We start from the raw sequence: 72,089 nt of genomic DNA, 5'->3' as shown, positions 1-72,089 counted from the left end.
CGGCATAGTCTCTAGAGTCTTATAAACTGGGTTTATATCTCACTTCTGACACTTAGCTGAGTGAACTTGGGCACCTTATTTAAACTTTCTGTGTCTCGTTTTTCTCAGTTGTAAAATGAAGTTCATAATAGTATCTATCTTCTAATGTTATGGTAAAGATAACCGAATTAATATACATAAGATATTTAGAGCAGTGAACTCCATATAAGGGTTTACTACTATTATGTCTACTATTATTTTTCAGGGCCTACCTTCAAGTAAATAAAAGTCACATATCAAGATATTTAAAATAAGCAATGAGACTAATTCCAAAGACAACCAATTTTGACCCTGAATATCTGTATCCTTTTTGTTAATTTGGTTATTCAAAAACAAGGCAAGTGTCTCTCAGAGAAACTATAGAAAGTGTCCTTTTTTCTTTTCCTTCTATAAATACACCTGCATCAAGTTGGAATATTTATTTAGGATTTTCTATATCATGAGATAAAGTAATATACCAGCTCCCAAGGGAGGAGGAACTTGAGGTTTATCATCAGAGATGATAAAAACCACAAAAAGCAGCACCCTCATTACAGAGAAATTTGTAACAAGTATACTCAGATTCCTAACCCATTTAAGGGGTGTATTTGCTGAAAAATCAATGCCTAAGCCTTGGGGATTTCAGTGCCTGCAGCCAACTCTGGAGATTGAGGTATCTGGAAACCCATCACAGATCTTCCTTGACAACTTTTTCTACCTTTTAAATATATGAGGACCCCATCCTCAGCTTCTTCTTTTTGTAACTACTCTCCCTGGAACATTTCATACACAGTCAATGGCTTCAACACTCACTTTCATGCCAATGACTCTTAAACTGATATTGATATCTTCAGCCTTTCTCCTGAGTACCAATCCTGTATTTTCCATTATTGACTGGGCACTTCCTCCTGGAGTCCCACAGCACTTTATATTCCCAAAATGCACTCATTATCTTCTTTCCAACACCTGTTCTTTCTTAATAATTCCCACTATCATTTAATGACACTCCTAGACTGTCCAAATTGGCTCAACAAATTCATACCCACCCATGGACTCTAGGATGTTCAAAAAAGGGCTTCCATGCACTGAACTATACCTTCAAGGACTCTCTCCAAACTCCAAAACCTCTATCTTCACATCACAGACCATTCTATTTTTTTGTTTGTTTGGTTGGTTGGTTTTTTTTGAGACAGAGGAGTGCAGTGGTGTGATCTTGGCTCACTGCAGCCTCTGCCTCCTGGGTTCAAGCAATTCTCCTGCCTCAGCCTCCCACGTAGCTGGGACTACAGGTGCACACCACCATGCCCAGCTAATTTTTGTATTTTTAGTAGAGACGGGGTTTCACCATGTCGGCCAGGATGGTCTCGATCTCTTGACCGCATGATCCTCCCGCCTCGGCCTCTCAAAGTGCTGGGATTACAGGCATGAGCCACTGCACCCGGCCCAGACCATTCTCTTTAAATATGGTTCTAGGTCTACCCACTTCCTGGTCTAAATGAGGAATTTTGAACCCCAGGATCTACTGACTGCTATGAAAACTCAACAGGTTTTGTAATTCTGAAGTTGCTTCTTGAAATTACATGCAAAATGCCATGAATGTAGGTAAGTTCACTTTTCTTAGTCCTTGAATTGCATTATGCTTTGCAATCCATCTGTAGTCTATGAACCGTTGACTCACCAAACAGATTCACTACTCAAAACAAATTATTGACTCTCGCTTTTGAAAAGAGATGTCAGTCCTTACATGTACACATGGGCACCCTACTGTTAGTCATAAAGAAAAATAATGATAGTCAAATGTGGCAGACTGCCACAGTTACTACTTGAGACCGTCACTGTGACAGTTTCTACTGTTACTACTTGAGACCGTCATTACGACAGTTACTACTGTCACTACTTGAGACTGTCATTACAAGACTGAACAAAGGGACAAACGCAGAAATGAAAACTTAAGACAAAAGAAATATGTTTTAAAGAAAGGGCCAGGGGAAGAAGAAGAGAGCTCCCTGCTTCTAGTGAGCAAGGGCAGCCCCCTCCTCCCAGAGCTTCTACAGCCCTTTGTATTTATTGGGTAACAAGAGCAAGGAGGAGGCGGTAACAATTGGTCGGCTGCTTAATTGATCACAGGTTCATATTATTACCAACAGGCTTCAGATGTACCTAATCACAAGAAACGTTGCACTTGGGGTGTGACTGCCCTCAGCACTCCTTCTGGGTGGCATACACAGTTTGTCAGTTTGCCAACATTCTGCATTTATGAGAACAGTTTGATGTTTACTCATATAGCCTCCAGTGGTATACTAAGTTAATCACGACCCTCAATCTTTTGGCATCCAACAGTCAAATCTCTGCCAAGCATCACTGGCCACAGTGTAGTCATCCTTTGGGGCCATTACCAGTTTCTCTGAGCACCAGGCTTTAGGGCCTTCTCTGTCATACCATTCTTCATGAAATGAGATGTCTGGAATAGCTTTAACCTCATCTTCATCCAGGGAGTGGAAGACAGCCTTCCAGACATGTCTTTATCAGTGTGAGTTCACCGTGACATCCTCTGGGCTCTGCAACATACCAACCAATGTCCTTACATGATAAGCAGCATTTTGAGTGGCCTTGGAGTAGGATCTACTAGTACTTAAAACACATGCTAATATCTTCTCCTATGCTGACATCTCATGGACCCCTGGGCAGCACTTAATTACCGATTTCAGAACTGTCCCCAAATCAATTGTAAGAGCATTTAAATATTCTGGACACAGTATCATTAGCCATGCAGTCTATGTGATAGTGAATGTATTAGCTTCCTCTTGCTACTGTAACAAATTACCACATACTTAAGGGTTAAAATAACACAAATATATTGTCTTCCAGTTCTGGAAGTCAGAAATCCTAAAGTGAAGATATCGTTAGAGCTGTGTTCCTTGTGAAGGCTCTGGGACCGAATCTGTTTCCTTGCCTTTTCCAGTTTCCAGAGGCTGACTGAATCCCCTGACTCAATGGCCCCTTCTTTACTCTTCAAAGTCCGTCATTCCAATCTCTGCTTCCATCATTACATGTTCTTCCTCTAACTTTGACCCACCCATCTCCCTCTTGTAAGGATCCTTGTGATTACATTGGGTCTACCTGCTTAATCCAGGATAGCGTCCTCATTTCAAAATTCTTAATTGAATCACACCTAAAAAGTCCCTTTTGCATTCACAGGTTTGGGAATGCTTATTCTGTCTACCATAGTGAACAAGGTGGCAGTCTTTTTAGGGTAAAAGCCTTCCCTTATTTCTGTTACTAAGAGTGTTAAAGATATCTAGGTTTACCAGTTACTATCGTCAGCTCACTTTCTGCTTTTTCACCCTGACATCTCCAATATTGACCCCTTTCAGAAAGGTGATTTTTTAATAGGTGGAAGATGATGCAGTGTTTTGTCATATTTCTCTCTGCCGTGACTAAACCTTGCTCTGACTATGCACGGTCTCACTGGTAGGACCATATACCTTCCCCAGGTGAATCCTAGTCTCTCCTCGGCTTATTTAGTACAAAAGCTAACCTGGATAAAATTTAATACCTGATTTGGTAGGTGGGCCCAGTGTGCTAGACATGTGTAAGAGGAGAAAGTAGATTGGTGCAGTTGCAACAGAGTGAGCAAAAGGCAGAATGGTTTAAAATGAGGTCAAAGAGCAGCCATGAATATCTGAGGACTTTGGACTTTACTCTGCTTGATGCGGAAAGCTACTAAATGGTTTTTAGCCAAGAACTCCCCTTTCCAATCTATGGGAAGCATGGGGATAGAACAAACGTGAAATAATAGAAAACAGCAGGCTATTGCCAGCAGGTGAAAGATTTTTTTTCTACAGGTGATGAGAATGTATTGAAAAACTGAGCACAGGTATGAAATAAAAATATTTACATCTATAAAGAAACACCCTGGCTGCTGTGAGAAGAAAAGACTAATAGAGGTAAGGATAGAGGGTAGATCAGTGAAGAGGCTATTGGACAGTCCAGGGGAAAGAAGATGGTAGATTGGACTGGGGTGTTAGCAGCAGAGCTGGTGAGAAAATAGGTAGAAAGCACTCAGAAAAGAGTGCTTTCTGATGAGACTATTGTATTTTAAAAGCTTTTTACATGGACTGATACGTAATCTAATTTAATCCTTCTAAAACACATGAGTTAGATACTATGATCTTTATCATTCAGATGAATAAACTGATACTCAGGGACGACAGTTTCTAGAACACACAGAGACAAAGCCAGGATTGAAGTCTACCTGGCACCAAAGCCCACCCTTTCCATCATAGTTACACTGACTCCAATTCTAGAACAGATACACTGCAAAATAACCCAGCATGGGTTCAAAGTTTAAGTTAATAAACTAGTAGAAAATTGGTGGTCGTATTGACTGCTCTGTTAGGAAAGAGAAAATATTTAACAGAGGATGTCTGGGGTTAGTAACAGTTTATATCAATGAGAAAATATTCCAGAAGAAATTGGCATAAAATTAATTGGTTGATTAAAATTTCTAAGAACTTATGCACTCTGAGAAGAGAAATCATACTATTAGGAAAAATGAAGTCTATACAAAAGAAAAAAGTTCTCTCAAAAAAATTCTCAAGAAACCTTTTTAAAAACACAGAACTCGCTGGGGTCACCCCTGTAATCCCAGCACTTTGGGAGGCCAAGGCAGGCAGACGACCTGAGGTCATGAGTTCGAGACCAGCCTGGCCAACATGGTAAAATCCCATTTCTACTAAAAATACAAAATTAGCTGGGCTGGTGGCGCATGCCTGTTAATCCCAGCTACTTGGGAGGCTGAGGCAGGAGAATCACTTGAACCCGGAAGGCGGAGGTTGCAGTGAGCCAAGATTGCACAATGCAGTCCAGCCTGGGCAACAAGAATGAAACTCCCTCTAAACAAACAAACAAACAAAAACCACCGAACTCAAACATTTATCTTAAGGAAATTAGCAAAAGATGGCATATAATAATATAAAAAATGCTCATCACAATACTTCTATAAAAGAAAAATCATGAACACAACCTAAATATTGAACAATGTGGAATAATTAAATACAATTTATATGTATTTCCATATAATGGAATATTACACAGCCATTGGAAATTGTACATTCAAATATACTGAAAGCTATGGAAAATGTTTGTGCTACAATATTAGTTTTTTATGATGAGATTGGCGTGCTGCCCACTGTGCTGAGGGTGAAGATACTAGTTTTTAAAAGATACAAAAATTAAATATAAAAGTATCTATTTTGTGAAGATATGGACACATATACAGATATAAATGAAGACAGAGACACAGAAAGAGAATAGGAGAGAAGAGAGGGCGAGAGGAAAAGAGAATGAGAACATAACAATACATTGAAGTGAAACATTAATTCGGAAGATGTTAAGCATCTTTCTGTAGAATTTTTATTCATAAACATCTATTATATTCATAATGAGACCTTTATATAAATAAATTTAAATAATATAGTGAAAGCAATGCTAAGAGGGAGGTTTATGTAGCCTTTGGAAAGTGAGCTCACTCTAACACAGATTCGCACAGGTTTGAACTAGTGCATTCATACAAACGTGGGAGCTGCCTGAGCGTGAGATGGCAAGGTCCATCCTGTCAGGAGAAGTGGTGGTCTTCCTGAAGGCAGCCCTGCTTGCTTTTCTCCACAGTCCAGGCTGCTTTGCTCCTAAAGTCATTTGGCATAACCCTACAAGTTTACAAAACTCACTTAAGATGCTCTCTGTACATTTTCATTATGGTTTATTTTTTCTCATTGTTTTGTAGGTGTGATGCCGTTTGAGTAAACAATCAATCACATGTCAACAAATTTGTCTTCTTGGGATTTGCCAACATCCAACCTATAGGGCTTGTTCTTCTTGGTCTTCCTGGTCATTTACCTGACTACTCTTCTGGGGAACAGACATAATAGGACAAGACTGACCCTGGTAGCCACTGTAATAACAGCCACCAGGGTCAGTCCTGTCCTCCACACTGCAATGGGTTATTTCCCCAGCAACCTGAGGTTCTTAGACATCTTCTGTATGTGCACCACTGACACAGTCTGCATTGAATATTCCACATATATAAGGTCAATATCTGCTTCACCTTCTTTAATATTACAGGGTTAGAGATTTACAAATAAAACTAAGAAGTGTACCACATGCCCTACAAGAGGGGATGTCAACTTTTAGTACTTCAGTCACCCTTTTAGGAGTGTTTTATCCATTCTTATAACTTTAAAACTCTTATGTCTGCAACTCTCAAATTTATTTTTCCAGTCTATACATCTCTCCTCGGCTTAAGACTTAGAGATTTGACTGCCTCCTTGACATCTCCTCCTGAATGTCTAGTAGGCATTACAAATTTACTATGTTCGAAATGAAGTTTTTGGTTTTCCCTGCTCTTTATCTGATCCCCTATTCATCTTCCACCAATTCTCAAACTATATTCAGCATGCAATCCGTGACCTAATGCTGCATTTCTGAAGACTGTCCCTTCTACCCTACCACAAACCTGGGCAAGCCACTAACAGTCTTTGCTCAGATTCCTGTAATATTTTTCCCATGGTGGTCAGGCGCAGTGGCTTGTAATCCCAGAACTTTGGGAGGACAAGGTGGGCAGGATCACCTGACATCAGGAGTTTGAGACCAGCCTGGCCAACATAGGGAAATCCCATCTCTACTAAAAATATAAAAGTTAGCCAGGTGTGGTGGTGGGCACCTGTAATCCCAGATACTTGGGAGGCTGAGACAGGAGAATTGTTTGAACCCAGGAGGCAGAGGTTGCAGTGAGCCAAGATTTTATCACTGCACTTCAGCCTGGGCAACAAGAGTGAGACTCTGTCTTGAAAAATATATATATATATATAGAGAGAGAGATATGTGTGTGTGTGTATGTATATATAATGTGTGTATATATACATACACACACACACACACATATATATATACACACACACATATATATATTCCCCTCATAGGTTTTTCTGATTCCACTCTTACGTCATTCTAATTCATTTTCTACAAGGTAGCCAAAATGATATTTCAAGAATATCAACCGGAAATCACATCACCAACATCAACACCAACACCAACGCCACCAAGGAACATTATAATCAAATTGTTTAAAAAGAAAAACCTCTGATAAACAAAGTATTGAAAGCAATCATAGGAAAAGACATTATATACAGAGGAACAAAGATAAGAATTATCACAGAGTTCTTGTCAGAAACAATGCAAGCCAGTAGGCAATGGAATGATATATTTAAAGTTCTGAGGGGAAATGGTCAGCCCAGAAATCTACATCCAGTGAAAACATTAGGCACTTTGGGAGGCCGAAGCAGGCGAATCACCTGAGGTCAGGAGTTCAAGACCAGCCTGGCCAACATGGCGAAACCCCATCTCTACAAAAAAATACAAAAATTAGCTGGGCGTGGTGGCTTGTACCTGTAATCCCAGCTACTAGGGAGGCTGAGATAGGAGAATCACTTGAACCCGGGAGGCAGAGGTTGCTGTGAGCTGAGGTCGTGCCACTGCACTCCAGCCTGGGCAACAGAGCAAGACTCTGCCTCAAAAAAAATGCAGCTGTAGTGAGTTTTACTTGGAACTTTATTACATATTCTTGGTTTTAGGGCCAGAACATGCATAATTGGGTGAAATCACGTATGTGAAGTATTGTAGCCTACTAAGCCTGAAGTTCTGCAAACTCTCCTTCTCTCTTACAATAGAGCCAGCAGATTTTGTTTTAGTGAGTAAATAAGAAAACGATACAATCTTATGTGTCTAGAGCCTCATAACATTTTTGAATTTCTTTACTTTAAAATATTCCCATTTTTATAATATTAAAATACAGCACTATTAGCTGTAATTTAATGAGCCAAATACTTTGAAAGCACTTCCCCCAAATCATCTCATGTACTCGTCAATAATAAGTTTGTGAGTTTATTATGAGCTCTCATAGAAGGCATTTGGATGTCCATACTTAGGCATATGGGCTCTGTCCTGGAGATGAAGTTCAGAAGCACTTAGACTGTTAGTAGCCTTATTATCTCACAAGGTTAAGTTAGTGAAATTTAGCATGATTGTAACTGAGCTATGTTCTGGCTCTGGGGGGACTCCAGATGATTCCTGAGGTTATTGTTCCTCCTGTCTGCTGCCTGCAAGCCTCTCAAGCCAGGGAGATAATTCCTTATTATAAATGGTCGAGGTACCTGCATTCCACCAATCAGAGCTCCAGCTTCCTTCCTTTTTGTGTGCATTCCAATCCATAGTGAAAGAAATAAGAAAGGCCAGGGCTGAGAATGGGGAAGATTGACTAGAAAGAGAAAGGAGGGAGCTTTTTGGGCAATGGAAGTGTGAGAGAGAGTGTGTGTGTGTGTGTGTGTCTACGTATATATAAAATACAACATATGTAATATATTACATATATTTTATTATAATAATGTAGCCCCAATAAAGTTGATTTTAAAAGTATGCTTCTTACCTTAGGTTGTAGGGTTCTATATAATCTGGCTCCTGCCTCTGTCTCCAGCCACTCCTGTCTCCTGCCACTCTCCATCTATCTCATACTGGTCTTCTCTTTGTTCTGTTTCAGTTACAGGGGGTCTCTCTTTTTTGACAAAGCAAGGCCTTTCTTACCTCAAGGACTTGGCACTTGATGTTCCTTTAGCCTGGAGTGCTTTCTCCTAGCTCTTCCTATAGCCGGCTCATTCTCATTCTTAAGATTAATCTCAAATACTCCTTTCTCAAAGAGGTTGCCTTTGCCATTTTAATATAGCCACCCCTTCCCCCATACCACCCCTCCTAATGCCTTGCTTGGCCTTCACTATCATGAAGATGAACATGTAAATATAGATCTTCCAAACACGACCAAATGATTTTGAGACTCTGTTTATCAATAATTTGTTACTTTTTATGCTGATTAGTATTCCATTGTATAAATAAACCACAACATTTTTATCCATTCACCTTTTTTGATAGAAATTTGGGTCATTTCCAGTTTGGGACAATTACAAATAAAACTACAATAAACATTTGTGTGTTTTGGGGGACACATTTTTCATTTCTCTTGCAACATTGTCACTCAGAAAAGACAGATATTTGCAAAGTTTCTCATCTTACAGAACACTCTGTTACCATATTCTGAACTGCCGAGTACTTTTGATGGGAGATGCTTGTCTTTAAATAACATTAAACAAATAATAATATTTGAATATCCAAGAAATATCCAGATTGAAATGGTGAAAGACAGAATAATTTATGGACTTGGTCATTTTTCCTAGAAACATGACCTCACAATTTTAACTGTTAGTATAAACTGATAGTATAAACAAGCATTTTAAAGATCACTTTAAATATCATTTTAAAGTAACAGTGTTCCATATGGATATCTACAGAAGAATACATAAATTGTGGTATATTCATACAATGCAATATTAAATAAGATGTGAACAAACTAAAGCTACATGCAAAAAATATAGACAAATTTTACAAACATAAGAGAGATCATGTGATATTTCAGGTTCACCTTATATTTTTTCACCAATGGTATACAGCATATAAAGTTCTCTATTTTCAATTAAAGAAATGGCACATCTATAGGCACTAACAAAGAGGTAGCTCTAAACAACCATATTATATCACATGACCCTTCATCCCCCACCACATATTTTGGACAGTAGACGTGTGTCTGACCCAAGAGCAGTCAATCCATAATTAAAGCAAACACATGTAATCCATGCTTAGTAAAATGAAAACAAACACAAGCAATTTGCGCCCAGTGGACTCCATGCTTAGTACAAACACTAGAAATAATAACAAGTTCTGTCTTGAGAAGTTTCATAGAGAAGATGTTTCTAAAGAGGCCTTGAACAAAGGACAAAAGAAATGTAAATATGATGGAGGCTAAAAATGAAATATATTGACTCACATCAGTAAACTAGCAAAAGGGAAACAAAGTATACTTCAGAATAAAACATATAACCAGGAATAAAGAAGGGTATTTATAATGATAGAAAGGTCAATTCTTCGAGAAGTTATACCTAAGCCTAAATGTTTATGTACTTTAAAGAGCATCAAAAACTGACAGACCTGAATGAAGAAACAGATAAATCCATAATCATAATAGCGATTTCAACATCCTTTTTAATCGCTGATAGAACAACAGGTGATGATAGCTTTAAAAACTACTACAGAACACCAAAGGCTGTGAGTATTCCAGCTACCAACCAGTAGTGGATCTTTCATTCCCAGCAATGGGCTGGTGACCCAGTTCCAAAATCCTTTTTAGAGTCTGTTTCCTAGGACTATTCTCAATATTTACTATCTTAAGTCAGGTTCCTCAGGAAACAGAGTCAGACAGAGATTGGTGTTCCCAGAGACCCATCTCTGGAACATCACGGTAAAGGCAGTGAGAGAGGTAGGGTTGGGCAGACAGAGATGCAGCGCTGAGCATCACTCCACTGTGATGGAGCCGTGACAGAAGCCTCTGCTGATCAGACATGGAGCTGCAATGACTCTTCAGAGTTGTCTCAAACTGAGGCAATGGGGCTGGGCCTTTTTTCTGTCACATCAACCATGCATTGGAGAGGAAGTGCCTCAAGTAAGACTGTTATCTTAAGCAAGACGGGTCCCTTCAGCTGAGGGCAATTCTTAAAGAGGGACTTTGCTGTGAGCTGGCAGAGAACTGCCTCAGTTCTGCAGGGGATGTGGCCAGCACATCACAGCAGTCATTGCATAAAGATCTGAAGTTTAGCTTTATTATGTTTGAAATGCCTATTAAACATCTAACTAGAAATGTTAAGTAGCCAGTTGAGTATAAGAACTTGGAGCTCAAGAGAAAGGGCTGGGCTAGAGACAAAGTTGCAGTCAACAATATTTGGGTGACACTTTCAAAACCTTAAGGCTAGGTGAGATCACCAAGGGAATTCAAAGAGAAGCAGTTCAAAACCTGAACCTTGGAGCACTTCAAAGTTAAGAGTTAAGGAAGAGTAGGAGCCACCTAAGGTAAATGAGAAGGAGGAGCCGGTGAGGCAGGAAGAAAGCTAAGAGTATGGTGACCAGGAAGCCAAGTACAAAAAGTGTTTCCAGAAAAGAGGAACAATCAGTGATGTCAAATGTGGCAGACAGGTCAAGGGAGATGAGGACTGAGACTTGACCATTGGATCTAAACACGTGAAAGTCACTGGCCATCTTGACAAGAACAGTTTTGGTAGAGTAGTGGGGGTGCAAGCCTGACTGGAGTGAGTTTACAAGAGAATGAAAAGAGAGGAATTGGAAGTATTAAGAATAAATGAGCTGCTGGGTGCCGTAGCTCACACCTGTAATCCCAGCACTTTGGGAGGCCGAGGCGGATGGATCACCTGAGGTCAGGAGTTCGAGACCAACCTGGCCAATATGGTGAAACCCTGTCTCTACTAAAAATATTTTTAAAAAATTAGCCAGGCATGGTGGCAGATGCCTGTAATCCCAGCTACTCATCAGGCTGAGGCAGGATAATCGCTTGAACCCGGGAGGTGGAGGTTGCAGTGAGCTGAGATGGCGCCACTGCACTCCAGCCTGGCGACAGAGCAAGACTCCGACTCAAAAAAAAAAAAAAGAATGAATAAGCTGGTTGTGGCATTTGCTCTAAAGGGAAGCAAATAAATGTGATGTAGCTGGAAGGGGAATGAAATTAGAAAGGAAGTTTTACAAAGGATAAATAACAAGAGGAAAATAATTAGTCAAAAGAAACAAATTGATAATGTGGGAGAAAGGGGATAATGCTATAGTGATGGCCTTGAGTGGAGAACAGTGTGTGAGATGGAGCATACTTGGAGAGGTTGGTCTAGTTAGGGGCACAGACACCAGGTGGGGAGGCAGAATATATGGCAGTTAGTAGGAGTATTGGGTAAGTTCTTTGATTACTTTGATTTTCTCTTCAATGTTGGAAGCACTAGGATCAGCTGAAAGTGAGGATGGGGAGGTGTTGGAGATTTGAGGAGACAAGAGAGAGTATACAATCATCTTGGAGAGTGAGAAAGTAAATGGAAGAGAGATATAGTATGATAGGCGGGCAGCGTTAGGCCCACTTGAGGTTTGTGGTCATTAATTGAAAATGGGAGGAATAAGCATGATTGTGCTTCTCCACTGCAGTTATTCATCTGTAAAATGGGGCTATCAGTGCCTTTCTCCGTGGGGTTGTTGGAGGATGTGAGGATTAAACATCTTAGTACAGGTAACATGCCTGGTACATATCACTTAATGAGTGTTAATTATTGTCCTGTAGAGTACATTGTTATCTTGTGTACATATCTCTGTTTTGATCACAAATAAGTGGGCTCATAGAACTAAAGGTTAAAAATCATCGAGTCCAACCACTTACTTGATAACCTGAATTTCATCTGCATCCTCATTCGGCCTTTGAGCTGCTTAGGGTAGGGCACATATTCTGTCCCAAAGCAGTCATTTCATCTTTGGACATCTCTAATAACTGGAATGGTCTTCCTTCTTTTATAGTGAAATTTGCCCTGTGGTAACTTTCACCAAAACTTACCCATTGGGCCACACTGAAAAAATCATCCTTGTCTATGGTTCCATCTCTCCTACAAACGGTCCTCTTCATGTTTGACTATAGAGCAGACAGCATTCTGTGCAGCCAGTCTCAACCTTTTCAACACACCCTCCAACCTTTCCTTCCTTATCAGTATCATTTGCATTTGCAGAAGAAAAAAAAGTCTATTTTTCAATACTTTCACCCCCTGGAACCACATTCTTGTTAAAGTGTCTGACTTTGTTACCTTGCTTGTTTCTGCAGAGAAAGGTGGATAGTCTGCTTTTTTCTAGTCTAGAACAATTTTCCTTTACTGCGTTTTGTAGAACACTGTAAGATTCTAATGATTGTTTCACTTAAAGATGGTTTAACACAAGCAAATAATTTTGAAAAACTGTAGTCAAAATTGCAGTTTTCTCATGCTGAAATAGCTAACATGTACTATCAATTCCCAAAAAGGTAGCTGTAGTGCATTTCCTAAATGTATTTGTTAACAAAACATTTTGTTGTTGTTGCTGCTCATTTCCTGGAACTAGCATTCCACAGAATAATCTTTGGGAAACACTCATTCAGAAAAACGTCTCTTAAACTTAACTAACACATGACATATAAAATGTTGGCTTATATTACATGTATTATAAAGTTGCATAAATATGCACAATCATAAAACTAGGTGTTAACGCCACTCTTTATGCTTATAGTTCTTATATAAGCAACTATATAACTATAAAACCAAATCAATTTATAAAATAAATATAAGTAAAACAAATGAACTTCAAATCGACCACATTAAGTTAATGTGATATGTAATATTGCTTTGTTTAAACAAAATCACCAATGCAGAGTTTATTGATAATGACATAACGTATTATTATTAACTTGGTTCTTTTTTATTTTGTACATGATACACTTGCATTTGAATCAATAATATGATTGCTGATCATTTCAGTTTTTTAAAAAGAAACTCATAACCACAAATTTATTTTTGGATAGGTCAATCAATTAAGGATTCACTTCCAAATAAAATACTATAATTTTAAAAAACTTTTTGAACCAAAAAAATTATTGTATATTTATTTTCTTCTATTGAACTGTATCAAGTTGGTATGAACAAAGAATACAAGTAAAACATTTAAAATATTAATACCATATGAATGTACTCACTATATGCACAGATTCTTTTTTTTTTTTGAGACGGGGTCTCTGTTGCCCAGGCTGGAGTGCAGTGGAGCAATCTTGGCTCACTGCAACCTCCACCTCCCAGGTTCAAGCGATTCTCCTGACTCAGCCTCTTGTGTAGCTGGGATTACAGGTGCCTGCCACCACACCCAGCTAATTTTTGTATTTTTACTAGAGATGGGGTTTCACTGTGTTGGCCAGGGTGGTCTCAAACTCCTGACCTCGTGATCCACCCGCCTTGGCCTCCCAAAGTGCTGGGATTACAAGCGTGAGCCATCGCACCCGGCCAGATTCTTTAAAGTCTGACATTTCTATTCTTCTGTCACATGGTTGTGACAGTCGTTCTCCCAGCGCTTTTACTTTCTTGACCTAGTGCAAAACCTTCATTCACAGGACACTCTAGGATATTATTTAGACTTCACTTGGCAGAAATATAATAATAGATGCAAACTTAGGCACTAAAACTGGGTGACCATATTCAGTTTTTAAGATAATTATCTATAACCCAGAAAATTTTTATATTATTTTCAGAAATTATTATAAAAGTGGAACCAATAACGGGAAAATAGAGATGAGGAGCTGCTGAAATGTCCATAATGATCTTTGTAGAGAGAGTGGATTGGCAGCTTCTCTTTTTTTGCACAGGGATGAAGAGAAACAGTCAGCCGAAGTCTCCAGCACTCCCTTTTCTCCTCTACAGTTGTCCACCCACCCACCGGCCCAAAACAAACAGGAAAGAAAACTATCAGGTATATTTTTACATTCCTCACACCAGTGTGTTTCTTCCATTTGAAGCTGTAAGGCTTTTTAATCTATTATTGTAGAAGAAAGGCTTTTCCTCTCATTAAAGGGAATTCAAGTTCAGACTCCCTGGACTGATAGAGGCTTCTGGATTTGGGGCTGGAGAAGATATATAGTGTGATTTTCTCCTTAGAATTTAAGCTATAGTTAGGGATAAAATCTAAGCTAATGCTAATGTAATCTCAACTCTAACCTGCATTTGCAGGTGTAGGGAGTGTGATCTGCCACAAGACACCCCAAGTTCCTTTTTCACAGTGCCCTGTCCCCTGTACCAGAGTTGGCTCCAGCCTGGTGCTTTCTCCCTGCTTGCCTCTCCTGTTTCCTCTAGGGGCCCCCTTAGTCCTCCTCTTCTCACCCTTCACCCTTCCTGCCCAAGGAGGAAGAAATTCCTCTAGGACCATGCTTCTGTGGAACTGGGAAGTGGTGGGCTGGCATGAAAAAGAAATGAAAGGAACCTCATCTAAAGAGAAGCTCAACTCCTAAGAAATAACATGCTTGCTTTTTGTCTTTCAACTCTTGGATGATAATAAACACACTAGGACGTTGAAGATTACAAAACACAGAACGTAGTCTCCAGGTCCACACTGATGATCTTTAACTACAAAAAAAATCGTGGGCAACTCTGGTTCAGCTAAATGGGAATATGTCTTAATGGTTTTCTCTGGATAGTAACCTCTTTCATTTACCTGCATTTCCTAATCTGAAAATCTCTAAGAGGTCAATATTCCACTGAAGTCAGGCGTGGAAGGATTCTTGCCTCTTCTTCAAGAAAAAAGAAGGAAAGATAAATCAAACTGCACTCTGGGACTAAGAGCATGCAACTCAGATACTTGATACAAGGCATGCTCCGAATTCCTTTCTGTATAGTAGTGTTCAGTTTTTTCTTCTAATTTTTACTTTTTAATTTCTTAACTTTTTTCTCAGTTGTTCAACAAACATTTATTAAGCCCCTTTCATGTGATGGGCTCCCTGCTAAGTGTTTCCAGATTTAAAGAAGAAAAAGATTGGTGCCTGCCTTCGAAGGACTTTCAGTCTAGAGAAAGACACAGACAATAAACTACAAATAGCCAAGTTAACAAATAATTTGCAATACATAATCATTCCTTAACTTGTTCAGAGCTGGTATGCCCATCTACATTTCCTTTATTTTTTATTTTCTATTATAATCTCCACAGAGCAAGGCTCACCCTGGCCTGCTCAGATTCTGCAGAGCTTGCTTACAATCTTTCAGAGAAGGGCATTCAGCATAGCTGCTTTTGATAATGAAGATATGGAGCTTTATATAATGACAACTGATCCATCTATAGATTGCAAGCTCTTTGTGCAGGCCTGTGTCTAATTGTCCATTTTGTATAGCAGCTAATCCACTGGGAAAATACCTTAAGTGTTTAAAAAAAAAATGTGTATCAATATTCCCCTGCTGCCACCTGGTGCTTTATTTACACTAAGTTACACTCCGAATTCTAGGTAAGGCAGCTTAAAATCATTTACCACACTCAACTATAAAATGAAATCCCAGCCCCTCAATACACATGCAAGCACATAAAAATACATACTGATCACACATACATACACTCCTTCATTCCTTCCATCTCTGCTAGCCCAGAGCAGACGTTTCTTCATGTTTTGAAGAAATGCTACCATGATAGCCAGAATTGAATCTTGAGAACTATGTTCAGCTAAGACTAGAGAATAGGACTAAGATAGTGTAATTGAAAAAACTTTCTGCTAGGCCGGGTGCGGTGGCTCACGCCTATAATCCTAGCACTTCGGGAGGTCAAAGCAGGTGGATCACCTGAGGTCAGGAGTTTGACACCAGCCTGGCCAACATGGTGAAACCCCATCTCTACTAAAAATACAAAAATTAGCTGAGCATGGTGGCATGCATCTGTAATCCTAACTACCCAGGAGGCTGAGGCACAAGACTCCCTTGAACCCGGGATGTGGAGGTTGCAGTGAGCCAAGACCACTGCACTACAGCCTTGGAGACAGAGTGAGACCCTCTCATAAAACAAACAAACAAACAAACAAAATATAACTTTCTTCTTTCTTCTGGATGACAAAATTGTGTGCTATAATGACGAGCCTGTGTAAAGAGTTAATGAAGCAGGCCGGGATCATCAGCTGTCAGTTAATTCATCATGAAATATTTTTGAAGACCCATAATTCAAAGCTCTGGAGAATCAGTGGTGAACAAGAAGAATACCTTCTATGCTCAAAAGGGAGTTATATTCCAGTGTGGAGAGTGCTGTTAAGCTCCTAAACAAATTTTTAAAAATCAGGCAGGACTAAGGGATAAAAAATACATAAAATATGGGGCTGTGACTCAGGCGCTGCTTCCGTTAGTGGGGGCAGGGATGGCCCCTCACAGGAGGTCACATTTGGGACTTGAGGCAATATTGATCATGAGGAAGACAGCTGTGTTAAAATCTAAAGGAAGAGCATTTCAGGCAAAAAAATGACAGCACAGGCCCCACGAAGAGAAAGACTTTGGTATCTTCAGGGAAGGAGGGAAGGCCAGGGTGGCCAGAGCAATGTGAGATGAAGGGGGGTGGGTGGAGAAAGACTGGCTGGTGAGCGTGGGAGGGTTGGAGCAGGAGTGCCTATAGATTAGGGATTTGATTTGGTTCTGTAAGCAAAGGCAAAACCACTAGAGGGATTTAAGTAAGTGGGCAACACAATCTGTGCTGCTCTTCTGAATAATCATTCTGAAGGATGAATTCCAGGGGGAAGAGTAGAAGTCCAAGACCTGTTAAGAGGCTATGGCTGGCTGGGCGTGGTGGCTCATGCCTGTAATCCTAACACTTTGGGAGGCCGAGGCAGGTGGTTCACAAGGTCAGGAGTTCTAGACCAGCCTGGAAAACATTGTGAAACCCCGCCTCTACTAAAAATACAAAAATTAGCTGGGCGTGGTGGCACACACCTGTAATCCCAGCTACTCAGGAGGCTGAGGCAGGAGAATCACTTGAACCCGGGAGGCAGAAGTTGTAGTGAGCCAAGATCGCACCACTGTACTCCAGCCTAGGTGACAGCATGAGACTAGGTCTCAAAAAAAAAAAAAAAAAAAAGAGGCTATGGCTGTCATGTCATCCAGGTGGAAAGAGAGTAATGTGTTACAGTAGCAGACAGTAGAGATGGAAGAAATTGTCAGCTTAGAGATATATTTTATAGGTAGAGTGAAGGGGTTTTTGGAAGACCTAGACATGGGGATATAACTGAAAGAAGAAAAGTAAATAGGGCTCCTAGAGCAACTAGGTAGATAGTGGTACCATTCACTAAGGTGGGAAAGGCCAGGGTTGGGGAATAGACCTAGGAGGAATGGGGAATAAATAGCTCTATTTGGCCATGTTAGGTTTGAAATAGTTGTTAGATTTCCAAATGGAGCAGACAGGTAGATACTAAGTCTGGATCTCAGGGAAGAGGCCCAGGTCATATGTGTAAGAATTGTCAGCATGTAGGTGGCTCCTAAGGCCATGCTTGTTCACCTTACTCTACCTTAAGCTCTAGATAATATCTTTTCCTAACACCTCTGTCCCAGCTTCACTGAAAGGCATGTTCCCATCAGCAAAAATCTCAAAGGCTGAATGGAATGGTAAAACTCTGCCATTCTAAAGAATCAGCTCCATGCACATGCATAAGACAGATTTTCAAGGCCTCTTCCACCAAACCCCTCATTTACCCACGGTAAGTTTGGGGTGCAGAGAGGTGAGGGACCCAGTGGTGTCAATGCCTAGCATTACCAGGGCTTAAACCCGATGTGCTGGTCCACAACACAGCATCCCTTCAGCAATCCTGTTGCCACCAAGATGGCCTGATTATATTAGGGCTGTGGGATATGAACAAAGTCAGGTACGTGCACATACCATGACTAAATTTAAAATTACAATTTTAATCTATGGGGAGGGTTCATTCTTTATCATTCAAAGGTGAGTGAGAGTCCTAGGCATGGTATAGAAAAAACAGAAAGCAAAGTTTTAAAAATAATAATCCTTCTGAGGACCAATGAGGCTCACGTCTATCTCCAGGGCTCCTCTGAGCCCTGCTTGTCTTTAATTCATGGTCAGTGAATGTGAACAGGCATTGAGGCCCCAGGTGCCCTGGCAGTCTGCATCAACCCTTTGTGAATAACTGCCCTGGAAAGGTTAGGTATCACTTGGTTCCTGCAAAGCACCACTAGAGGGCTGCAGACACTAGCAGTGGCTGGTACAGACAGCCACTAAAACCGAATTTGAGAACCGCACCATCGCCTAGTGGTCCAACCCTCCCTGTAGGCTGAGGAAATTAGAGCCTCAGAAATATTAAGTGGCTCTCCCAAGGCCTCCTGCCTGGTTAGTGGCAAAGTCACAATTCCACCACAGTTCCTCTGATGCAAAATTCAGTGTGATGTAATGGAAAGTATATGGGTTTTAAAGCCAAGAATCCCATTTTGCTGTGTCTTATCTTGGGTGCTCAGTGAACTTCCTAACTTCTCTGAACTTCAGCATCTTGATCTGTTTTATGGGTGATGAGTGCTTCTGCCGTGCCATGTGTTCTGTTGGTACATTGCCATAGTTGAGGGGCCTGGCACTTAGTGAACACTCAGCCAATGCTGTGGCCTTCACCTCTTTCTGCTGAGGCCAGGTTCTTCTCTAAGATGGTTCAACCTCAAGAAGCAACTTTCAGGAATGAGCTCAAATGATGCAGTCTGGTTACAATACTTTGCTGCATGTTGGAGTACACATAAAGAGAACTATATATTGCTTTAAAAGACACAACAAATAAATACAACCATAGGAGGTATATATAGCTTTAGTTGAACAAGGAGGCATGGAAAGGAAAGGGGCTTCCTTGCTCTGTCCTAAGGTTTAGATTCCCAGCATGTCCTTTCATGCACCCCCATTCAGTGGATGTTTGTTGAGTGCCCATTGAAGGAGGGACCTGGGCATTTGGGGAGGACACACACGAATCCTACCCTCAGCAAGAAACAACAATTTCATGCCAGGCTTTTCCCTGTAACTTTATTTATCTTACCTCTTGGATTCTCACGATAGTCACGCCAGTGATTATTAGTCCTTAAGGATTCATCAACAGTCCCTCATGATTTTAGAGATGAGAAAATTGAGTCTCCGAAAAGTTAAATAACTTGTCCAAGGTCTTTCAGAAAATACGGAGAAGCTCTGGAGTTTAAGCCCAGCTCTGCCTGAGCTTTCACAGCACTGCCTGTGCCCTATTCCTGGAGGTGTAAGGATTGAGGATGTGGGAAGTGCTGCAACAGGAAGGCTGCTGGGAATTCTGAGCAGCGGCCCCTAACTGAGGGGATCCAAGATGGCTTCAGGGGAAGCTCACACTGGCCTGGGGAGGTGGGAAGAAGAAATTCCTGCCACAACTGTATATGGTAAATCAGATGCATCAAAACATGGTGTGTTTGGTGGATGAAGGAGAACACACACACACACACACACACACACACACACACACAGTTAGGGCTGGTTGAATTCCATAAAAGAATTCTTCCTGAAAGGAAGTACAGTCAAAAGCTGAAGTAAAAAATCTAAAGTTAGATTTGTAACACCAGTATACCTCACTACCAGCTCGCCCAGAAAATTAATTTCATGTTGCACTGTTCTATTAAAAAACTCTGACTGAAATGTCTTCACAAGGTAAACAATGGGAAATGGTCCAGGAACTTCCTAAAGCATTTAACACAGCCAAAGGCTGACCTGACCTAATTGGTGGGAAGTAGGAGGGAGGCCAGGGAATCCCAGCTCCCTTCCGCCTACCCGAGGCCTGGCAGACTGCCACTTAAAAATACTAACTAGCCCAGTGGCCACGTCCAGCAACTGCAGGGCTGCCCCCATCTGGCCCCTTGAGGTGCTGCCCACCAGCATGTTTGTCATTGTGAGCATCTTCTGAACATGAATGTCCAGATGCTCTTCCAAAGCAGTTCTAGAAATAGCCAGGCGCCTGAATAAAGCCTGACACAGGAAACATCTTTCCATCCAGGACAAAGCACACTCCTCCAGGGAAAGGAGAGAGGAAGTCATAATTAGAATCATTCATTCATCCAACAGAACTGAGCCTCCAGCAAAGAGCCAAATGTAATTTTTGACTCCGACTGCACATTGGAATCACCTGGGAACTTTTAAAAATACCAATGCAGCAGCTCCACCCTAAAACAATTAAGTAAGAATATCTGGGAGTGCAGCCCAGGCCTTTGTATTTTTTAAAAGCTCTCTGGATGATTCTTATGTGGTTGAGAACTACTGCATTAAATATTATATACAACAAAAAACAGAGTCACTGACCAGGCCTCAAGGAGCTCACAGTTTCACAGAGCCCTACAGTTTGCAATATGTTTATTCCTGCCAGTGACCTTGGTTGATAGTCACAACCAGTCTGGGAGGGTGTTGTTATTGCCTGTTTTGCAGATGAGGCAGCTAAGCCTCAGAGAGAGTATACAGCTGCCCAATATTGCACAGCAGGTAGGCAGCAAGTGAGCACAAGAACCAGGTTTTCTAATTCCACAACTCCCGCTCTCACATCACAGACCAACATGTAGAGGAATCGGACCGAGGAGAGGCTCAAAGCACTTCATAACTGCAGCATGGCAAGAGTCAAGAGCCAAAGGAATAAATCGAGGAGAGTCTTAGGTGGACCTACCTGCCCTAACTAATGTCCACCAACCAGCTGATGTCCATTAGTGTTCCTAAAACTGTGCCTGCGTTGATCAACTGCTTATTTAACTCTTCTCATTAAGAATTTTCTAGGCAACAGAACCTTGTGGATAGAATTTTAAGCAGACACTTAAAAGATCACCTTGCCAGGCTCCACAATTGGCCTTCGGATATGCTAACAACCCCTAAGAAGAATACAATTTATTGCATAAATTCTGAGACTGTGAACAGTAAGTACTTAGTACAGTGTCTCAACTGATTTGTTGGCCATTTATTAATGGTCAGTAGGTGTTAGAGGGAGAGCCCATGTTAGTAAAAAGAAAAAAGGAAACAGGTGCAGCATGTGGCTAAGTAGTGGGCCAGAACTCAGAGGCTTTGAAATCTAATTCCCTTCTGGGTGGCTGTTTAGCCTTACGTAAACCCTTGCCTCTTTAGGTTACATATACAGTTTTGCCTAACCCGAAGTGGGCTGTACATTCCCATGGCTTCAGAGATATTTAGTCTAGTTTCCCAAGTGCTGGTCCTTTGGGAAGCAGGAATTACTCTTCTCAAACAGATTTTCTACCCCTGCCCTTTCCCCTTCAGCAACTGTGATCTGGCTCTTCTGTCTGCTCTTCTAACCCCTTTTCTTCCTCACTCCTGGTGTTTGTCAAAGGGCAGTTTCCCTGTTCACCACTTGGAAATCACCAATAAAATGCAACCATCCCATTTTGCAAATGAAGAGACTGACATCCAAAGAGAGACCCTGGCCAAAGCCACCTAGATAGTGACAGAGCTAGGACCAGCCCAGCCTCCTGGTCCCACCCCAGTACTCTGTCAGGACAGAAACAACCAGGACCATAAAGCATTTGCGAGTCTAGGTTCCATTCCCAATGCTAACTAGAGCAACTCACAGTTACTAGACTCAGCTTAGTGGCCTTTGGATATGGGTCCAACCTTGGGCAAAATCACGATGAAAGGAAATGTAGTCTGATAACCCCTTGCCTCTTTCAGGTCAAGATGAAAGTACTTAGATGGGTTACTAATGTATGTTACTAACACCTCACTATATGCAAAATCCATATCTGTTTTTTAAAAGAGGATCCACCGGGAGAAGAACCCAAAGAAGTAAGTCTCTGATAACAGCATTTATGGTCTGTGATATCTGGATTCAGTTGACCTTCTTGGTTCCTTCCATAACAGTAGTAAGGATAATAATAATAATACCCTACCTACCATTTACTGAGTGCCCAATATATTCCAGGGGCTCTGAAACAGGCTTCATGTATCATTTAATGCTCATGTGAAGCAGGTCTTATTTTCTCCTTATACAGTTGAGGAAAGTGAAACTCAGAGTGGGTAATAACATGCCCACGTTTCCACAGTTTGTAAGCACCTGAGCCAGGGTCAAGTCTGGGTCTTTATACCACATACATAAACCCCTCCTCAGAGGACCTCAGTCCTAAACGAACATCCAGAAATTTTGGACATGGCAAAGGCCATACATAGATCCAAGGATGCATAAGAGAGAGAAATATCAGTCCTCAAAGGCTGAGCATTCTGCAGTTGGCTTCGAACTGGTTGCCCACCCACCCCCTGGACCATTCATCTTCCCCTTAGTCATGGACCCTGGAGGCTGTGAGGGAAGCAAACAGCTTGAGCACTGTCTGGTCCCAACACTGGAGGGGAGCCTGATGGCTGTGACATTCATCAACTGGTTAATTTCAGAAAGGCATCCATTTGCACCAGCTGCTTAAAAAGCTCCTGGCCCTCAGGAGACACTCAACCAATCACAAAGCAAAGGCAGGGAGTGTTTCTGGTAACCACATTCAATTGGGTGTCTGTCTGCTGTTTGATTGGTTGTATAATTTCGGCAAAGCAAAGGACAGTGGAGAATAGAGTTAAAATGAATGATCTTATTTCTTTTAAATTATTATTTTTATATTTATGACTCACATTTGTCCTTAATGCACAAGTGCCCTATTAACCCATCATGATGATGATGGTCATGATGAAAATGACCGCTGTTGCTCTTTACATGGTGAGAGATGCTTGGCTGTTTCTGACAAATTCTTCCTAGGTGGCTGCATCTTGTGTGTGTGTGTGGAGGGAGAGGTGAGGGAAAGTCACCACAGGTCCAGGGTCTCCTCCTGAACTCAGTCAGTTCAAGTTCAAGTCTCAAGTAAGAAATGTCTTATAAAAATGATTGGTAAACCAGAAGGCAAACACATTCACATAGACAAGGAGAGATTTCCCACCACTTCCCAGAGTTGGCGTTGAGGAATGGGGCACTTCCTCCTAGTTGTCAGTTCCCCTCATGAGAGCAAACGCTCTACGATCACAGATTTGAAATAAAGTGCACGGGATGTTCTTAAGAAACCACTTCTCCTCGTTGGGGTGAAGATGAATGAAGAGAAAAGCAGTATGATTATTTCAATCAATGCATAAAATGGATATGACAAAATACTGCTCCCTCTTATGATAAAAACTCACAGCACACTAGGAATACAAGGGAATGTCCTCACTCTGATAATAAGTATCCATAAACAAATTAAAACTAATCATATTAAGTGGAAAAACACTGAACGGTATCATTTCTATTCAACATTGTACTGGTCTGTGCCATATACTGTTAATGTCAGAAAAATAATTAAAATGCATTGCAATTGGAAAGGAAAAAATAAAATAGGAATTATTTGCAGTGACATGATTGTATGTGTTGACCCTTCACAGCCTCACTCTATAGTTAATTCTTATCGGGACCTCTCAATGTGGCAAACACTGGACAACAATGATCTCACTTTGTCCTGCGCTGGTTATCTCTTTCATTTTACTGGTGGTGAAGGAGAAGCCTAGAGAGGGCAGTACCCTCATTCAACTCCAGGTTTGTCTACCTACAAAGCTGAAGCTCTCAACTGCCCCCTTTGTCCCATCTCTGTAGGTTTAGAGCTACTTAAAGAGTTAGCACTGTGTGTCTATACTCAAAGTACCTTCTCCCTGTGTAGTATTGAGCACTTCTGACTAATTTTTGCTTACTCATTCCTTTTACAGTCTCTATGTAATCCACCAGTCTGGCTGCATTTGAGAGTTTATATGATTGTTTTAAACTCAATGGTTTATTAAAGTTAAGCATGAAGACTCAGTCCATAAAAATAAAATATATATATACATATATATGTGTATATACACGTATATATACACATGTGTATATATACGTGTATATACACATATATGTGTATGTATACGTGTATATACACATATATGTGTATGTATACGTGTATATACACATATATGTGTATGTATACGTGTATATACACATATATGTGTATGTATACGTGTATATACACATATATATATACACACACATACACACACACACAATAGTAGAAAGAAGTTGGGGATTATGGTAATAGGGCAGGTAGGTAGGAGAGGACAGAACATAAATCTGAAGATGCTACATTCACTCATTCAACAACAAATAAGTGTGGAACATTTACTGTGTGCCAGCTACTGAATGCTTAGAACTGACAATAAAAAGATGAGGTCTCAGCCTTAGCGCCATCTTCTTGGAAACCTCTGTGCCATGAGAGCCAAGTGGAGGAAGAAGTGAATGGGCAGGCTGAAGTGCAAAAGAAAGATGAGGCAAAGGTTCAAGTAAATCACTAGTCTGTGCACCAGTGGAGGCCACGGGAGTAGAAACATGGAATGGCAGAGGCTGGAAATGCTGGTACAAGTTGTTGAACTGCATGGATCTAGAGCTTCTCTCAATGGATCTAGAACTTCATCGCCATCTGATCCCCGAGACTACCTCTGAGACTCACCTTGCTCATAACAAAAACTGTCCATGTTGGTCCTTTGCCCCAGACCTGTGACATCCTGGACTATTTCTGTGTTCACTTGTGGCTGAGTGAAAGAGCCATACGATAAATTACCTTTTAAGCTGTCTTAGCTGAAGAGTGAACAAAAAAATAAAAAAACAAAAAGATGAACAGGACTAAGCTATACCCTCAAGCTTCCTGCAGTGTAGTAGGGGTAGAAGTGGGAAATAGTTATGATCCAATGGGTATTTTGGAAGCAAAGGAAAATGCATGACCTGACTGCCAAAGTCCCTGAGTAGGGAAGCAGGGCTGGGAAGATTTCACTTGCCCTTTAAAATTATACATAATATCTTCTATTAGCTCATTAATAGCACCATAAGATGAAAAAAAGTTCATTTTTTTAAGTCCATGCTTAGGACAAAAAAGTCTTAACACAAGTATTTAGAAATATTGGCTTATAAATGAATAATGAAATATGCTGAGGTGGAATAAAAAATAATAATAAACTAACTGTATTAGTCCATGTTCACACTGCTATAAAGAATACCACCTGAGCCTGGGTAATTTATAAAGAAAGGAGGTTTAATTGACTCACAGTTTCACATGGCTGGGAAGACATCAGCAAACTTACAATCATGGCAGAAGGTGAAGGAGAAGCAGGCACCTTCTTCACCAGGCGGCAGGAGGGAGGAAAGAAGGGGAAACTACCATTTATAAAACCATCAGATTTCGTGAGAATTCACTCGCTATCACAACAACAGCATGGGGGAAACTGCCCCCATGATCCAATCGCCTCCCACCAGGTCCCTCCCTCTGCACCTGGGGATTATAATTCAGATTACAATCCAAGATGAGATTTGGGTGGGGACACAGAGTCAAGTCATATCACTAACATTTATTAATGCAGGCACTAGTCTAAGCTCTTTACATGTATTAACTCATTTAAGCCTCACTAGAACCCTAAGGGATAAATATCAATACTATTCCCATTTTACAAACTAAAAATTGACTCACAGGTTGCTACACATGGCCAAATAACACTTATTATCTATTATGTAACTGATCCTAAAATGAGGTAGCAAGGAGTAGAGAGAAGAGAACAAACTTTAATTAGAACAAGGCTCTGCCACAGTTAGCTCTGTTGATTTGGGTCTTTATGGGTAAAGCGAGTGGGTTGGTAGATAACTTCTGAGGCTCTTTCAATTTCAAGCCTTGAAAATCCTTCTTAACTTTATTTTCTATGGGAATAAGGTAAGGAAGGACAAAAGATGAGCATAGGTGAGAAGCAAACTGAAGCCACCAGGGCTTTGGAAAGTGTCACTGGAACTGCAGCAGAGTTAATACAATAGAACTGATGCCCAGTAGGTGGTCAGGAAATAGATGCTGAACAAAATGAATGTATGAAGGGAATAACTAGTGAAGGAAAAATAAAATCTTCACTCAGAGATGTTAAAGATTGATGCCATACAATATAGCAGAAAAGAATGTAAACACTGTGTTTATAATAGAACCCCCAGTGGGACTGCAAAGGAAGAAGCATGACAAACAGACACTGATCCTGTGGTTTCATGGCAGGGTTGTCAATAGCATGAGTTCTGGCATCAGACTACTTCAACTCCAGACTCTGCCACTCTTTAGTGTGGCCTTGGGCAAGTCACTCAATCTCTCTGTACCTTGTTTTCCTTATGTATAATTCAGGAATACTATTAGCACTTTCATCATAGAGTCGCTGAAAGATAAATTGAGATAATATACGTATAGCCCTGGCACATGGTGAGAGCACTATTAATTTAGGCATTGTTATTAATTCTGAATTGATGTGAGTGAGACAGACAAGTAGGAAATAATGATTGCACCAGTATTGGTATCTTCTCATCATATCCAGCCTGGTTTCTCCTTGAAACAAGTTGTGGCAGGGGCAAAAGGATGATGTAAATATTTGATTAATGAGATTACTGACAAACATGGAAGGAAATAAGACTAGGAATTGCAGACAAAGGGGGTTGAGGCATTACATGGATTGGTGCATAAAGGGCTACTTAAAAAAGCCAGCGAGGCCGGGCGCAGTGGCTCACGCCTGTAATCCCAGCACTTTGGGAGGCCAAGGTGGGCAGATCATGATGTCAGGAAATCGAGACCATCATGGCCAACATGGTGAAACCCTGTCTCTACTAAAAATACAAAAATTAGCTGGGCATGGTGGCACATGCCTGTAATCCCAGCTACTCAGGAGGCTGAGGCAGGAGAATCACTTGAACTAAGGAGTCAAAGGTTGAAGTGAACCGAGATCGCGCCACTGCACTCCAGCCTGGTGACAGAGCGAGACTCCGTCTCAAAAAAAAAAAAAAAAAAAAAAAGACAGCGAACTGGAGCTCTCCATCTCCTCCAAGGGCAGGTCCAGAAGAAATGAGCTTGCTTCCCAACAGAGGGGAAGACTGTCCTAATAAGAAATTAAGAATCGAGTTCTAAAGGAGGAAGAAAGGTGCCTGTTTGCTACTTTGTGGAGCTTTATAATGTAAATAGAAACATATTTTGGAGCTTTACATACATTCTTATCCTACTGAAATAAGGACTTAACTAAGGCCAAGGGTGAGTTGGAATGAATCAGTATTCCAAGCCTCAGGCCTAAGAGCCTAGCATTGTTGGCATTCTTTTTCTTTTTTCTTTTTTTTTGAGATGGAGTCTCGCTCTGTTGCCCAAGCTGAACTGCAGTGGCGCGATCTTGGCTCACTGCAAGCTCCACCTGCCGGGTTCACACCATTCTCCTGCCTCAGCCTCCCGACTAGCTGGGACTACAGGCGCCCACCACCATGCCCGGCTAATTTTTTGTATTTTTTAGTAGAGATGGGGTTTCACCGTGTTAGCCAGGATGGTCTCGATGATCCGCCCACCTCGGCCTCCCAAAGTGCTGGGATAACAGGCATGAGCCACCGCGCCCTGCTGCATTGTTGGCATTCTTGCCATAGCTCTGGTTCTACTTTGTCACATTCAGCCCCCACTCGCTGAGCACCTACTGTGTGCCAAGCACCCTCCAAGGCCTCACACTTGGTTTATATTCCAGACCTCCTAGCTGGCCTTTCTAAAGCACCATAATTGTGTACATGGGCGTGCAATCCCCATTCAACCTTAGTTCTCCTGCTCTTCTCCAGGAGCTGATTTCTGACTCACAAACTCATACTCAAGTCAGCCATAACGCTGATGTACTTCCCTGGTGTGTGCGCTGAAGGATGCGTTGGAGGAGGCAACAGTGACACTGGTTCAGATATTGAAAGCCTCCTTAGGGTCTGGGCCTCCGCCCTCGCACCTAGCAACCAGGGTCATAGAAATCATTAGCACAGTGCACTGATTTTCTTCTATTTCTCCGGTGCTGAGAAATGAAGGCAAATTAAAGAGAAGACGCGTATAAATAGGCCACTTTAACAAGTGATCATATTCACACCCAGGAACCACAATAACAAATCAGAACAACAGAGAAACATAGCGCGCTAATGAGACCGGAAGGCTGTTTCAGTTTCTGGGCTCTGCTCACTTGTGTTTTGAAAGGGCGAAGCAACTCAGTTGCAGGAATGTCCTGGGGGAGAAAATTCCACCAGGACGGACTATTATCAGGTTGTCACGGAGGAGGTGGGAAAAGGCTGCCAAAGAGAGTCTGACTTGTAGACTGCTCTCAGAAGGAATCAATGCTGGGTCTGATCAGAGCTCATCCTCTTTCATGCTGCCTGATTTTCTGAGAAATAATGCCCAGGGTTACACTGCATCATTGCAAACTCACCAGCCAGCCCCAGTCAGAGCTAGAGCCCAGGCAGGGAAGAGCAAATGTAATCTGACCCTACCACCTGCTGGCTGGCTGGCTGGAGGGCGGGTAGGGAAGGCAGGCCATGTTTGAGAATCTTTGTTGAGGCTTTGCTTCATCCTCCTCCCTCCCCCATCCTCCCACAGAATTGCTTATTCCTCTGGCAAAACCCTGATTCTCAGTGCCAAGCTTCTCCATGCATAAAATAAGGATGATAACATTTGTTTTCCACTTTTTCAGTGTCTTGTGAGACTTCATCTACTAATATTTATAAAGCATCTCAAACTTCTTCAGTGAAAGGTGACAATCTGTAAGCACCTTGAACTGCCATTGACAACTGACATTTATTGAGCATGGACTTCAGATCAGACCGTGTACCAGGTAATTTATATACATGTTATTCAATTCAGTCCTGGTACAACAGCCTGGTAAAGTAGATGTTGCTATTCCTGTCTGGCAAAGAAAAGGAAACCCAGAAATAATGTCAAGTAACCTTGCCTAAATGCACACAGGTAAAAAGAATCATGATTGAGTCTGATTCAAAGATTTCCCAATATGTGGCTCAGCCTCTCTCATACACTTTGCTTTGAATCTCCTTTGATTGTGTGTTCATTTATCCAATGAGCCGCTATGTGCCAGGCATTCTTTCCCTATCTTTCATCATCTACCCTTTTCCATGTCTCTGTGTGTACATATCTGTTTCTATGTGTCTTTCTCCAATTTTTGTCTCACACACACACACACACCCTGAGCCAGGTGGAGACCAGTGTTCTCATCTATAGCCCAGTTATAGGGCACCCAGCTTTTCTGGGCCTACGCCACAAAGTTTATTATCCTCCACTAGCAGGGGCAGCCCCATCTCTTGGCACAATTCCCAGGGACCCCCATACCTGGTGCTGCTTAGGGGTCCAGTTCATCTACCTGAAACTGAGTGAGCTTTCCTTGGCAAATTCTGAAGAAGTTTTTTCATTCATTGTTTGCTACAATTCATTTGACAATAAATCATATATTCCTTTGTGGCAGCTCTTCCATTGTTGCCTTAAACAACTGTTCAGCACTTAAATTTTTCTCATGTTTATGTCTTGTTCCTGGAAGCAAGAGTCGTGTCTTATGTCTCCATTTCATCTGCAGTCCCCACATGCTTGACACGTGAGAGGCATTCAAGAAACATTTGCTGATTTTATATTCAACTTCCTCCCGTTCATGGGAATGGGTCTGCCTAATTACCCTTCCTGACAAATTCTGTGCCTTGCTATATATTCCTGTCTCCCCGTACCCCATCCTTTCTTTCTATTTTTATTTTTTTCATTCCTTCCTCTCCTCAGTTAACTAAGCAGAAATCATGGAGTTATGTTTATTTGTTAAATTATCTTCATTGGGTCCTATAGGTGGAAAGAAAACAAAATTTGGAGTCTGACAATCTGAGTTTGGGTCGCTATGTGACAACAGAGTTTACTGGCTGTGTGACCTCAGCCTAACTACCGAACTCGTCTGAAAATCCATTTCTCCCACAATTACTATCTCCAGGTCTTCCTCATCTCAGACCATGCTCCTGAAACATACCTTGCAAAGGTCATCAATGTCCTACCTACAGCCAAATCCAATAGACCGTTTTCAGCCTTTTTATTTTGACCTCAGCACATTTGTCTGTATTTATGTATTTATTTTTTGCAGAGACATGGTCTCACTTTGTTGCCCAGGCTGGCCTTGAACTCCTGGGCTCAAGAGATCCTGCCATCTCAGTCTCCCAAAGTGCTGGGATTACAGGCGTGACCCACTTCACCTGGCCCATTTGTCCTTATTGACCAGTTTTTTCTTGTCTCAACACTCTTCCCTCATGCCATCACCTTCATCTCATGTTCTTCTGAGTTCTCTACTTGGTTTTTTTCATTGTTATCATTCTTCTTACTAAAACATGAGCTAACCTTAATTGATGCTTACTATGTGCCAGAATTGCGATAAACTTTCTAGGTACTGCTCCATAAGGTAGGTGCTATTACTGTCCTTGTTAGAGATGAAAAGACCATGGCTCAGAGAGGTGACCTAACTTGCCCAGAGACATATGGCCAGAATATACTCTCTCAACAGAACAACATGCTTCTTCAACTCCTTTATGGGTTCTCCTTCTCTTCTTTTTACTTTTGAAGTTCCTTGGAGCTCTATCCTGGGCCTGTTTCTCCTCTGTCTACTCTCCCTGGCAATCTCAGCTACTTCTTTGTCTTTAATAACCAACCATGTGGGCAATAGTTCCATATTGCCATCTTCAGCCCATGCTCCTCTCCTGAGATCCAGATCTTTGTCTTCAACTACTTACTGGACAGTGTGATATATGATGTTTCTGACATGACATGTCTTAAACTGCATTAGTCATCTCTCCCTCAAAACCTGCTTTTCCTCTCAGGCTTCCTACCTCAGCAAAGTCATCCACCAGCTGCCATCCACCAACTGCCATCCGCCAACTGCCCAAGTGAGAAAGCTCAATGTCGTCTTCTTTACCTCTCATTCATCTTTCTTAACATGGCTTCCAAGACCCTTCAAGACTTAGTTCCTTCCTCTTTCCAGTTTCATTTCTTCCAATTCATCCCCTGACATTCTTCATCCAGCTGTGATCACCAAAGTGTGGGTCCTAGAGTAAGGCAAATTCACTTGCTTGCTTTCTCTGAGTTTCTCTGACCTTCTCGTGTCTGGGTCTGCGATAAATTGTACCTGTAACATGCTTCCATCTCTTGCCCCTCACCTAGCTCGTCTTTATTTACTATTCAGGTCTCATCTTAAGTGTCACTTCTTTTGAAAATACTTGCCTAGACCACCTCAGATCTTCCTGCTAGCTGTGCCCAGCTACCCTTACCGAAGCATAATCCTGTCACATGGCAATTACTTTTCAACTGTTGATATAGTCTTGTCTATTGTAATATCTCCAGTATCCAGCACAGTGCCTTGTGCATAAAAGGCTCTCAAAATATGTTGAGCAAATGAATGAATTATAAAATAGAGTTAGCTAAAACTACTTCTCAGTAACATTAGGTAACTGTGGAAATTATGAGATAATATGTGTGGTTATACTTTGTAAACTGTAAAATTCTAGAACAAACTCCATAGTGATAAAAAGAATTACACATGGTTGATCTCCCACACTTTTCCAGATTCTTCATCCCCTTTCTGGACCCACTGTCTCCTCAATAGCCAAGAGATCTTGATGCATCAAAGTCCCATAAGGGGACTCCAGCTGAGATTCGCCCCAGGTTCTCTCACTTTGAGGCTTGTTTCTGGTCCAGGAGCTACTTAGGTAAGTTGTCTTCCATATCATCTCTGTCAGTTCCATGCTGAACTTGGCTCAATCAGCAGCTACTGACAAAACCACTCTTCCATACCTATACTTCTGCTCTGGCCCAATCCAATTTGGTCCTTTAAGCTGATTCTCCCCACTCACTTTACCCTCTAATCTGCCAGGACACTTAGTGACTGAGGATTAGACTTTTCACTGAGGATTAGTGTCTTGCCCTACCACCCCAAAGGTCCCTCTTGCTTTCACTTGCTACAGAAACTTTACGAGAGAAGGACATCCTAACCTAAGGTTCTCCTGGCCATAGAGAAGCTAATTTGGAGAAGATTAGGATGTTGATACATTTTTAAAGCAAACCCTCAATGAGTTGATTACTGAGTGAGGGAGGTTGATGTGGGTATGAGAAAAGGGAGACAAGGAGAAACAAGGAGTATCTGTGGGGGTACGAGAGTTGTTGGGGGAGGAGCAGCATGAATTCGATCCTCCCTGGTGATGCACTGTTTCCTCAGTGATAGCCCGTCTCTCCAACAGCAGGGTAACTTCTCTGGCTAGCTCCCAGAGAATGGGTGTCCCATTCTCAACCAGCATCACCTAAGACACACTTGGATCCAGGGTTGCTTATCCAGAACCATCCCTGAGTTTAGAGGCCCAAATCGGGGATAATCTCAGTGATTTTTTTTTTTAATCATCACCAGCGATATTTGCGAAAGTCAATCACTGTATCAGCTAGTGGTTTCAACTTATAAAAACAACCACAATTGCAACAGCAAAAACCTCTGATTCATTCACATAAAGAGACTGCGTAGACGGGCCTTCCTTTCTACTTCAACACCTGCTCCTCAGACTCACCCTCTTTGTGACTTCTTGAAAAATGCCTTGGGTGTTCATTAACCTGATGTAACCAATATAAATATGTTAGAGGAAAGCACTCAACGTTATCTGTCCTGGACCATCCTTGCCAGAGAAGGACAAGCTCTTAATACCATAGGAGATTGTTTATCTGAAAAACCTAACCACTGGAAGCATCCAAGAACTGTTTATAAGCTAAATTTATTTTCTTTTTTTTAAGCAATATGTTCACACGTGGAATTAACATTATCTAAATTCCAGAGAAAGTGCTGATTGGACATTCAAGGTGAACAGTCCTCCTTTACAGTCCCTGAGCTCAGGCACCTTCCCTTCCCTCAGGCCCGTAATGTCTCTCTCCCCTGTAGGCTCTTCTTCCCTTCTGGCTTCTGTTGCAGCACCTCTTTCTACCACACACCCCCATCCTCAGCCCAACACAGCATTGCTTACAAAACACTCAAGGTGCTAAACTTACCTGCACCTTTATGTGTTTTTACTGTGTAATTTAAGGAAGTGACAGAACTGTCATAATGTGTGAGTTTAAGTCTCTGAGTTTTAAATTCAACATAGAAGTAAAACAAGGGGCTCATGAAGATGAGAAAGGTAGCAGACATATTTCATAATTTTTCAAGATATTACTCCTGGAGCCTTATGTTTTCTTCCTCCTGAAATCCTTGCATAACAACTAGATAGAATGATGAGCAGTGGCACCTTGGAAGGCAGCCAGTCTCACAGTATTAGAGAGATAATACAATTTTAGAACTGGAGGGGACCTCAGACCTGATTTAGTCCAACATTCTCATGTTAAGATTAGGACAGTGGGGCCCAGGGAACTGTTGTGATTTGCTCAAGGTCGCATAGGGGATTTGGTTGAGCAAAAGCCCTCTGGGCACACAAGGCCATACTATCCAGATTCAGGCAGGGCTTGACTGGCAGCAACAGGGCCTATGCAGAGAGCCAGAAAGAGGCAGTGATAAAGAAAGTGAGGCTGCAGGGTGCCTGGGGAAAAGAAGCCAGGAAGGATCACAGAGGAAGATGCCTTTGAAGCACAATTTCAAACTAAGTGGTCAAGCTTGCAACATTTGGAGCATGAGGGTTACCAGATGGGCCTGGGATGGGCAGCAATCAGGCACTGGGGGATTCACTGGGAGTCAAGGCAACCAGAAGAAGCTGAGTCAAAGAGACTGATGTGCAAACCACATATGGCTCTCCATACAGTAGCTGCAGCTGCAAACCCAAGGTCAGTGTTTAGATTTACAGGTGTGTGGATAAGACTTTTGGTCAGGGCCGGGTGCAGTGGCTCATGCCTGTAATCCCAGCACTTTGGGAGGCTGAGGCAGGTGGATCACGAGGTCAGGAGATCGAAACCATCCTGGCTAACACAGTGAAACCCCATCTCTACTAAAAATACAAAAAATTAGCCAGGCGTGGTGGCGGGTGCCTGTAGTCCTAGCTAGTCGGGAGGCTGAGGCAGGAGAATGGTGTGAACCCACGAGGCGGAGCTTGCAGTGAGCCGAGATCATACCACTGCACCCCAGCCTGGGTGACAGAGCGAGACTCCATCTCAAAAAAAAAAAAAAAAAATGACTTTTGGTCAGCATCAGTCACCTCAGCCAGGTCCCTGAATCACAGCCAAGCCTAGATGAGTGGTATTATTGACCATGATAATGGGAGGATGAATGGTGGCTATGACTGCCTGCTGCAATCAACCTTTAGGATGGCCAGAAATTCTGATTTGGCCAGCCCTTGGCCCAGACAGCAACGTCCCCAAGACACAGTGATCACTGTGAACAGAAGCAGCTTCCATGACAAAGGCCACACACACAGCCCTGTGATCGAGGAGACCACTTTGTCATGGGTCAGAGCTCAGGTTAAGATAGACCTTTGGGGGTGTGGGGGATGGAGACAGTGAGGAGAGCACAGAGCTGCAGAGTGGAGAGAAATGAATTGACTATTTTCAAATCTTATGGATTCAGAAGCTGTCGATGGGGCAGTAGCAAAACATTCGTGCCACTGATACTAAAATGGCAAATCTCTTAACAATTTTATTGCCAGTATATTCAGAAGGTTTTGTCACAAATCTTGAGTAAGTGACTTAACTTTGGTGTGTGTCAGGCTAAATCAATGCAATGCAAAAACATCTGGATGAAAATGAAGCATCTCTGTCAATTATCTGGGTGTTTTGTCTACCTGACATCAAACAGCTGGATTCTTGTAAACATTTGGATGATGCACTAAATTTTTCATTTTTCATTCAGATCACAAAATCATAGACTCTCCAGCTTGACAGGAACTTAAAGGTCATCTAATCCCTGATATTTGGCATAGCCTCAAATGACCTATTTTGTATTATCATGCAAATCAAACACTACGATAGGGGTATGTGTTCTGTCTAATTACACACATTGTATCTTATTTAAAAACATGTTTATTTTAACATTTGGTTCTCCTTGGCTGTTTAATTGAATTGTAAATGAATCATTTACAGGGGAAACTAGATTATTATATGTATAAAAATACAATGAAATCCTGTAATTAGGCCAGACCTGATTTACAAAAAAAGAAAAAAAACTGCAGGTGTGTAAATGCTTGTGAACTTTGGTGCTATGTTCAACACAAAGCCAAGAGGCTATGTGAGTTACCGTCACTTATAGAACTACCTGCTTAGTTTCACAAGGAGAGCAGTTTGCAAAGAAGTTTGCTTTAGCTCTTTTTCACTTCTTACTTATTCCTGCCATTTAACAAGCTTACACCAGGTGTCTGTTTCTAGACTGAGACAAGCAAAGTAAGGGCAAAGGACTGTGAAATTCATTAACTCCAGAGATCTGTTTCAGCATCTGAATCTTTCTCATCCAGATGGCCAAGGCTTCATCCCACCCCAACCCCCTTTCATATTCAGAGAGTTCCTTTAAAAACATTCACCCAATCACAGCTTCATAGAGAAGACGGCTAAGGAAGCTTTCTTACCCATAGATTGAGCTCCTGATCTAAAGTATGTGTTTAATTTCCCTGAAAGTCTGCACAGAGTTTTTCATTTTTTACAAATTGGTCTTTGAGCTATTGTCTCATTTATACTAGTAGGCAGCATAGAAATGCGGACAGCCAAATTAAGATATAGGAGCAAATAGGGAGTATTTTCCAAAACTAGATAATGTGTGCATGCTGAGTGAAAAAAAAATGGTAATCTGGGGAGAAAAACAAAGTTAGAAGGTCCAGAAAAAGGAACAAAGGGTGAAATGAGGTGATGAGTCAATGAGGCAGGAAGATCTACGAAGACTGTTCTGGATGGCAGGAGATGTAGAAAAGAAGGTTCTTACATTTGCAGTGATGAAAGCTTATAATGGGCAAGGGGGAGGCATAGTAAATCAATCAGTCAGCCAGCCAGCAGCATGTGCCGGGTGCCCACAGTGTACAGAGCATTCTTGGTACTAATAACCGCCGGGCGTTATCGAGGTTGTAAAAGACCTTCCAAGATGAGCTTGAAAACTAGTGGAGGAGAACGTCACAGAAAAACCACACCTCACTAAACTTCAGAGGAAACCAGAATCATATTGAATGATGAAGATGGCTATTACCTAAGCAGGCATCAATACAGCCACATGCACAAAAAATAATTCAAGCAATCTAGCTAGTATAGGTTTAATATATATGTATGTCAGAGTTAACATTTATGGAGTGCTTACTATGCAGCAGACATTGTATTAAGCACTTTATACACATTACATCTTATATATGGGATATGTGGACAAGCCTAGAAAATCTAAACATGTAATAGGTCTGTTCATTTTGGTATGAAATGAAATAGATGAAAGGATATGGGTAAAGATGTAAACACAGACTCCAGCATTTAAGGATTTGACATAACTAGCTGTGACTATTCATGGGCAACCCTTAAAGTAAAGGGGTTAAGTTGTAATTTTCTCAGATTTGGATTGACTTATGGTGGGCAATGACACTCCTTCAGCTTTGGGTAGAGAACTGTTCACTACCACTGTCTACATCTCTGTACACCTTGATTGTTCTATGTGTTTCATTGAGTTTGTCTGTTTTTTGTTTTTTTTTTGAGACGGAGTTTCACTCTTGTCGCCCAGGCTGGATTGCAGTGGCGCTATCTCGGCTCACTGCAAGCTCCACCTCCCAGGTTCAAGTGATTCTCCTGCCACAGCCTCCCCAGTAGCTGGGATTACAGGTGCCCGCCACCATGCCTGGCTAATTTTTTATATGTTTAGTAGAGACGGGGTTTCACCATGTTGGGTAGGCTAATCTCAAACTCCTGACCTCAGGTGATCCACCCGCCTCGGCCTCCCAAAGTGCTGGGATTACAGGCATCAGCCACCATGCCCGGCCAAGTTTGTCATCATTCTTTTGAAGTTATGCTTTTCTGAATTATAGGGGGACAATATAAATTATTGTTTAACCAAGAGTTTAAAGATTTGCAAATGTCTTCAGAAGTATAAATATTCACAAAGGAAAAGTGTCTCCTGACTTTAGAGAAATGTAGAAGTACCCCACTGGGTATGAATAAGTTCTCCAGAGTCTCTCTTTAATCTAGTTCTAGGGTAGGATAGAGGTGGAGCCAGAAGGGTCTGTGTCTGCAGTTGTGACAGTGTTACCCTTCTTCAGCCTCCTGCACAGTGAGTGACCTCCAAGGATTATTCAGGGTTTGGGAATAGAGAATTGTAAAATGTATTTTAGATGGGCCAACCTTTTCTCAAAATCCTCTTCAAAGGAAAATTAGCCTCTTCCTCACCATTGCCTTCTGTGCTGAGGAAGAGGACCTGCTGCTCCTTGAAGGAGGGTGGCCATTTCGATACCACAAGAGCCTACTCTGCCCTTTGACTGGATGCCTGGCCAACCCCTGACATTAAAGCAGCAAGCAACCCCAGTATTGCACAAAGTTCTGCAGCAACAGAAGTGATGATTAAATAGGGCAATGGGTTCTCTTGGGAATATGAACTGGGAAATTCCAAAAAACAATCAATCAGTATCATGAGGAACATCAGGAAGAACACAGAAGAGCAGCCCAGGCACGCTCGCGGTGAACAGCACAGAGATGAAGGGCCACCTCAGTGTTAGATCCTTCCAGTGTCCATATGACATTTCACTCACCAGGATGCCACTGGTGCCAGATGCTCCTGTGATGTGCCTCTCTCTCTCATTGCCACAGGTATGCTGCAATAAGCCCCCACTGACTAAGGTAGCCTGAGGGAGTGTCAGGTTCCTGGAAAACAAAAAATCACCGTACTGTCAGAGCTGGTCACTTAGTCAGTGCTACTCAAAGTGTGGTCCAAGGACCAGTGGAATCCACCACTGTTCCAGTGTGCAGAAACAAAGCATAGAGACAAAATATGCATTTGGAAACCTTTTAATAGGAATTTGACCTTGCCCCAGCATCCAATTTTACGTCTGTTAAATCTAATAATAAAAAGTTGAGCTTGCATTTTGTAAGTCTATGGGAGTTTTTTTCACTTCATTTTTCTAATAATTTATTTTTATTGTGTTTTACAAAAGCATCAGTCAGTATGTGAAGGACTGAAAACTGTCAAACATTTAAAAATTGGTGCTTCACAACAGACAGTTTGAGGGGCACTGATCTAGTACCGTTTACAAACTGTGAATCCTTGACCCATTCGTGGGTAGTAACCCATTAAGGAGTCATGAAATTAATTTGTGTGGATACCAGCATTAACAAAAGAATAGAATAAAAAGTATCAGGGTACATTGCATGAATTCAGGATTAAGTTCTTTTTTGTGAAATTTTTATTTTACAAAGCATATGCAAATACACACGCACATACACATACACACTTGTATATTTTTGCATGTATATAAAACAGAAAAAGGAACCTGGGATGCCCATGTTTCATTGTAAAAGATACTTCTGCTTTTCTAATAGTTGTAAGGAAAATGTCTGCACATATTTGGAAAACCATGTGTTGTCCATCACACACCCTTCTGCTATCTTTTATCTGATTTGGATTCTATGGGAGCTATTTCACAACTCTGTAAACTGTAGCTAGCTGATAGCATTGCAAAATAATTATTGTCTGTAAACATTCAAGTTTTGTCCCTTCTGGTAGAGGTTCAATTGATTCCCACTCCCTCTGTGGAAGAAGTCAGTTTTGCCCTTTTTTTGTGCATTCAATATTCTTGATCTATACATGTTCTTTGTATTCTCTTTTGATCCAGTTATAATATCTGCCTAGTTCTCTCATTGATTGAGTTAAATAAAATCTCTAACACATGTTCATGTTCAATCTATATGAGTCATGATTCTATGTTTCGTTTTTTTAAAAAAATTACCTTTTAACGTAGGTCACAGTAGAGCTTTCATGCATCAGGTGGCAGTGTTTGTTCAAACTTAGGTCAACTGTAATGAAATTGGATACCTCAACAGGAAGGCAAACCTGGCTCCCTAGCAAGGCAGAGGGACTTCCTGGTTTAACTTTGTGCTGTTGCCTAGAGGAATCAAAAGGAAGGGGAGAATTTTATTGTGAAAGACCACATGCCAGCAATGATTTTAATTGCTGCTCTGTAAGATCCCTCCCACGCCTTGTTCTCATGATGTTTGAAATACACATCTCTTTTACTACAGTTCAGAAAAATCTGAAGATACAAATGAATATGGGCTAGGCAAATTAGAAGTACGAGGTCTCAGACATAGCAAGAAAGAACACCAGCCTGAGAACAAAAAATTTAGGTTCTAGGCCCAACTTGATCCCTAATTAGCTGTATGATTTGATTTTAAGCATGTGACTTACAGCTTCTCTGGGCCTCTTATTCTTTATCTGTACATTGATTTACTTAAGTTGGTAGTTTTCAATTCTTTTTCAGGCATAACAACTTTTCTTTTTTTCAAAACAAAGCTTGTACACAGTTTTAATGTGCAAAACAAGACAACAACTCTGGTTTAGTAGGGTGTCTGCTTGGTTTCAACTCCTCCACTATGGCGGCCTCTAATTATAGGGGCCCATCAGAACTGTGAGGATTCCAAGATAGCACGGTCTGAGAAGCATGGAATCCAAGAGCACTAACATTCTTCCTAATGCTGTGATGTTCCAGTCAATTACTTTGTCTCTGGTTTAAGAGCATTCAAAATCTTTTCCAAGTTGTTCCACCCTTTCCTTCCTTGCCCCATTCCCCACCCTGTTGAGTATTTCCAATTTTGGCTCTGACCTTTAGAGTCCTTGTTCTATCTTCACTCAGTTCCTTCAACTGCTGGGATCCACGCCACAGGTTTGGTCCAAAACTGAACCTATGGGGTGTATTCCACTGTATTCTAATTATCTGTTTAATTATCTGCTCCCCCAACCAGACTGAGTTCCCTGAGAGTGGGTGTCTTGTCTTCTCACCTTTGTCTCCCAGGTCCAGTGCGGTCCCTCCCCCTCTTCTCTATTCTCAGTACACTGTCTGAGTTCTTTTCTCTACCTTACCTATGTATGTTCTACCCAGATCTCTCTCCTCAACTTCAGCCTCTCTTGTACAACTACTTTCCAGACAATTCCACTTTGGATATCTCATAGGCTCTTCAAAAGCAGCACATCCAGTTCTACAGCTTCCATTCAGAATATTTACCTCCTCCTAAAGTCCTATCTCAAGAAAAGATGCTGCAACCTAGCTGCTGCCCAAGCCAGAAACCCTTGACACCTCACTTTCTTTCATTTCCACTTCCGCATCCAACCCTTTAATTCCACCTCCTACCATTTTTTTATCCATCTACACTTTTTTTAGAGATGGAGTCTTGCTATGTTCTCCAAGCTAGACTTAAGTGATCCCCATCTCAGCCTCCTGAAGAGCTGGAGCTACAGGTGTGTGCCACAGCACCAACGATCTATGATCTATGTCTTTCCATTTCCACTACTGTTGCCCAAGTTAAGATCACATGGATAATAACAGATCATTTTGATGGTGCTTCCAGGGTGCCAACTGTTGCAAAAATGATAAAACCCTTTTCACACATTAGATCCTTGAATGTGAGTATCTACTCCGGTTATTACTGTAGCCCCATTTTACCATTAAGGAAATTGAAATTTAAAGAGAATAAATAACTTACCCAAGCTGGTAAGTGTTGGAGCTGAAAATTTAGTTCCTGTCTCTCCAATGCCAATACTCTAGCCCTTACCTGTAATAAAACAACTGAAATATTAACTGGTGTTGTATCCCTACTATCAGCTTTGCCTTCTAAGTCTCTTTTTTCCATTCTACAGCCCCGGGATTTTTTAAAAATAGAAATTTTACTGTGTCCGGAATTTATTTCTTCTGGTGGGTTCTTGATCTCGCTGTCTTCAAGAATGAAGCCACTGAGACTCCCGGTGAGTGTTACAGTTCTTAAAGATGGTGTGTCCGGAGTTTGTTCCTTCAGATGTTCAGATGTGTCCGGAGTTTCTTCCTTCTGGTGGGTTCGTGGTCTGACTCCAAGAATGAAGCCGCAGATCCTGGCGGTGAGTGTTACAGCTCTTAAAGGTGGCGCATCAGAGTTGTTTGTTCCTTCCGCTGGGTTCATGGTCTCCCTGACTTCAGGAATGAAGGCACAGAGCCTCGAGGTGAGTCTTACAGCTCACAGAACCAGCACGGACGCAAAGAGTCAGCATTAGCAAGACTTATAATGGAGTGAAAGAACAAAGCTTCCACAGCACAAAACCAGACGGCAGCGGGGTTGCAGCAGCTGGCTGGGTGCTCCGGGTGGCCAGCTTTTATTCCCTTATCTGCCCCGCCCACATCCTGCTGATTGGTCCATTTTACAGAGAGCTGATTGGTCCATTTTACAGAGAGCTGATTGGTCCATTTTACAGAGAGCTGATTGGTCCATTTTACAGAGTGCTGATTGGTCCATTTTTACAGAGTGCTGATTGGTGTGTTTACAATCCTCTAGCTAGACAGAAAATTTCTCCAAGTCCCCCACTCGACCCAGGAAGTCCAACTGGCTTCACCTCTCCTTATCGTGTGTCCTCCACTTAAAATTCTTCATTATTTTTCCTTTGCCCAGGGATACAATAGAAATGTGTTAATATCTCACTATGCCCTTCATAATCTGTATCTGGTGTCTTTTCTTGCTACTGTCACCCTTGGCTTCAGTCATACTGAACCGTTTATGATTTGGGAGGCATATATTGCAGTATTTTCCATTCGTCTTCAATATCTTCTTTTTCCTCTGCTTGAGAAATTCTTTATTTCCCCCACCTCTTTACCCAGCCAGCTCCTAGTTATACTTCAGTTCTCAGCTCAGAAATGTTCAACTCTAAAGAAACACTCTGTGACCATTCCTGTTCCCAGAGCACCGTGTATCTTCTGAAGCTACCATTGTGACTCTACATTATTATTATTATTATTTTTTTTTTTTTTTTTTGAGGCGAAGTCTCGCTCTGTGGCCCAGGCGGGAGTGCAGTCGCACAATCTCGGCTCACTGCAAGTGTGACTCTACATTATAAATGCTTGCGTATTTGTCTGTATCCTCCCCCAGTACAAGTTCCCAGAGGGAGACTACTTCTGATTTATTCAGCATTGCCCATTGTCTTAACTTGGGTTCCTTAGAAGCAGACCCTGAGATAAGAATTCTTCCTACTCAAGTGATTTATTGACGATGAAATTCGTATGAGTGAGGGAAACTGGATAGGGCTGGGGAGATCAGTCAAGCTGTGGGTCTAGCCTCAGCCTGATTCCAGGGGGCACTTTGGAGCTTGAATAACATCACAGAGTCAGCCCACTTGAGACAAGGGGACTGCGCTTTTACCCCCATCCCCAACAACTGGGCATTGGCTGCAAGCTGCTCCTAGAGTGTGTGTGTGTGGGATGAAGGCAACATAATCTCCCAGGCATAGCTGGGGGGAGTGCTTCCCTGCTGCAGGGCTCCAGAGAAGGGTGCAGCTGTGAGTCCTTAGTAACTGGGGGATGCGTGCTCCACCAGACAACAGGGGTCTACTACATATCCCAGCTGCTAGAACATGTCCTACCACATCATACTCAATACATGCCAAAGAAAGAAATGAGAGAATTTTTTCATTCATCTATTTCTCATTTATTCCCAGCTGAATGATTTTTCTAGTGGATTAGATTCTCTAATATTCCCAATCTTGATTTTTTTTAAAGCCTCTCAATTTTCTTCCACCTTTCCTGAACACTAACCACTTTATAAGATTTCCAAACTTGGGTAACTCTAGTTTCTCACCTCATGTGCTTCGTTAAGTTCTAGTTTCTCACCTCATGTGCTTCGTTAAGTTCTAGACAAACACGAGCACGGCCATTAATATTTCTACAACTTAATTAGTTGTTTAAGGTCTGACTGGTTACCGGTCAAAATGTACACATCTTCTCAAATTGAATGGGACTTATGGGGAGAAGGTTTCTGTCAATTAGGAGAAAATTTGATTTTTTTTTTCTTTTTTTTTTTGATGGAGTCTTGCTCTGTCGCCCAGACTGGAGTGCAGTGGCGTGATCTCGGCTCACTGCAAGCTCTGCCTCCCAGGTTCACGCCATTCTCCTGCCTCAGCCTCCCTGGTAGCTGGGACTACAGGCGACCGCCACCACACCCAGCTAACTTTTTTTGTATTTTTTGTAGAGATGGGGTTTCACCATGTTAGCCAGGATGGTCTCAATCTCCTGATCTTGTGATCTGCCTGCCTCAGCCTCCCAAAGTGCTGGGATTACAGGCGTGAGCCACCACGCCCGGCCGATTTTTTTTTTTTTTTTTTTTTAGTTTTTTTTTTTTTTGAGACGGAGTTTCGCTCTTGTTGCCCAGGTTGGAGTGCAATGGTGTCATCTCAGCTCACTGCAACCTCAGCCTCCCGGGTTCAAACAATTCTCCTGCCTCAGCCTCCCCAGTAGCTGGGATTACAGGCATGCACCACCATGCCCGGCTAACTTTGTATTTTTAGGAGAGACAGGGTTTCTTCTTGTTGGTCAGGCTGGTCTCGAACTCCCAACCTCAGGTGATCCTCTCACCTTGGCCTCCCAAAGTGCTGGGATTACAGGCGTGAGCCACCATGCCCAGCCTGGAAAATCTGATTTTTAAACCATTTGTCTAGAACAATTTGCTCCAAAATATCTACATGTATCCTACCTGGGGGGTCTACCCAGAGAGATCTGTGAATTCTCTGTAATCCATGAGTGTATATTCCAGGCTGTGTGCCCTTACCTATGTCAGTCAGCTGCCACCTGCTCAGATGGATGGAGACCAGCAGCCTCCCCCCTGATTGGGAAGTTGGACCACATGGAGGGAAGATGACTTCTTCCCACAAGAAGGTCCCCTTCTGCTCGAGTGGACTGGAGCCCTGAGCTTATTCCTCAAGGAAATTTTCCCTCTGGAAGAAATCCTATCAGACTCAGACAAAAGGTAAAAGCCTTAAAGGTAGAGATCGGGTCCTGTTCTTTACATAAAAACTAACAATATCTCACACTCAACTGTTTAGAAGTGCTTTCACATATTGTATCTCATCTGATCCTCAATAAAATCCCACCCATGAGAAAACTGAGACATCTAGCAGTCAAGTGACTTACCTGAGATCACGTAGCCAACAAATGGTAGAGCCATGATTCAAACCCAGGATCTCCGATGCCAAATATGAAGGTCTTTTCAGAGTACCCTGCTGTGTAACACAAGGCCTGGCTTACCATATGCCCTCATTAGCTTTTCGTTGAGTTGAATTACCTACGGCTTCTATTATTCATGTCCAGTGCACCCCTTCTTTAGAATAGATAACAAAAAGTAGATGATGGGCTAGTCTGTGTCAGCTAAAGCATTGTGCCAATGAGGTCCAGGTCATTGGCTCAAATCCCAAAAGACCAGTTACCTTTGTCTCAAGATGGCAGTAAGCTTAGTTCCGCTGATACAGGCCACTGCCCTAATCACTCATTTTGCCTTGAGTCAACATCAGAGAATGGCAAAAGGATTTGGATAGAGCAGGGCAAGTTCATTACTAATTCTAGAGGGACATGGGGAAGAAAATCTTATTGCTTTTATTTTTGCCCAGGAGAAGGGATAGTGCATCATTGGACTTAGCCACATAAGGCTCTGGGTTGATACATGTGGAGTTGAATTCAGTGACTTGAGTGGATCTGACCCAGGAAGGCATCATGAGGAGGGGGTGTGCCAGGCTGAAGTGAGAAAAAGGGCTGGGAAGAAATGACAAGCTGGAAAGGCCAGTCCAGCACCACCAATGTCTTCAAACAGAAGGCTGCAGAGATAACTTGAAGACCTTGAGGAGTAGGAAAGTGTCATGGTTCTGGAGGTTAAATTGAAAATCCAGAGCCCCCAATAAAACCTTCACTCAGGTTCTCTTCTTCCATTCCTATAACTTAGCCTATGGTGCTGACAAGGAAGCAAATGCTTAAAAAGTGCAGAGCTCTTATTATCGATAATTGTTATACCATTCAATGCAATGAACACTGACAGGCCTGTTTTGCATCCACTGCTGTACAAGGTCCTGGGGTTGGGGTTCATGAAATCTCTGACCATAAGTTATTATCCAAGGAGTGAAATGATTGTAGCATATTATACAGATCAAGCAAAAATAAGTTCTATGTAGTGACTGCTCTGAGAGTTTAAAGGGAAAAGTTGGCTATGGTCAGATTCCTTTAGAAGAACTTCTCAGGAGGGGACTGAGTTAGTCTTTGACGAATTGGCAGGATCTGAATCTGAAGGTGGAGGGACGTGGAAAGAGGATTCATCCCCTGAATCCAGTGCCCCACATACCTCCTTTGGGCCCACCTTATTGTTTCAGCCATTGCTGTAGCAACCAGCCGTGAGCAAGTGAAACCTGGCCGCACCGTGTCTTTGGATGCAGAGAGCAGTGCTCACCTTCTGTTCCCGGTTTCTGTGCCACATCTGCCTGCAAGAACCTGCTTGGCCATTCTGATACACATGCAAACCTGAGAGTATGGGGAAGTTATCGCCCAAAGGACAATACTGGATCAATGGGAGCCGACGCTTGTAGATTAATACTTCCCTCTTCCACCCTGCAGGCTGCCAAGTCTGAGATGCATTCTACAGGGGCTTCATAGCCTTCTAAGTAGGACTGAGCTCTGGTTGCCCACAGTGACGATCCGATAAAGTAACCATGGATTGGCTTCTCCTTCTTCCTTCTTTCAGCCTTCACAGACCCCAAATGTCCCAATCCTACTTCTTAGCATAACTCCCCCAATTCAACCACCTGTACAAGCCATTTTTTTGGGAGGGAACATGGAATAAAGTTAAAAATGGGCTTGTTGCTTTTTCCCTATATCCCTGAAAAGTAGCTGTTCCAGAGATAGGAGAAAGCCGAGCAATATGGCACAGGGAGAAGGTGCAGATTCTCTTTACTACACCTCCTAAACCCCCAATTTGTTCCCGCATTTGATCAATCCTATGGGGACTTCACTTAGAGCCACCAGGGGTCTTTAGAGAGCTCCCTGAAGCCTGAGTGATGGGAAGCCTCACACGCATGTGGTAGGGAACATTTCACTGAGAGTGACATAGCCAAGCCCTCCTCTCCTTCCCCAGTTCCTTCAGACATCTGTGAAAGCTTGAAAAGGGTTCTTGCATTCCCAGGCCCAGGACTGCAGGGAGGGAAGAAGCTGACCCTCAGCCTCCCTGAAACATCCTTTGTGGGACTCCCATCCCTACCACCTCTTTAAGTTCTCAGACCTCAGCACTGGGCTGGGATCTTCCCAGAACCACCAGCCCACCCAGCCCCAGAGTGTATTCACCAGAAGCCCTGCTCAGAAGTTGGCCTGATCTTAGTAATAGTCCTGACTCTTTCCGAACATAGACCATGCTGAGTTTTATGCCTCACAAGTGAAGTGTGATAACAAGAACTTGGAGAGGATCTAAAGCAACCAAAGGGCAGGACATGGTGGCCCATGCCTGTAATTCCAGCACTCTGGGAGGCTGAAGTGGGAGGGTCACTAGAAGCGGGAGGATTGCTTGAGGCCAGAAATTCATGGTTACAGTGAGCTACAAGTTGCATTACAGCCTGAGTGACAGAGCAAGATCCTGTCTCAAAAAAAAAAAAAGTAAAATAAGATAAGCAACCAAAGGGTATGAGTTTGAAAAACAACTCTAGGCTGCACCCTTAGAGAAGCAGGCAACTTACCTTCTTGAAAAGGCAGGAAGTACAAGGGTGCCCACTCAGTCCAGAGGAGGACATGATATGAGAGACTGGGGCAGGACAGAACTTTCCTCTTACGAGGATTGTAGAAGGCCTTGAATTTTGGGGGGAGGTAAGAGGAGAAAGATAATTGGAAAGCGTGAAGAAAGGATTGTTAAATAGTTTTTTTCTGGCAACATTTTTAAAAGTTCAGGTAGTTTAAAGATGGCTGAGGCAATGCTTGGAGAGAGCGGTGGGGGTGGGCTTTTTCTTCGCAGCAGTCTCTCTGGCCCTGAGTGCCCCCGTCAGATTCTACCCTTGTACACTTGAAGGCACATGAGAGTGATAAGGAGAAGAAGGGAGAGGGGACAGCAGAGAAGGAAAGGTGAGAGAATGACATTGGTCATTGCTGTGGCACGCTTCAGGTCACCACAGGCTGCCCACCTGCAGGAATCCTTACAAAGTCTTCCCGGACCTGTAATATAGGACTCTCTTCAGGGAAGCAGTACGGCCTAGGATTAAGACCATTAGCCTGAGAGTCAGACCCAAGGGTCCCAGAGCTGTTTATAGGCTAAACAACCCTTGCTCAACAAACACTTAACTTCTGGGGCCAGTGTTTCCTTATCTAGAATAGGAGCTCCATGAAGTCTGCCTTATTCTCTGCAAGAGCCCTAGAGCCTCGTATTGCACCTGGCAATACATATTTGCTGAATGAATAAATAAATCTATAAAATGAGAATAAGCTTATTACTACTCCAAAGGCAGTAAAATCATGATAAGGAACATGGATGCTGGAGCCAGACTCCCTGGATTTGAATCTGGGCTCAGTGGCTTCTATCGCTGCCACTTTGGCAGGGTAGTGAATCTTTCTATGCCTCTCTGTGCCTCAGTTTCCTTGTCTGTGAAATGGGGTTGATAACAGAACGCCTACCTCAAAAGGTTAAAACAAGTTAACCTTTTTGTGGGGTTAAAACAAGTTAACCTTTTGTGGGGCTTAAAACAAGTTAATGTATGTGAAATGCATAAAATAGTGCCTGACTATATGTCAGTTCACTATTGTTATAAGGGTTAATTGACTAAATCCAGAAAAAATGGTGAGAATTTCATGTTTTTTTCTATATACTTCTGAACTATTCAAATCTCAATCTCTCTCCCTCTCTCTCTCTCGCTCTCTCTCTCTCTCTCTCTTTGAGACATAGTCTTGCTCAGCCACCTCCCTCTAGGCTGGAGTGCACTGGTGTGATCTCGGCTCACTGCAACCTCCACCTCCTGAGTTCAAGCGATTCTCGTGCCTCAGGCTCCCGAGTAGCTGGGACTACAGGCATGTGCCACCATGCCTGGCTAATTTTTGTATTTTTAATAGAGACGGGGTTTCACCATATTGGCCAGGCTAGTTTCGAACTCCTGACCTCAAGTGATCTTCCCCCCTCGGCTTCCCAAAGTGCTGGGATTACACACGTGAGCCACTGCACCCGGCCTCAAGTCTCTTATAATAAAATGTAAACAGGTATTGTTATTAAATATTTTTAAGCAGTTAGCTCATCACCTGCCACATTGTAAGCTCTCACTAAGTGCTGGCTGTTGTTGTTGTCATTGAAAAAAAAAATTATTCTGATCTTACTAGGTCTGCTAGTTGATGATAAAGCCAAAAGTTTGTCCTCAGGATCAACTTAGAATAGGAGCAGGCAATTGCAGGCTTTAACTGAAGAAAGATCCTCAGGAAAACTGCTATTGGCATTGAATAGGATGAGAGTAGTGGGAGCTGAGTTGCTTGTAATGTTTAGCTGCAGGCTAGAGAAACAGACTTGAACAGGAGAAAAACAGTGCCTTGCAGAAGCACATACACTGAGTGGAACTTGTTGTAATATACCAGACCAATTTCTTCTTCTTTACAGTTTATTTCCATTTCTAGTCAGAGGACCTGGTTCAATTCCTCAAGAAGTAGTTACGAAACTTCTATTTTTTTTTCAGCCCTGTCACTGGGGTTGTGGGAAAAAGAAAAACCACACACGGCAGCCCTAACTCTTGCAGAGAGAATATGTTAAATCATAAAGCAAGATCATATATGATCACATCTCAAAGTGCGCAAAACAGGTAACTGCTACAGTAAGTTAAGACAAGGGAGACCTCAATTCATTTGTTCATGCTCACATATATTCATTTACTGACTCATTATCTAAAAGACACTAAGCACCCACTGCACCGAAGGCCATAAGAAACAGGGAGCTTGGGATGGGTTCCCTTCCCTCGAGGAACCTATGCTTCATTGATGTTGGTGTCAATCTGTATGAGAATAGCTCCAATACAGAGCAGAACGTGATCATGCTTTATGACGCCACAGAGCTTGCTTGGGGTGAGCATTATCAGAGTTGCCTGGTTGAGTAGTCTGGTATGGCTTTTTGAGGGTGGTGGGACTTGATTCAGACCTTGAAGGTGTGGTATTAGCTAAACAGATGGGAGTGAAGGATGGCATCCCAAGCAAGAAGACACTAGGAGGAAGTTCACAGAAGCAGGGATGAATATGGCTGTTATATTATTGATTCATCAATGCACTGAACAAACTTTTTTTTTTGAAATATTTGTTATGTGCTTGAAAGATGAACGCATCATCATTCTTTCCCTCCAACAGTTTGTAGTTTAATGGGGGAGGAAAACTCATAAAGAAAAACGTCTATTACAGTGTGATAAGTGTATCAGCCAAGGTAGGTGTAAAGTTGCATGCAGAAGGTTCTCCCCGGGAATGAGCTGGGGGCTCAGTGGTTGAGGAGGGAGCCATGGCACTGCAAGCACAAAGGGCTGCAAAGGCCCTTTAGGATGCACATTGGAGGAAGGGGTACAAAGGCCACTGGAGAGTGAGGGGAAATGAGGTAGTTAGACGGGTAGAGATCAGATCATAAAGGCACGTTGAGTACGTTCTATGAAATTTGGGCTTTATTCAGAGGACAGGGCAATCACTGAAAGATTTCATATGAAAGGACATATTACATTTGCATTTTAGAAAGATAATAAATAGTAACATTGTCTTATATTATTTACACTATTTAGGGCCAACTATGATTTAAACATCGAGCCTCACAATAATGTCTATCATCTCCAGAGAGATGCATGCACTGTTGCCCCAAGTCAGTTGAGTAGTAAGGAGCAGAAAGATGCTCTGTCTCCTGGGCCAAACTCTTAACCCTTATACTCTGCTACCTCTGCAGCGTGGAGGAGGGAGGCAAGGAGATGGTAATGAAAGAGGCAGGAGCCAAAGTCAGAATGAAAAATAATGAGGCCAGAACTAAAACAGTAGGGGTGAGAATACAGAGAAAGAAACAGAATCCAGAAATATTGAGTAAGTAGGCTCTACCGGATGTTAGGATTGATTAGATGTAGGGAGAAATGTGGAGGGAGGACTGGAATGACTCCCAGGTTCTGCTCCTCTAAGTGTGTCTCTTGTGAGGCTGTTATCAGTGAGAGGAACTACAGGAAGTAAAGGAGGTGAGGAGATAATGAGTTGAGGAAGCTGTGGGACTCCATGGCAGAGATCCTAGTGGGGAGTGGGATAGACCCAGCTGGAGCTTCGGAGCCAGGAATGGGCTGGAAGAAGAGACTGGGAAATCTGATGGATTGGCTGGGGCAGGGAGGGCTGATTAGGTGGCAGGGAGGGCTGATTAGGTTGTAGGAAGCTAAGATGACAGGATAACATATGGACTTGAATTTGAAGACTGTAAGGAGTTGCTAAGGCCTTTTGATTACAGAAGCAACATGGTCAGTAACAGCCTTTCAAATGTCAAGCCTCAAACTAAAATATCCAAGAACTGACATGGAACTTTATTTCCAACCTTCCCTCCAGTCTCTGGTGAAAGCAACACCTCAGTAAGGATGGTCCAGTCCCCCATGCTCAGGGTGAAGACCAGGTTCTGGGGGGCTTAGCAGGCACTGGGGAAGGGAGCTGGTCCTTGACCACTTTCCCCCTCATGCCCCTGGGACATCTTCATCCTGTAGGTCTGCTCCACAAGGGTTTGGAGCCACAGCTCGTCGTGAGGGTTGCAAGATCTTTCCTGGTCTGGAAGTGGTGAAGGGCTGGAACCCCTGTATTCACAAGCACTTGTCTCTTTGCTTTGTCCCTCATATTACCTGGTGGATATAGGATGAAAGATGAAAAGGAATGTTGGGAGATGAAGCAGAGGTGGGAAATATTAATAATATCTTGAATATTACCCTGCCATTTAATTAAAATCATATTTTGGGAAAACCAGTTCACAGCACTGGACAAGGCCTAATGGAGGAGGGAGAGGACAGGGGAACAGATAGACCAACTTAGAGACTATTGCAGTAACGGCAGTGTTGTGCAGGACTGCGTAACTTACAGTGCACTTTGACCGCTCATTTGATCCTCACAGTGCCTCTGCAAGTTGGCCTTACTAGCCCCATTTTACAGATAGGGCAACCAAGAGAAGTCAGCTCAATGAGGCAAAATCATCTGGCTAGCAAATAGAAGAGCTCAGGCTTAACACCTTGGTCTTCCAATAAAAACCTTTAGGAGAAAAAATAATCCCTTCTTCCAGTACATTCATCACCTGCTGCACATCCCACAACACCAGGCTGCCTCTCGGGAATAAGGTGCTCTAAACATCAGAGCCTAAACGTGCATTTGGAGGCTCTGTCTTCAGAGAAGATCCCACTGGGAAACAAGTCTGCACCACCTTAAAGGATTCCTCTGGGCTTTGGAAGGGACTTCCCACAGAGAGCTGCTTCCAATCATAACACATTGAGCCTTCTGCAAGGTCCCTGTGTAACTTAACTGTCGAGGCACAGTAGAAAGCCCGCTCCAAAAACCATCCTCTGTTCCTGCCTAATGAATCCCTGGTATACGCTGTCAGAATTTAAGAGGCAGGTGTCGCTCCCCTGCCGCTTTGAATAGGAACTTGTTCAAATCGTGTAGCCTCTCTAGGAACAGTTTTTCAAGAGTGGTTTATAATTTTTCATCTGCAGCAGTAGTGAGGGGGTGGATTCAGAGGAAGAAGGAGGAAGTACTGACGGGGGAGGCAGGAAAAGAAATGCCATCCTGGATCAGAGCTGTGAACGTCAAAGGAGAGGGGTGATCCTCACCTCTGGAGATGAGAGGCTGGAAGAGAATGCCTGTGAAGGTAAAGGAAAGAAAGAACTTAGATGTGGTAGGTGGAGCCCTCTCTATAGAGAGACACAGAAGAGGTTTCTATTTCCCCAGATGATAGCTAGTAGTCAAGGCTTCCTGCCCTCACCATCATCCTCTGCAGGCATCTCCACGTCAACCAGGCCAGGCCGCTCCTCTTTCTGCCCCACTCAGCACCCTCCCTCCACCTTTTCTCTAGCTTATGCAACCCAATATCTATACATTTGTTCATCTGGTTTACTCTTTCTGGATCACTCTCTACCCTTTGCTCTACTCCACTGATTAGAATCAAATTTAAGTGCCAAATGCCCTATAAGTCTGACCTGAAACTCCAGCCTACAGTGGTTCTTATTGCCTGTACCAGAAGTTCTCAAACCCTAGCATGCATCAGAATCACTCAGGGGGCATTTGAAAACACAGGTTTCCACGACTCTCAGAGTTTCTGATTCAGTAGGTCTGGGCTAGGGCCTGAGAATTTACCTTGCTAACAAGTTCCCAAATGACTCTCGCTGATGCTTCTTGTTTGGGAACCACTAACCTGTACCATTCGTTTAGCCTTAATCATGCACTGCCCTGTGCTGATACTGTAACTGAGTATCCAGATGCAGCTGTGAACATATCAAAGGCAGTTATGTTGTAGGTACTGGGCTGTATCTCCCACAGGACCTAGCTAGCATACTCAGAGCAGGTACTCAAACCCAATATAATTTATTAATTGTTGTGAAAACTTAGTATTGGTTTTAGGTAAAATTAGGAAGACAGTAGATTGTCCACAGGAACCTTCCACTTTCCCTCCTTCATTTCTCAACCAACTTCTGTGTCACTCACTCTTCCTCCTCCAAGCGACCCAGGCTCCCCTAAACATAGGCTTGTCCTAAATACCCAGAGCTCTCCCATTTGCCCCTCAAAGTTTACAGGCAAATCTCAGAGAAGCTTGACTGAGGCCGGACGTGGTGGCTTATGCCTGTAACCCCAGCACTTTGGGAGGCCGAGGCGGGTAGATCACAAGGTCAGGAGTCCAAGAGCAGCCTGGCCAACATGGTGAAACCTCATCTCTCCTAAAAATACAAAAAAATTAGCTGGGCATGGTGGCGGGCACCTGTAGTCGCAGCTACTTGGGAGGCTGAGGCAGGAGAACCACTTGAATCCAGGAGGGGGAGGTTGCAGTGAGCCGACATTGCACCACTGCACTCCAGCCTGGGCGACAGACCAAGAATCTGTCTCAAAAAAAAAAAGAAAAAAGAAAAAAAGAAGCTTGACTGAGAAGTTAAGAGACAGCTGAGCGTATGAGCTTATTTAAATACTGATGGAGAGAGGCGCGCAGTGGTGCCAGTGTGGGAAAGAGAGGGAATAATGGCAGGTGGGATCCACAGTGCAAGGAGAAGGATTCGCTTAGACAGGAGCAGGGACACCTCTCCCACTGTAGATGGAAAAAGGAAAAGATAGTTTTAGATGCAGGAATAATGAGGCTTTAGATGCTAGGTGACTCCCAGCTCTAACATCTTGTGATTCCATGAAATTAAATTGCCACGGTGTCAGTGGCTTAATATGTCACCTCTCCCTGGCAGAGCTTTAACCCAAGGAAATGAATGTTTCATGAGAGGCTCTTAGGCTATGGGAGGCCTGCCAGTGGGACAGCAGGGCCTTCCCAGTGGTCTTGAATACCTGTTGCCCTGCTAGGCAAGGTGGGATTGGGAAAATGGGATAAATATATCCAACTGTGACAACGTAAGAACTACAGCAAGGCCACAGAGCTAATACGTTCTGGAACCGGATTTAGAACTCTGTGTCACTCAAGCCCGCCGTCATCTGGTCCACCCAGTCATATTCTGACCACCTGAAATTGCAAGGGAGGGCTGGAAGTATTAGGAACAACTTCTTCCTAACCCTTGGGCTAGAGACTTGAGATGACATGCTCCATCCCAGACCCACACAGCCACAGCCTATCTCTGGGGCTCTAAGAAACACCTGATAGTGACAGGAACAATAACAACAATAATAATTTATCTAATGCCTCCTCAATTAAACTAGCATGTAAGGTGACTGGTACATTGTGCCAAAATCTGGATCATAGGAAGAAGTCAACAAATGTAAGCTGTCATCCTCCTCCTCCTCCTCCTCTTTCTCATTATCACCACCTTCACTGTGTGCCAGTAACCATATTAGGTACTTTATATATATTTTTAAGTATATTTTTTCCTGATTACAAAAGTAACCAGTGTTTAAAAATTCTAACAAGAAATGCATAACATAAAAAGTCCAAGTGTGGTGCACTAGAAAGAGAGGAAGCACATAAAATGGTTACTGACCCATGCCCTATATTAATAGTTACTGACCCATGCCCTATATTCAGTCACTTAAAAGCACAGCAGACTGTCTATGTTTACTTTCTGGTTCTTCTAATACTCACTGGGTGGTCTTATTTAACTCTTCTGGGCCTCAGTTTTGTTATTTGTTAAAAGAGAGCAATGATAGTTCTAACATCTAGAGTTCTTGGGAAATTTAAATAAGATGCTATATACATAAGGCAATGAACACAGTGCTCTGCACATAGTAAGCAGTCCATATAAAGTGGTTATTATTTATATTATTTTTTAATAAATAAAATTCTCCAACATCCACATGTCAGAAGTAACCCATATTGGCCAGGCGTGGTGGCTCATGCCTGTAATCCCAGCACTTTGGGAGGCTGAGGCGGGTGGATCACTTGAGGTCAGGAGTTCAAGACCAGCCTGACCAACATGGCAAAACCCTGTCTCTACTAAAAATACAAAAATTAGCCGGGCATGGTGGCATGCGCCTGTAGTCCTAGCTACCTGGGAGGCTGAGGCAGGAGAATCGCTTGAACCTGGGAGGTGGAGGTTGCAGTGAGCCAAGACTGTGTCATTGCACTCCAGCCTGGGTGACTGAATGAGACTCCATCTCAAAAAAAAAAAAAAAAAAAAGAAATAATCCATATTGATAGCTTATTGCATACTTTTCAGACTAGATATATGTATAACTATATATACATTCTATGAGATCCAAAACATATACACTATTTTACATGTCTTTATTCATTTGACAAATATTGTGGATGATTCTTTTTTTTTTTTTTTTTTTGAGATGGAGTTTCACTCTTGTTGCCCAGGCTGCAGTGTAGTGGCGCGATCTCGGCTCACTGCAACCTCCACCTCCCAGGTTCAAGCGATTCTCCTGCCTCAGCCTCCCTAGTAGCTGGGATTACAGGCATGTGCCACCATGCCCAGCTAATTTTGTATTTTTAGTAGAGACGGGATTTCTCCATGTTGGTCAGGCTGGTCTCGAACTCCCGACCTCAGGTGATCCACCTGCCTCGGCCTCCCAAAGTGCTGGGATTACAGGCGTGAGCCACCGTGCCCAGCAAATATTATGGATGATTCTTAAAATAATCTTACAAAGTACTTATTGATACATGGTTTTGTTTCTATTATATTTCTTCTAAGGTTGCATCTCCACCTCCCAAATGTTCAGAGGAAACCTCTGAATGGGTGGATGGGTCAGCAACCTTTTTTTCTTTTTGAGACTGAGTTTCACTCTTGTCACCCAGGCTGGAGTGCAATGGTGCGATCTCGACTCACTGCAACCTCCATCTCCCGGGTTCAAGCAATTCTCCTGCCTCAGCCTCCTGAGTAGCTGGGATTACAGGCACCCACCACCACGCCTGGCAAATTTTTTGTACTTTTAGTAGAGACGGGGTTTCACCATGTTGGCCAGGCTGGTCTCGAACTCCTGACCTCAGGTGATCCACCTGCCTCGGCCTCTCAAAGTGCTGGGATAACAGGCGTGAGCCACTGAGCCCAGCCAGGTCAGCAACCTTTTTTATGTGAAGGACCAGACAAAAACAGTTTAAGCTTTGCAGACCATACGGTCTCCGTTGCAGCTACTTAATGCTGCGGTTGTAGTGCAAAAGCAACCATAGACAATATGTGAATAAATGAGAGTGGCCATGTTCCAATAAAACTTTTTTTTTTTTTTTTTTGAGACAGGGTCTTGCTCTGTTGTCCAAGCTCGAGTACAGTAGTGCAATGATAGCTCCCTGTAACCTGGAACTCCTGGGCTCAAACCATCCTCTTGCCTCAGCCTCCTGAGTAGCTGGGACTACAGGCATGCACCACCATGCCTGGCTAATTTTTAATTTTTTTGTAGAAATGAGGTCTTACTATGTTGCCCAGGCTGGTCTTGAACTCCTAGCTTCAAGTGATCCTCCCACCTCTGCCTACCAAAACATTGGGATTACAGGTGTCAGCCACCATGCCCAACCCCAATACAACTTTATGGAGATTGATATTTGAATTTCCTATAATTGTCAGGTGCCATGAAATATTCTTTTAATTTTTTTCCAACCACTATTTAAAAATGTAATAACCATTCTGAGCTTGCTGTACTGTGTAAAAACAGGTGGCAGGCTGGATTTGGCCTGTGGGTCACAGGGAGCAAACTAGCTTGCCATTCTGGAGCCAGGTTGAAGATTAGAGGGGCAATGAAGCGTAGAAGTAACATCTTAATATAACCTCCGTCCCTTTTCAGTGAGAAGCGCCTTTTCCTCTTCTTGAGATGCGTGATCCCACCACACCTGTTAAAATCCCCCTGAAGAATTAAAAGTTGTTGCCTCCTCAGAGTCCTCTCAGCACTTCTTTATAGTATATACTAAACACTGGGTGTCCCCCATACCAAAATTCCTATGAAGCCTCAAACTCCTTGCGTGTTCAATTTACTGCTGTTCATCCAGAACTAGCACAGTGCTTGGCAACTGAGAAGGGTTGGGTTGAAGCACCAAGCTTTGCTTTCATTCTATTGGTGCAAGCAAAAGGAATCCATTAGAACCAGTCTAGGGGGAGGGAGAAAGGGGAATTATTTAGAACTAGGAACATCTTAGTGTGCCTAAATTCAGGAAACCTCCACCAGGGCTTCGGGCTTCATTCTGTCTCTCTCTCTCTCTCTCTCTTTCTCTCTCTCTCTGGCTTGGGCCACATGGATTCTTATCTCTTTGTCTGTGAGTGGGTCTATTTCTTTTTTTTTTTTCCTCATCAGTTTTATCAGTTCAAGAACTAATAGAGATCAACTAGATTCCGTGAACCCTACTTTTAAATATCTGGGAGAAGGCCAGGCACCGTGACTCATGCCTGTAATCCCAGCACTTAGGGAGGCCGAGGTGGGTAGATCTCCTGAGGTTAGGAGTTCGATACCAGCCTGGTCAACATGGTGAAAGCCCGTCTCTACTAAAAATTCAAAAATTAGCCAGGCATGGTGATGTGTGCCTGTAATCTCAACTACTCGGGGGCCGAGGCAGGAGAATCGCTTGAACACGGAGGCGGAGGTTACAGTGAGCTGAGATCGCACCACTGTACTCCAGCCTGAGAGACAGAGCTAGAATCTGTCTCAAAATAAATAAATAAATAAATTTATGGGAAAGAGAATCTGATTGGCCAGGGAAACTGGTCATACAGTATAAATATAAGTGCAGAAGCTTAACTGAACAGGTAGTCTAGGGATTATTTTCCAAAAACAGAGGGAATGTGTTGTGCAGACACTTCAAAATGCCTATAATACTTGCTGGCTTCATTTATTTCATGGTGGCTGTGTCATGGTTACTAGTGTACATCTTTCTCTTTTCCACTATCTAGATGGAATGCTCCTTTAGAACAGGGAAAAAGTCTTCCTCATTTTGGTGTCCCCAGACCTAGCACAGTCTTTTGCACGTAATAGGTAATAGCAAACACTTATTGAACTGAATGAAAAACACTACCTTCTATTCAGCCTTTCATGCATCTTTCATCTTTATGAAAGGTACACATTCCATTGCTAGGCAAAAGACATGGTATAAAAGATAAATTTCCTTTTCCTGGCTTCAGTACTGCTTTTTATTAAATTGTCTTTAGCTCAGATAATTGCATTATTTCCATTTTAGGTTTTCAGAGGTCAAACAACCTCAGATCCAGATGTACTATGAATGCAACTATAATAGTTTCAGAGCAATTATCTCCATCCAGCTCTGTAGGGCAGAACAACTCGAACTCTGGAGCCCAGCTGGTGAGAAATCCTTTTATACATAGCCCTCTCAGAATCAGTCCAAACTGAATTCAAGATTAGTTTCAGCAGAGAATCTACTTAGCTGTGGCTAGTGGCCTAGGTAGCTGTTGCCTCTGCAGGCATCTAAGCAGCCCTGAGAACAGCTGAGTGCCCCAGGTCATACCTGAAACTCTCTGCCCATTAACCAAGGCCAGCGTAAGCTCATGTTCAACACCATTGCAGCAGCCAAGGTCAATCAGAAGAGGCAGTCTCTTTCTGGCGAATGAGTCACTGCAAATGGCTGGAGAGTTTCTCTCCATAGTTTATTACATCTCCTCTGATCTCCTCCCCTGGGGGAGAAGTTGGTTCATGGTTTACCAAAATCAGTTGCTCCCACTGGTATCTCTGCTGCCTCTTTCTGCTCTGATGAGCTGCAAGCTTCAGGCAGAAGCATATTTCAGGGAAGGGGCGTTACAAACATAGCCCACAGCAAATGCAACTTGTTCTAGTTTGTGCCTTCCTTGCTTTGGCTCATATCAATTCATAAGGCCTTTTTCAGAGTGTTCTAAGCTCCTTTCCACATCTTCATTAGAAGGAGTTTGGGACAGGACAAAGTGGCTTTTCTGTCCTAATGAAATGTCTGTTGTATTATTACACATATACCATGTTCATAATAGACATTCTAAGACTTTCATATCTGGGGTTCTAATAAGGTACAATCCTGGCTGCTCCTTCTGCAAGAGGAGCACCTGAGGATTCACAGTGTTCACAAGAGGAACACTGTGTGAGTGTTCACACACATATGTGCCGCATCTCTACATGAAATGCACAGAACTCCAATTTATCATTAGTTAATGCATTTAAATAACAATTACAAATACGAATCAAATGGATATGAACTCAAGCAAATTTCTTTGACTCTCCTTTATCAGTTAATCAGGATCCTTCTTAGGTCTTCTGCAACAATTAGAGTTTTTTCAGAAAGTGGTCCAGAAAAAAAAAAATAGCTGTGCTTTTAAAAAATGTGTTAAGATCTTGGGCATTTAGTATGTTGGCCAATTCTAGAATGGTCATCCTGTCAACCTACCCATATGTGAGTCCATCCTTCTGATTTATTATTGTTTAAAAAGAACAAAGAAACTGTGTTCACTTATTCTGAAGGATAGGGGAATTTCTGTTCCTCACTACAGTGATGCCACCTCTCACCAGAGTTCAATAATGTGAATCTCTTGTTAACACATATTTATAAGTTAGTTGTGTTCCCTTAAATATTTTTGCTTATATAAACTATAGTTCTCAATTTTCTACCCATCCTATATTACATATTTTAGTTTGTGGATTACCCAGATGCCTTGTTCTTTCTTCTATACTGGAGCTTTTGGCCACTTAATGTTCTCTATTGACCTGAAGCTTAGCTGAGAAGAGAAAAAGATGAAATTTAAATGCATAATTTTTAAGTTCTAAATTATGAATTTGTCACTGTGCTTTTCTGAGATGCTTGAACTCTACCATAGGTCACTTTGAGGGGTCTTTTCAAATAGTATTTTTATTTTTTCCATTTTTTAATTTTTGAGCTTTTTATTTAACTTCCTGCACTACGCTGATGCAGTATTTTTTATTTTATTTTTTTTAACAGATGTGCTCTCACTATGTTGGCCACAGTGGTCTCAAACTCCTGGCCTCAAGCAATCCTCCCATCTCAGCCTCCCAAAGTGCTGGGATTACAGGTGTGAGCCACCACACCCAGCCTCAAATAGTATTTTTAAATATTAACATCATTTCTCTAAGGTGCCCTGTGTAGACAATATTTTCCTTGAGTGTTTGTTTACAGACTAACTGTTCAAATGGGAACCTAATAAGGGCAAAACAAATGATGATAATTAGTATGTCCCTTCAATTATTTGTGGGTCAGAAAAATCCATAGCAAGATAGACAATATGAAACAGCTGAAATAACAGGGGCTTTGGGTCAAACAGAACCAGGTTTGAGACCCTTATAGTTATGAACGGTGTCACCCTGGACAAAGTACTTAATCTCAGCAAGCCTGTAAAATGAGAACAAATATAACATCTAACATTTGTTCATTACTTTTTATGTACTGGGCACTATGCTAATTATGTCACATGCATTCATTATCTCATTTTGTCCTCAAAATAATCCCATGAGGAAAGTATATTAATATCCTCATTTTACAGATGAAGAAATTGAAGCTCAGAAAGGTTGAGAAACTTGTCCAAAGTCACAGAGTAGCAGAGCCTGTAACTCAATGTCATGTCTGTCTGGCTCTAGAGACCAAGTACATAAACACCACTAATAGTACTCCCAATAGTAGTACTCCCCTTATAGGGTGAATTGCAAGGATTAAATGAGATAATGCATGTAAGGCACATGCCTAGCACATAGCGCTGTTATTCTTACTAAATATTATTATATATTACTAGCTAAAATTTGTATAGCACTTTACTGCTTGTAAAGCTCATTTACATAGTAACTCATTGGAAACTGTCTCAGAAAAGTTAAAAGACTTGGTCAAGGTCATTTAGCTTGTAAGCACACTAATATCAGAACCTGGATCTTTTAATTCCAAAACCCAGCCATTTTACCTTGGCTTTTAATCACTGGGGAGTGCTATGTTTTTCTACAGTTATTATTAGTAAGAGGTAGCTATTTTCAGATTAGGCGAGTTCTAATCTTGCCAGCCTCTAAATTGCTCCTTTATCTGGTAAATCTTGAAATCTGTTTCTTGATTTTCTGCTTGATTCTCTCCTTTATGTCAGATAATTCACCTTTCCAGAAATGTGGAGGAGAAGTCTCATTTGTCCTATTCCTACATTCTTTTCCACAGTTAAATATATACCTGTAGGTAGATGTCAAATTATGAATGGGCTGTAGTTTGTAAGGTTATTTTGTAAGTTGGTTGTTTAGAAATCTGAGCATTTCTCCCATGTTTTGAATGAACCTTAAGTCCCATAGGGAACCCATAGGAACCTATTACGAGCCTGTGCGAGATGCAGGAAAAGGGAGAGGGAATGTGGAGAATTATGAAGCTCCTTCAATTCATTCTGGGCTGGGCTAGATAAAAGTTTTGAAAGTCTTTGCTTTTCACGTCTTCTCACCTCCTACAGCTTGTCTTGTTTCCTAGTGTCCCTTCTCTTTCTACTGCCCTGTACAGCCCCCAAATCAGGCCTGCCGTACACCAAGGAGTCTTCTAAGTTACAAAACTATCTACCTGCTCCTACTATTTTTTTCCTCTTCTCCCTCTACTCTAAATGGCTGTTTGATATGATATAGGAATTTGTAGAAAAGTAGGCTAATGAAATAATTCATGCTAAAGTAGGAAAGGCTGACTTCCCTTATCCCTTCTAGAGGTGTTTACATTTTTAAAAGATTATTAATAATGCAAGTGAATTTGTAATTGGTGAGAGCTGTAGCAGTGAAACAAAATAAAGTGAAAAATGGATATTATGTAGAAGGCATTTTGGAAGAGGTGTGTTGCAATCTGGGTAGAACAGCCCAGATAGGGTCTAATTCTTGTTCCATTCCTTAAACCCCCTCCAGTGCATTTACACACATACGTGCCAAACACACCTCATCAGTCACCTTGGCTTCTAGTCTTTTTTTTTTTTTTTTTTGAGACAGAGTCTTGCTCTGTCACCCAAGCTGGAGTGCAATGGTGTGATCTCAGCTCACTGCAAGCTCCGCCTCCTGGGTTCACACCATTCTCCTGCCTCAGCCTCCCCAGCAGCTGGGACTACAGGTGCCTGCCGCCACGCCCAGCTAATTTTTTTGTATTTTTAGTAGAGACGGGGTTTCACCATGTTAGCCAGGATGGTCTCCATCTCCTGACCTCGTGATCCGCCCACCTTGGCCTCCCAAAGTGCTGGAATTACAGGCGTGAGCCACCGCGCCCAGTCTGGCTTCTAGTCTTTTCCTCATCAACCAGATAACTATTAGCATGATAGCATTTCAGAACTGGGAAGAGTTTTAGAGCTAATGTCATTAGCTTATTTTATAATTGAGGAAATAGGGTTCAGATAGCAAGGCTCGTGCTCACAGTTCTTCTGCCTAAGAATCTAGGACATTTTCATCTATACTCCATGCTTAGCTTTCATAAGTCTTGTAAAATAAACTTAGAAATGCTCATGCATTGACCTTGTTCACTTATCCACTTGGAATTTCTTTTTTCTCTTTGGAGTTGGCAGGTGGAAGCCATCAGTGCTGGAGGCAAGATAGTCTGACCTGGTGTTCTTACCAACATGTTCTGGCCTGGAGGCCTGGCATTCTCTGTCCTCTGCCAAGTGGAGGAATTGGAAAATTAAAGGTTGTTTGGGGGCCTGGGCACATGCTTTCTTCTTCTTTAGCTACTTATAGGAGATATCATGAGATTTAAAAATGCATGTGAAAGTGTTAGGATCATGATTGCCTCTTTCTTCTTTCTCTCACTGAGCATTTGTATTTTCACTCTAACAATTGGAACAAGTCTTTTTGCTGCCTTAGCAGTACAGCATAGTGGTGGGGATCCTGGTCTCTAGAAAGGCAGACCACCTGGGGCCATATCTCAGCCACTACTTCCTGGCTGGATTACCTTAACACGTTCCTTCACTTCTGTGCCTCAGCTCCTTCATCTAGAAAATAGACACACTGATAGTTTACACTGTATGGGGTTGTTTAATATATGGAAATGCTTAATGAATGTTAGTTGTTGTCATCATCATTATCATCAATATCTATGGGCCTTTTTAGTTTGCTTTTTTATTAAAAAAAAATTTTTATACTTAAGAAAGGGAAGCTTTTCTGGTCTTAGCTGCCTTTCTCCATTGCCTAGCAATCTGAAAATAGTGCAGTCATTGAAGGTTAAGTCGACCCTTTATGCAATTCTTGCCTAGGAGGCCTCATTGTGTATAGTGAGTCACCACCACTTAGAAGTGGACAGTGAGTCAGTAGCCTATTAAGGGGAGGTCAGAAGTTCCCCTGGCTCAAAATGAAAGGATCCAAACCCAACCCTGGGGTACAGAAAAAACAGTGTTACTTATATGGCTGACTGGACTTGAAGTGCCATGTAGTACCTGGACTACTCCAGTGAGAAGGCATAATATGGCGGGTAAACGCTGGGGCTTTAGAATCACACAGGCCTCAGTTGGATTTCAGCTCTACCTCTGCCTTGCTGTGTGACCTCAGACAAGTTGCTTAACCTCTCTGTGCCTCGTTTTTCTATCATCTGTAAATGGAAATGATCATAACAGAAATTACTTCATGATACAAATGAGTGGGAAAATGCTAAGAATCAAGTAAATACTTAAAAAAGGTTATTATTATTATTATTATTATTACCACATCATCATCATTAATGGGAGTCGGGACAGACAGTTCAGGGATCAGGGATAATGGAGGAGCAAATTAAGGGGGAAAATAACAGGAAAAAGTCTGTGTCTTTGATGTGGTGAGTTTTAGGTAGTGACACCTCATTTAGCTAGTGTTAAGTATGAAAGAAGTCATAATTTATTCTTTACTGCATACCTATGAAGGAATGAGTGATGTGTGTTCTCATAATTTCCATTTTGTAAAGGAAGATTCTGAGGAATAGAGTCTAAACAATCTTCATGAAAAAGTACAGATCTGATTCAGCAGCAGTTAGGAGCTAAGCTTCCATTCAGATCCTGTTGTATAGGGGTAACTCTTCTGGCCTAGGCAGAGGAGACCTTGTTAGGTCTGTGAGTCCACAGTACCTAAAAATATGAATGTCATATAATCATCCTGTCATTCTTCTTCCTGATCTCAATTGGCCCTCCTGATTTCATGCCATCTGCAAATTTGCACATCCTTTGTGCTCCTTTTTGCTCACATTTTATGCCTTCTTTTACCATCTCATTTACTCTGCATGTTTCAATCTTTCTGGGCTTCCATCTTTCTTCTTATTTTAATGCAGTGTTGTTTCTCTCTCTCTCTCTCTCTCTCCACTCCTTTACAGCCCTCACCTCCTCCCTCCACACCAATCAAATTCCTGCTTGTTTCTTGCCATATTCATTATCCTACCTCATTCCCCTCTTATTCCTAGAAAACAGCACACTCACCCTCCCCTCCTCCAACTCTCAGGCCCACCCTCCATAAATTCCAGCAGCCTGGCAATCAGTAACTTTAGCATCACACTTCACAGCTCTCCTAGTTTACACTACTTGTTACTACTCTCCTTGCTACTGCTCTCTAGGGTTTCTGCTAAAAAAAAAATAAAAAAAAAAAATAAAAAAAGCTTCACTTTAAAAATATCTTGGGTACAAGTTGAACCTACAGTTAAGTTTACTCACACATTTACACATTTCATGATTTTATTTTAACTAGTAGCTCAAGTCCATGCTCAATTATGCAGTGAAAGAAGGCTAGATCCTTAGGAAACAAATTTTTCTCTATTGTAAAGAAGAAAAATCACCTAACCACTCAACAGAAACCCCAGTCCTGGGGCCACTCACCCTCTTATCTCCCTACTCCCCCAATCTCCAGCTAATGGGACTTTGCTTTTTCCTTTGTCGGGTCATTTATTTCACTTTTCCTGGCGCTGAGATGGCCTGAGTCTGTGTATGTGTGCACACGTGTGTGGCCACTGCTTTTCTTCCAAAGGACTCACCTCTCTTCTGCCATTTTACCAGGACACAGGAGGCAGCTCTCTGCTCTCGCTCTCCCTCTCTTTTTCTCCCTGCCCCCAACTCAGCCTGGGCTTTTTCCTGTCTCTTAACTCCACCAGTGCAGCAGCAACTAGCTGAGCTGCTTGAGAGAGAGAGAGAGAGAGAGAGAGAGAGAGAGAGAGAGAGAGGGAGAGGGAGAGAGAGAGAGTGTGTGTGTGTGTGTGTGTGTGTGTGTGTGTGCCTGTGTGTGCCTGCGTGCGCAGCTAGGCCAAGCCTGCGAGCCTGCCTGTCACTGGAGAGTTTTAGTTTGCATTCAGAAGAAAGGAGGAGGGGAGACAAGAGGGGAGGAGGAAAAGGTGGAGGGGGGAGGAGTCGGGGGGCGCAGAGAAGGGAGGGAGAATGTCTTGTTTGTGGCTTGTCAGCAATTGCTTGAGACAAGCTTCCATGTGTGAAAGCTACTTGGCATGAATGCCTGGGCCGTACCAAGTGTCACCGCAGCAAGAGGGGGAGTCAGAAGAAAAACAGATCAGACCAGAGCAGACAATAGGCCCCTAAAGTGTTCCCCCTAAGTTGCTTTGATGTTGTCCTGGTGTCTTGATACCAGGAGGCCAGGGATTGCAGGAAAAGGGTCTTTTTTGTCTTCATTCACTTTCCCCCCTCAGTTTCTGAAATGATTCTCCAGAATTTCTCCTCATAAAAAAGGTAAGAGCCCTAACAATTCCTTCTTCGGTGGCAGGCTTGTTCGCCTGTGCCTGGAAGTGGGGGTCTCATTCCTGCGCTGCTCTGGAGGAGCGCTGGGGTCCTGCGATTGGAGCTCCTGCGTTGCCCCTGGAAGTCTTTCAAGGCATCCAGGACTGGGGATGGCCCCTCTTTCGAGGGAACCCCAGTAACACGATCTGTGCCTCTGGGTTGGTGGGGGAGAAGGGGTGGATGGAGAGGGCTGGGAGGAGGGTGTGAGGGTGGGAGGGAAAAGAGAGAGAGAGGGAGCGCGAGAGAGGGAAGCCTGGAAAAGAGGGAGAGAAGGGCAGAGCCTTCGTTCAGGGAAACCCCAACCCAGAGCCCAGGGAGGCCTTGCAGCCTCCGAGTTGTGCATTCTCAGGCTGAGCAAGGGCCGGCCAGGGCTCCGCCGAGTGACTGCAGAGATTGCATCGAGCTTTGTGTGTGCCAGTGTGCCCGTGGGTCTGTGTGTGCGTGTGGACTTCCCACACACTGCCCTGGCGTGCCTCGCTGTGAAGGGGAGGCACCCCGATCCTTACCACCCCAGCCCAGACTCTCCGAGGAGGAGCGGCATGGCAGGCAAGAAGGGAGAGCAAGAGAACTCTGCCACAAGACGATCCAGAAACTTTTCCAGTCTCAGGGATTCCTCTGGTCGTAGAGACTGTTGAGTTGTGGGGTGCCCCGTGCCTCAATTTCCCCATCTGTAAAATCAAGGTTGCTGATCAGGGATGCTGTATGCCTCCCTGGGATTGAGCGAAACAGAACAGATCACTGTGTCTGAAACGCGTGGAGAAATCGTCAGCTAGAGATGCTGTGGAATCACAGAGTAGAAGTGTTATCATTATTCTTGGTCATCATCATCAGGGTAATAAAAACATCATTAAAGACACCCTGAGACAAATAGACTGAGGAGCACAGATCAAGTGTCTGAGCATTTCTAAGGAAACAAAAAGCCTTGTTCCACCTGTTGGCTTCTGTCCTTTTTCTCTTGTGTCTTTTCGTTAGATTTATTGGCCGATTTGTACAGAGAATGGGGTGGGAGGGGTTGGGTTTTCCCCTTTCCTCCTCCTTGTACATATTTTTGTTTTAAAGAAGGTCAATGTAAGATGCATGAGCGAGAAAACGTGCCTCCTGGTATAGTAGTTTATTCAAGACCTTGTGTTTTCTGGGGCTGGCAGGGCATGCAGACGCAACTATAAACTCTACCTTGGAGGTTAAAGATTTTTATTGTGGCTTTTAGAGATTAAATGAGATTTATTTACAATTGCTGTTTATCAGAGAGTAAATATCTTACTCTGTGTGTACGAGGCTAAGAATGTGAAGGCTGTTTACTCGCTGGTGGTTTTGTGGATAAAACCTTTTGCTTTTTCAAGTGACGTCTTGAGGGATGGAACAGAGGGCTAAAATCAGTGCCTAACATTCATCTTAAAAATTTTTTTTGAGGAAAAAAAAGTCTGCTTATTTTCTTGAATTGTGGATTTCCTTTCTTCTGTTCCTACACAGTGATTGTTTAAAAGCTCTCAGTTGTAGCTCTCTCTGAATTCTCTGGAGGAGTTCTGCTTTCTTACCTAATTCTAGGTTTTCTGTGACTCTGCTACTTGTCCAAAAAAATCTGTAAAAGTCTAGGAGGCTGTGCCTCCTTCCATTCTAACTGCTAATGTTTATCAGACTGACTCCCTGTGATAGCTGGAGATTTAAGCAAAGGGCCAGCCCTGGTTGACAATATTTATGTGCTTTTCACAGAGGCCTGGAAACCTGACTTCTGAGTATGGGAAAAGCTGAAGGAAAGCCATTAGTTGGCCTGGATCTGGCAAGAAGGTCCCCCTACATTTAAGGTTTTATTAAAATAAAGCTGTATTTTATGCATATATATCTGAAAACTTAATTGTTTCCTACTTTATAGTGAGAGATCTTACCATGGGTGTTCCTGACAAGATTTCAGGGTCCAGATATCTTCCTAAAATGTTAGAATTTAAGAACTGCAAGGAAAAAGAAGTGTTATTCCATCATGTTATAGATGAGGATGTTAAGGTCCAAGAGAGATAAGCACTGATCTGAGGCGGGTGCAACAAAGCTGTGGTAACATCTAGACCACACCCTGGGGTTCAGAGTACCCCAAGGGTCTTCATGCCAGGTACCCTTACCTCACACCCACATTTGATTTTACAAACTCCAGCACTTGGCCAACCAAAGAGAGGCACCTTTTGTAGTTCTGCTTGCTGTGCTGGATTACAGCAGCACACTCTGCCCTGCTCATGTCATCAAATGGTACAAATATGCAAACATGGGTCCACAACATGAATTTGCATAAATTCATTCATGTATTCATTTGTTCATTCAACTTATATTTTGGGGCTCTTTACTCTGCAGCAGGCAAATACTGGGCACTGAGGATATAGGAAGAGAAAGGCAGATATACCCCTGCCCTCAGGGAACTTACAGTCTTGTTGGTATGATCAACATTAACCACATGGTCACACAAACCAGTAATCATAATATTGATGATATTTATTGAACAGCATGCAGGTATTATGACGGAGTGCATAGAGTTGCATAAGTTATTGACTCAAAGTGTGTAACTAGACATAAGCTAACTGTTCTCTTTCTCTGTGTGGCTGAGTTCCCCTTGACCCAGCCAACCTCCATTCCACTGGTGCCATTCCTATTCACAGGGAGCCCAGCAATTCCAAAGAGCAGAAAATTCTCCTTCCTTCTCTCACCATCCTTCACTCTCTCTCTCTTTTTCTTAGCACACAGACCAACAAATAATATCTGCTAATCCCCTACACTTGTGCCATGAAGTAACTTCACTCTTGTAGTGAGCAGCCTAACATTGTTACCTGGATAATTCATGTTGACCGTGGCTAGTGAGACTCTGATCTCGTTTTACTGATTCCATCGTTCTTCCAGGGCTGGTACTAAACACTCAGCTGCAAGAGACTCCACCATTATCACTGTCATCTTGGAATTCCAAAGACAATATAATAAAATGACCTTTCCTACCCCTCCCAGCAAGGACACATATCCTACCCCTCCCAGCGAGGACTCATAAAGGGAAAAAAAAGTAAATACCTTTTTAGCAGATCTCTGGTTGTGCTATTAAAATCTGACTGGTTTAGTAATATCAAAGATAGAATGTTTTTTCTCTCTCTCTCTCTCTTCCTCCTATTTGTGGCCTTTCTTGGAAAGAATATAGTGTCTGGTTGAAATGCCAGTCATTTCCACGGAGGCAGATTTGTGTTAATGTTGGCATCACCATTTTCTACATCGTGTCTTTCTCTAGTACTCAGTGGAGTGTTGTCTTCAGTGTTGTCAATCCATCTTTTTTTTTAAGATTAATTTAATAGTTTTTTTAGAAGACAGACATGCCCACCCACACATAAATCATAGGTTCAATGCCTATACTTTGGGAACCCACACATAATGTGTGGTTAAGTCGTGTCATGAGAAAAATAAGAGTCATTTCTACATACCCAGCATTGTTACACAGGGATGTGCCCAGCCCACGTTGTAGCAACAACCTAAACCGGAGCTTGCCAGCTTGCTGTGGTCTGCATTTGGCACCTGTGGCCAACGCCTCCTCCTCTGAGCGGTATGCACTTCATTTTCAAGTCTTTGATCACTTCCGACATACTCTCCCCCACCCCAAGAGTGTTACTCACCGGGGAGCTGCCTCTTGGGGAGGCAGTCTGAGTTGGCATTGGAAGAGTAATCTAAGAAGAGGAGTAATCCAAGTGGGGAGTTGAGGAGTGAGTAAAACAAGGATCTGGTCAGAGGAAAGATTTAACAGAACTGGAGAGCCAGACAGCAGTGATAACAGGTCATCTTTAACTCTGGGGGAAGAAAACTGAAGACTGTTATGACATTTTAAAGGTGCAGTGTGTAGGTACTCTGCATAAATAAAAATTCTAGAGTCTCTAGTCCTGCTGAAAGTAAAACCAACACAACATGCAGGACATTCCCAAAACTCACTAGTTACAAATACGGCTTTTGCATGTAGCTTTACTGAAGGGGATTTTGTAGTTTTTCTACTCCCAAGAGACATAAATATAAGATGTACAACGGAAATTTTCTCCATTCCTTTTAAACCTTGACATTTTAATGCACTTTAAAATATCTGCTTAGTCCTCTATTGTAACAGCTCTGTGAATTAAACAGTATTGTTATCCTTCTGTTATATTTCAGTAAGGTTATGTGACTCACCCAAGGACTCAGAAGAAAATGAGGGGTGAAACTGCTAGCTAATTAAATCTCCCTGTTAGGCCATCTCTGCAAGAGATGAGAAGCAGAGAACAGAGGCAATCACCACAACATTCAGATTAAAGGTAACATGTTGACTTGGCATTAAAATAATTGCCTTGGGCCAGGCATGGTGGCTTACTCCTGTAATCCCAGCACTTTGGGAGGCCGAGATGGGCAGATCACGAGGTCAGGAGATCGAGACCATCCTGGCTAAAACGGTGAAACCCCGTCTCTACTAAAAATACAAAAAAAATTAGCCGGGCTTGGTGGCGGGCGCCTGTAGTCCCAGCTACTCCGGAGGCTGAGGCAGGAGAATGGTGTGAACCCGGGAGGAGGAGCTTGCAGTAAGCTGAGATCCCGCCACTGTACTCCTGCCTGGGTGACAGAGTAAGACTCCAAAAAAAAAAAAATAAAATAAATAATAATAATTGCCTAAGTTTTGCCATCCCCCCCTTTTTTTTAAACACTAGAATTTAGAGTGTTCATCGAGAAAAGGGATCCTAGTTCTAGTTTAATAATGACATGTTTTCTACAAAGTGCAATGGACCAGCTTCTAGCTTTGGTTTTGCCAGTCTGTGGCCTAGAAATCCCCATTCTACTTCTCTAGACCTCTCAGCATGAGGGAATTGGACTAAATCATCTTTAAGCTTCCTTCCAGCTCTGCTATTCAGTGTTGTTCTGATTCTGTGAATAGGATACTTCATGAATCTGGTCTTTGGTCACCTTATATGAAGCCCAATTCAAGAACTATAGTTATCAAAGGGGAAAGGGTAGTGGGTTATGTGGATATATAGGATTCATTCCTATACGTCTATATCTATCATACCGACTATGTTGACATTTTGAAGTGAAAAGCTCAATGGGAAAAAGTGAGATTTTAATTTATATCTTTTAGGAGAAATTGCCAGTCAGCATGCAGACACATGTGCAAGAGACTAAAGAACCATTTCTGAAAGAATAGGCTGTTTTGAATGCATGTTTTTCTGTATAAGTATGAATTTAAAATGGACGGGCACTGAGTACATCTCTTAGCTTTGTTGTTCTCACAGGCTTTTCCATAAAAATCATGGTTTTTTTTTTGTATTGTGCTCACATGTTGTTTTGAGGATGCAAAGAAACAGTGTAAGCAACTATAGTGCTGATGATACATGCTATGCGTTTAACACTATGCTTTTGGGGATGACAGGACAATCTTTATCACATGCAACTCCTGAAAGAGATTATTGAAGACTTGCTGATATGTTACGTATGTGTATGTGTGTATAAAATATGTGTGTGCATATATATTATATATGCCTTTAAGATATGAGTAATAAGCTGCTTCTGAAATGTGATTGAGGGTGAGACAGAGGGTAGAGAATGAATGATGTTTTCATTAATCATGTCATCTCTATGAGTAATTCCAAGCACTATTCATTTGAAATTGGTTAAACCTTTGAAAAGATATAATTTAAAAATTTTACACAATGGCTCTTAAGGCAATTTTTAGAACTCCAGAGTAAATTTTCTGCCATGTTTTAGGAATATCATCTTGCCTGGAGCAAGGGAAACCAGTTCAAAGTTGCTTTGACAGTAAACCACTGACTCTATTTTAATTAGTTTTACGTTTTCTCATCTGGAAAAAAATAGTATGTAAGATATAATTACTTTCTAGCTGGGAAAGAGGATTTTTCACACTGTATGTAATAATTTTTTGACTTACAATGTTCCTTTATTCTGGGTTGCTTAAAATTCCTGACATTGAATATCTTGCTTAATGTCATAACAATAATAATAAGTAGATGCATAAGAGAAATTTATTATTAACTTTAAAGACGGGAAAAAAGAAATAGTTTAGTGAAGAGGACATGCCAGTAAGACTTTTAGAACCTAAGAATGTACTCTGTAGAAATTTGTGAAGTGTTTGGTTACCGATGAATGCTAAACATTATAAAGGAAAATAAAAGCATATTCTACATATTATTGTTGCCAATCTAATTTTTAATGATCTAAGTAGTTATCAAAAGTATTCTTAAAGATTCAAAATGCCTTCAGTTTAAAACTTTGGAGAGCTTTAGTAATTCCATGAAAATCACAATCACTCTTTTTCCAGAAAAATACACAAATTCAAAACTACCACTAATGGCATTTGAAGGAAACCAAGCTGTCATTTGCTCAGAAGAGAAACTTATGAACCTTGGAGTAGCTTTTTATCTTGGATAATACTAGATATGTTGGACTTTCTGTTATCCTTAGGGCTTGTGTAGTTAGTATATGTTTGAGGAGAGAAATTTTGCTGGGGGTCTGTGGACAAGGGTCATTTTGAGTGAAGGTTAAGGTCATACTTGCTCTAAGGATGCTTGGATTGGTGGTTTACTGTATAGACATCCATGACACACTGGAGTGTT

Source organism: Gorilla gorilla, chromosome 1 (assembly GCF_029281585.2).
Source record: "Gorilla gorilla gorilla isolate KB3781 chromosome 1, NHGRI_mGorGor1-v2.1_pri, whole genome shotgun sequence".
Lineage (NCBI taxonomy): Eukaryota > Metazoa > Chordata > Mammalia > Primates > Hominidae > Gorilla > Gorilla gorilla.
The sequence above is the reverse complement of the archived record's forward strand: the minus strand, read 5'-3'. Positions refer to the sequence as shown.